Source organism: Vulpes lagopus, chromosome X (genome assembly GCF_018345385.1).
Source record: "Vulpes lagopus strain Blue_001 chromosome X, ASM1834538v1, whole genome shotgun sequence".
NCBI lineage: Eukaryota > Metazoa > Chordata > Mammalia > Carnivora > Canidae > Vulpes > Vulpes lagopus.
The window spans coordinates 49,068,968-49,140,874 of NC_054848.1; the positions used below are offsets into that span (position 1 = coordinate 49,068,968).

General features: G+C 42.8%; 2 protein-coding genes and 1 pseudogene across 3 annotated transcripts; all 3 read right to left on the reverse strand.

The window, feature by feature from the left end:
- Positions 1 to 5,917: 5,917 nt before the first annotated feature.
- AMER1 (APC membrane recruitment protein 1) lies at positions 5,918 to 25,644 on the reverse strand. The gene is made up of 2 exons (XM_041741806.1): positions 25,460 to 25,644; positions 5,918 to 14,162 (listed from the first exon to the last, which is right to left on the reverse strand). Exon 2 carries the CDS (start codon positions 14,061 to 14,063, stop codon positions 10,686 to 10,688), a length of 3,378 nt encoding a protein of 1,125 aa, XP_041597740.1. The 5' UTR covers positions 14,064 to 14,162; positions 25,460 to 25,644; the 3' UTR covers positions 5,918 to 10,685.
- Positions 25,645 to 35,527: 9,883 nt separating this feature from the next.
- Positions 35,528 to 45,810, reverse strand: ASB12 (ankyrin repeat and SOCS box containing 12). 2 transcript variants are annotated; one of them, XM_041740341.1, is made up of 3 exons: positions 45,672 to 45,810; positions 39,971 to 40,820; positions 35,528 to 39,096 (listed from the first exon to the last, which is right to left on the reverse strand). In XM_041740341.1, exons 2-3 carry the CDS (start codon positions 40,794 to 40,796, stop codon positions 38,984 to 38,986), a joined length of 939 nt encoding a protein of 312 aa, XP_041596275.1. In that variant the 5' UTR covers positions 40,797 to 40,820; positions 45,672 to 45,810; the 3' UTR covers positions 35,528 to 38,983. The 2 variants fall into 2 exon arrangements, with proteins under 2 accessions (XP_041596275.1, XP_041596273.1); XM_041740339.1 differs by lacking the exon at positions 35,528 to 39,096 and adding an exon at positions 39,209 to 39,534.
- A 3,457-nt stretch (positions 45,811 to 49,267) lies between these two features.
- On the reverse strand, positions 49,268 to 50,447 carry LOC121483531 (annotated as a pseudogene).
- Between the last annotated feature and the right edge of the window lie 21,460 nt (positions 50,448 to 71,907).

Here is a 71,907-nt window from a genome sequence, read left to right on the forward strand (position 1 = left end):
TGATTTATTTCACTCAGCATAATACCCTCCAGGTCCCTCCACGTCGAAGCAAATAGTGGGTATTAGTCATTTCTAATGGCTGAGTAATATTCCATGGTATACATAGACCACATCTTTTTATTTTGTAAATTTATTTATTATTGGTGTTCAATTTGCCAACATATAGAATAACACCCAGTGCTCATCCCATCAAGTGACCCCCTCAGTGCCCATCACCCAGTCACCCCCACCCCCTGGCCAACTCCCCTTCCACCACCCCTAGTTTGTTTCCCAGAGTTCGGAGTCTCTCATGTTCTGTCTCCCTTTCTGATATTTCCCACTCATTTTTTCTCCTTTCCCCTTTATTCCCTTTCACTATTTTTTATAATCCCCAAATTAATGAGACCATATAATGTTTTCCATGCTCATGGATTGGCAGAATTAATACTGTGAAAATGTCAATGCTACCCAGGGCAATTTACACGTTTAATGCGATCCCTATCAAAGTACCATGGACTTTCTTCAGAGAGTTGGAATAAATTATTCTAAGATTTGTGTGGAATCAGAAAAGACCCCGAATAGCCAGGGGAATTTTAAAAAAGAAAACCATAGCTGGGGGCATCACAATGCCAGATGTCAGGTTGTACTACAAAGCTGTGGTCATCAAGACAGTGTGGTACTGGCACAAAAACAGACACATAGATCAATGGAACAGAACAGAGAATCCAGTTGTGGATCCTGAACTTCATGGTCAACTAATATTCGACAAAGGAGGAATGACTATCCACTGGAAAAAAGACAGTCTCTTCAATAAATGGTGTTGGGAAAATTGGACATCCACATGCAGAAGAATGAAACTAGACCACTCTCTTGCACAATGCACAAAGTTAAACTCAAATGTGAGACAAGATTCCATCAAAATTCTAGAGGAGAACACAGGCAACACCGTTTTCGAACTTGGCCACAGCAACTTCTTGTAAGATACATCCATGAAGGCAAGAGAAACAAAAGCAAAAATGAACTATTGGGACTTAATCAAGATAAGAAGCTTTTGCACAGCAAAAGATACAGTCAACAAAACTAAAAGACAACCTACAGAATGGGAGAAGATATTTGCAAATGACATATCAGATAAAGGGCTAGTTTCCAAAATCTATAAAGAACTTATTAAACTCAACACCAAAGAAACAAACAATCCAATCATGAAATGGGCAAAAGACATGAACAGAAATGTCATAGAGGACTACATAGACATGCACATCAACAAGCACATGAGAAAATGCTCTGCATCACTTGCCTCAGGGAAATACAAATCAAAACCACAATGAGTAATATTCCATTGTATACATAAACCACATCTTTATCCATTCATCTTTCGATGGACACCAAGGCCTCTTCCACAGTTTGGCTATTGTGGACATTGCTGCTGTAAATATCGGGGTGCAGGTGTCCTGGCGTTTCATTGCATCTGTATCTTTGGGGTAAATCCCCAACAGTGCAATTGCTGGGTCGTAGGGCAGGTCTACTTTTAACTCTTTGAGGAACCTCCACACAGTTTTCCAGAGTGGCTGCACCATTTCACATTCCCACCTGCAGTGTAAGAGCGTTCCCTTTTCTCTGCATCCTCTCTAACATTTGTTGTTTCCTGCCTTGTTAATTTTCCCGGGTGTTAGTCTGTATGTTGGCAAATTGAACACCAATAAAAAATAAATGTATTATTAAAAACAAAACCACAATGAGATACCACCTCACACCAGTGAGAATGGGGAAAATTAACAAAGTAAAATAAATCAGACAAGTACCATATGACTTTACTTATATGTGGAATCAAAACAAAACAAATTAGCTAAAAAACAGAAACATACTTGTAGATATACAGAACAAACTGATGGTTGCAAGAGGGTAAGGGAGTAGGAGAATAGACATAGGAGAATGGGCAAAATGGGTGAAAATGAGTTGGAGATAAAGCTTCCAGTTATGGAATAAATGAGACATAGGAATAAAAGTTACAGCATAAGGAATATAGTCAATGAAATTGTGATAGTGTTGTATGGCAACAAATGGTAGTTACACTTGTAGTGAACATAGTATAATATATAAAGATTTTGAATTGCTATTTGTACACTGAAACTAATATAACATTGTGTGCCAACTATACTCAAATAAGGAAAAATTAGTTTAAGAAAGAAGGCACATCCTGGGCATTAAAACTGCCCCAGGGATATATGCCAGTGGAGGTGAGCAGGAAAAGGACAGATGGCATAGGAAGAATTTAAGCATCAAAAGGGGAAGGGTAAAAAAAAGGACTGAAGCTTGAGATTCTATGTTCTCCAGCCCTCTCATTTACAGATGAATAAACTGAGGTTCTGAGAAATCACCCAAATTTCCATCAGTTGCAGACAGAGCAGGGACTAATATCATGGTGTCCTCAATTCTAGAACAGTGAAATTTTTTTTTCAATAAAGCAGTTTTTTTGTGGCAGGGTGATTTCCAGAAATATTCACATTTGTGTGTGTGTGTGTGTGTGTGTGTGTGTGTGTGTGTGTGTGTTGTCCCTCTATGTCCTCACTTCCTATCTCCCTGCTTTTTTGGAAGCCCCTAACAGACCTCTTGCAACAGGGATTTCACAGTGTAGAAAGCAGAAGCAAGCTTAGGTGACCAAATATTTTTTTATAAAAGCCTGAAAATCTCATTGATTATATACTATCATAAAGGAAAAGGAAGAGGCATTGGAAAGCCCAAAGGGAAAAAAAAATAGGAGAGGTCCCTACCCCTCCCAGCCCTACCGAGAATGGAAGAGTATGTCTGAGGCAGCAGGAACTCAAACACTGATTGAGTGCGATTCCTCAAGGATGTGGAGGGGATGGCTCTAAGGTACCTAGAGGGAAGCAGAGTTTATATCCCTAAGGCTCTCAGCTTTCTTTCTCCTACTGCTGGCATGGAAAATGAGGGTGTCAGTAGTGATTGGAATAAGTTAGAGATTAGTTGCCGTCACCCTAATTAATGGGTACCACAAATGTACCCTGAATTCCAGTTCTACCCTTGAAGGAGTCCTCAGTCATGACTGACAGAATTTTCTGCTTCTCTGTTAGGATAGGGAGTTTGAAGTCAGAATTTAGGTACAAAACAAAACAAAGTACTATTTATTACCTACCCACATCTTAGTTTGTGGACAGATCGATGCTCATTCCATTTTTGTTTCCTTGGAGAACATAACAGTACTTTTAATCTTGGGATTTCTGGCCAGGCAGATCATCCACTTCCTGTTAGCAATGGGTGCTGCACAGAAGCCTTTGAGAAACCTCATCAGATGCTCCATGTACTGAGAGAACAACATGGAAAATGTGCTCAGGCATCCAAAAAGAGAAAGTGGAAAAGCAGGAAAGAAACTGAAGGAGCGGAGGAGAGCAGCCTTCAAGAGCCCACCAGACAGCAGCTATTCTCCCAGAGAAAGAGACTGTTTCCCATTGTGGCTATTAAGTGATTTATAATTAAGTACCTCTTCATAAGGTGGTGCTCCAATTGTCATCATGTTTCCCAGACCACTTATTAACAGGTTTAAGGGGGTCTACCTGGCTGGGAACAATTCCCAGAGATCCAAGGCTAGGGGTGGGAGTAAGGGGAAGGGAGTCCTTTCTTGGGCTTACAAGGGCCTCTGATCTAGGCTTGGAGCTGGGAGACTGATCTGGGCTCAGTGGAATAAGGAAGCAGCCAGAGGTCCTCTTTAGTTTTAGGATGCTATTATTTTGGGCTTGCTGCTGAAGTCATTTCTGGGATTTATTCATCCGTAACATCCCTAATGTGCAACTAACCTGAAGCTTCACTACAAGTATGATAGAAAAATGGAGATTTGGAGTCCACTTATCTGTCTGTGTGAACTTTGGTAAGAGTCTTAACCTTTCTGAGGCTCTGTTTTCTCTTCTTAAAATGAGACATCCTAAAATGTACATAACAACATTAACCTCATAGAGTTAAAGATTGCACAAGATGACATGATTAAAGTGTCTAGTGCCTGCACATATCAATGATACAATTCATTTGGTGATGGATGAATTATTAGCAGTGATCTTTTCCATCATATCTTCCAACCCTACCTGCCCATTCTGTTTCTCATCTTGACTTACAGTCGATGTACTCTATTACCATGAGCAAATCATTTCACTTTCCCATGGCTCCTTTCCCACCTCTATAAAGTGGGGATGAGATCTTCTGCCTACTCACCTGGATCAGGGACCTTTTAAAAGATAATGGAGATGAAAGGAGGTTGCAGATTAGAAAGTGCTACCCTCTGGTCCCTTGCTTTTATTGGCCAGGTCTGGATCCCAGAAGCTATGCATCCCAGCTAAAGTGTAGGAACTATCCAGAGAAAGAACATGGTCGGTAAGGCCTAGAACCCACTGGGGGTGGGGGCAGTGGGGAGCTAGTAGCTTACACACAGTGTCATCCAAAAGGCTTGTACAAAGATATTTTTTCTGTCGTATTTATATCTGTTCTAAACAGATACTAGGAACAAAGGCCTGTTCACCAGGCACAACCCCAGTCCTTAAGCAGACTAGAGAACAACTCTGGAGCTGACCAAGGTGGGTTTGGTTTCTTGGTGATCCAAAGAACCCTCCACCAACAACATCTCTCCACTGACATCCCCTTCCAGTATTGCAAAGGACTCCCCAGAGGGTCACAGCCATCAGTCACAGCAGAACAGAAAAAGCTCTAACCAATCATCTTGTCCAGCAGGTCCAACGCACCTGTTATGTGGGATCCACACCACAGAAAATAACTCCACCCCAGGCCAACTGAGTCAGAAAGAGGTGAGGAGTGCTGGATTTAGGCAGTTGAGAAAGTTCTATAGGTTACTCAGTGGTAGCCCAGTCCTCTGACTTGCATATGGAAACTAGCCTAGTAAAATCTATGCCCATGCCACCCACATATTATTGATGGGGAAACTAAAACTCAGAAGGGATTTTCCCAAACCCAACTGATTAATGAGGGATGAAGATTAAGGCAGAAATTTAGGCTTCCCATACTACAAAACTACTTGAATTTCCAATGGATGTAATAAGACCTTCCTAAAAGGTCTTGCTACAAAAGCTCTCTGAGCAACCATGACCCCATTCCTTCCATGAGCAGTACATGGCAGGCAATTCAACATCTATGAATTATTAACTCCCCTCCCAGGAGCTTCTCTCTTTTCTCTCTCATTAAATTGCTTTTATTTTGGGTTTGCTTGATTCATGAGGTACTGGGGGCCACAAACTTCTTTTGTAGTCTGGGAAGGGACCCCAGGGAGCTTTCCTATGTGTCTGTGGCGATGGTCTACAGTCTATAGCAGTTTCAAGCAGCGACTATTTTAGGTCTTCTGGCTTGGGCATGGCAATTGGGAAGAACTCAAAGGAGCCCACTAGCAGGTGTCAGAATCCCTTGCTTATCAGGAGCCAAGGGTAAAACACATTTTTCCCACTCAGCCCCATAGCTGAATAAGTGGAGCAGGCAGCTGCCCAGGCAGCATCTTTGCCCATAAACCTAGGTGAGGAATGCCATTTCTGCAGCTTGGCTGGGGAGTCCCACCATTGGTCTTATCCTTTTCATGGAGTCATCAGTAGGAAGTTGACACCTCTGCCTCCTGGCTGGTGGAGATGCCAGCACACTTGCATTAACGGAGGCTAATTTTAGAAGTGCTAACCAGCCTCTGGCAGTTCTCAAAATGTGAAAAGTGTGATGGAGAGATTACCAACACATCATCAGACATATGGAGGGCATGACTTGGATAAAGAACTGGTTTCCCATACTTTTAGTTTCAGGTCTGGCTTCTGTTTCCCCAATGGATGACCCCCACCCCCTGACAGCCTTCTTGCTTTCTCCATCTCCCTTCAAGGGCAAACTCAACAACCATGGGTCACAGGTATGCTGCTATGGAACAAACCACAAAAATGCACTTTTGTGATGGGGAAGGGTCCTTCTTGAACCCAGTTTATTAGCATTCAGCAAAAGAAATATATGTTGTTACAAATAGGCAGTGCATCAAGATATCCAGGTGTCAGTGAGAGCTAGGATTGGAGAAGTCACAATCCAGACAATTATATGATATCTCAGGGATAAGGAAAGGGAAACTAGGGCACATCCAGGGATCATGCTCCCCATTTTACACTGGGAGAGAAAAACTCTTACACTTGGGGTGGGTATGTACTGCAGTTACCAATTTCTTCCCTCTGTCCTCCAGCCATTTTATTTAATGTGACTTAAATATACATTCCTGGTTTCTTCTCTACTCCACCCCCATCTACAGCAGGGAAAATAAGCACCAATAGTAACAGGAATAGTAAATCCCTGCCTCTTGGGATGCCTGGGTGGTTCAGTGGTTGAGCGGCTCAGGGAGTGATCCCGGGACCCCAGGGTCCCGGGTTCGAGTCCCACATTGGGCTTCCCGCATGGAGCCTGCTTCTCCTCTCTCTGCCTGTGTCTCTGCCTCTCTGTGTATCTTTCACGAATAAATAAAATATTTTAAAAACTCCCTGCCTCAGTAGGCCAACCCTCACACATACACATGCCATGTGGATTTTCTTCTTTGGAGTGACTGTAGGATAGAAAAGTGGGAATCAGGCCAGCAATCCATTACCCTCATAGTCACTGTTCCCCCAGTGAACTGGAGCAGAACAGGGCAGGAGGAATGGTGGTAGGGGGATAGATACCCCCAAAGCAGCAAGAGAGGTCAAGGAGTTCTCCAACATCTCTTCTGGGCAAATGTCACAATCGACTGAGCTATTTGGAAAGCTTCACACAAGGGTTTCCCCAATGAGGTGGTTGAACCATCACCGCCATCTGTCTCCTCGGCTTCTTAGGGAGAAAGGGCATGATAGAAACTCCATGTACTCCCCACTGGGTGGAGAATGTCCCCAAAATGCTCCTTTGGAGAAATTCAGTATGAAAGCACAACATAGGGACTTATTTCAAAATGAAAGCATAAAACATAAAAATAACAGAAAGAGAGACAGAGACAGAGACAGAGACAGAGAGATGGGTTCTTCCAGAAAGTCTACATGTAGGGAAGGGGTAGGGCTCAATAGAAAAAATAAAGCCATAAAACAACATGCTATCTACCAGGTTCTCCATGCCTGAGTCACCTGGCATTTGTCATAGTACCTGGGAATCTTTTGTTATCCCTATCATGGAGGGAGGGGATGGACACATTGGGGTGAAGATACGGGAAAGAGAGAGGGCCCTAGGCAGTTGAGATACCAGCCCTCTGCACAAGCAGCAGCAATTTCTGTGTCATCTTTGTTTTGTTTAAAACTGTAAACAGCACCACTTAAAAATAAAATATATCAGAAAAGAACAATTGATACATTGTTTTCCATGAATATAAAATGCAAACAATACAAAAATAGATAATTGACTTTTGAGATATATATATGTATGTGTATATATATATACATATATATGTGTATATATATATATATATAAAACAACTTATATGCAACATACACATGGGTAAACTTGAAGTCTCCCTGCTAAATCCCCCATGCCTCCCTCTAGCAATTGGGCCCAGGAGCCAAGTGTGAGTGGGGTGGTAGTACTGACAAGGGTGGGAAAGTTGCTGACAACAGGATGAGAGGAACACACTCTGGGTGTAGGAAGCTACTTCCCTGCTTGATACAGCACTAAGGAAGGAGAGAGACTAGTGTTGACCAAAGCTTTTGGCCCAGGAGGCTCATGGACAGGTGCCCAAGATGGATGCCCCACGGCAGGGCTTTCTTGAAGGTGTTAAAACACTAAGAAACTGGTAGCCCTGAAAGAAGCCTGCTATTTGGACTTCTCTATCCAGTCACTGGTTCCCCAAGGATTGGCCTCATCTGAGAATTCTCAGGTCAGAGCTGTCTGACACTAGATTAGCCTGATGGGTAGCAAGATGATGGCAAACACCTCCTCTCAAGTCATATCTTCCCTTAAATCACAACCACAAGCATGATCCCAGGACTCTGCAATGCAGACATGTTGTTCATCTGGACACAGCCTAAGATATGTGGGCTTGACATCAATACCTTTAGTAGTCCAGGGCATACCTGGTGTCAGCCAAGCAAGCACTGGCTATCTTTGGGGAGAGGCCTGGTTGGTTCTCCCATTGTCAATCTGTACTGCCATAACACGTTCCCAGCTAGATCTTCCTTCCTCTTCTAGGCTGCAGCTGGGATTTGAACATGAACTATTTGGATATAGAATGAGACTCAAAGGAGCCTGCTTCTGCAGCCATGTACCCTGATTATACCACTTCTGGTGGTGAGAATCCTGTCCCTGGGCTGGCAAGGACATTGAAATGGCTTGCAGGCAGCAATGTACAAACCATGACATGTTGCTCAGTTCTAGGCCCTACTCTGTGGTATATGACCTTCCAAAGCCCAACAGAGTATATCAGTACAATGGCTGTTCCCCTCAGGGGCAGCACCTCTCTTATTTCCCTCTTTTCAATGAGAGAAGCCCTCTGCCCTTGGCCAAAGGCTGACCACCTACTTTTTCTCTTCTTAGATAGGCTGGAGGCCCAGCAGGCTCTGGAGGCTGGTGATGGCTCTACTACCTGCTGTGGCTGGCACAGTCCACATACAGATAGGAGTTGAACTGCCCTGAAGGCCAAGCAGAGAGAAAGGAGGCAAGTAGTGGGATTTCCCCTGTGGTAAAGGCATTTGGTGTTTACTTCCTGCTAAACAGCCAGGCCTATTTCAGCCCCACCCTCCCAGGGCAGCTTTGATAAGAGGCCAGACAGTTGGAATTTGGGCACTTCTCTCCTGGAATGCTGTGCTTGGGGTGAGGGCCTTCCTTGTCCTCTTTCTCCAAATCCATGATTTATGTATTTCTTCACAATGCAAACAGCCTGGAGAGTTGGACTAGGTCCCTTGAGCAGTGGTGTTAAGTATAAACTCATTTGGTACTTCCAGTGGGTAAAGCTTTTATCAGAGGTTTGCTTTTTGTGGGAAGAAGCACTACCAACCCTAATCTGAGAAATGGTGATAAAAACCAGCACAAATACATTTCCTGGCCAAGGGGAAGTTTGCCATAAATTTTGCTTCCTTGACTCAGAGGCCAACATTCTGTTCACAAGAGCCCAGTTGCCCTCCTCTCCTAACAGGCATAGAGATAAGTGGGGTAAGGGACAGGGGTAGGGAGGCAAGCATTATAATTTAGGTCAACACATCCAGGCAAAAAATGTCCCATATTCTATTTCCAAAAAAGAAATTAAAAATAATTTTTCTCTTCTTGATTAATGAGAGGTTGAGTCAGGTTAGATTAAACTGTTGCAATGTCTTCCTGACAGCAACTCTTCCTCACCAGTATTTCCCAGCTAGTTTAACATGAAAACTGTGGATGCAGAAGAGTGCACCATTCACTCCATAAAGGGCATGGAGTGAATGCAAATCAGAATCCTGAAGCTTAGTAGAGTGAGGGCAGGTCATAGTCTTTCCTCTTAAGAAGGCCAGTCCTTTGAGGATGCTAAGGACTTGGCTAATTAGAAATGAAAGCTCTTTAGAGAGACCAGAATAGCAGCCTAGATGCTTTTGGTATCCTGTCTCTTGAGAGTGCTAGCCTGGTGTCTCTGGAGCCTCTTTACAGCATCCAAATGAAGGGGTGGGCAAATGTTGAGGAACTTTTTCTCTTCTAAGAAGCTGGGTTACCTTGAGCTCTGCAATGTCGAAAATTCTCTCCTGCCAGCAGGGACAAATGGACCTCCTCTTCCTATCCTTCCCTTGCAAGCTGCAAGAACCCTGACACCCTATAGCCAAGCCTAATTTAGGCCACTTCTCTTCCTGTATCTCAGTTAAAAGAATATTTTCCTTGTGAAGAAATTATTAAAATTTCCTTTGGAGTAAAAAAAAATTCAAGTGACTACAACTCAGGCATCACAAGCCTAAGAGAAGAAGAAGGGAAAAAAATCCCATCACTCCACAACTCAAGACTTATGGTAGTATCTACAATAGAGCCCTAATTTGTCTTATGTTTGTAACTGAATGAATTTGATCATTCCATTAAGTGGATAGCATTTTTGTCTTTAACCTAAGCTATGGCAGACCAGATTAAAAGGCCCCCATCTGGTTACAATGACAAAGTCCATAGCAATAGGCAGTGAAACACATGCTACTTGATCCTCTCTAAGGGCAGCTAGCTGGGGTGAATAGATTATAATCATCTGATGTAATGGTGAAAGCTATGCCAAGACTGAAGGAAGTGGGGGTGGGGAGGATCTGTACCATTATTTCACATTGTTAACAGCAAACAAGCCCCCTGTCCTAAAGTGGAAAGCAGTGCAGACCTGGCTGCTCATCAGTGGTTCATCATTCACTGTGTGTGGGGGGAGGGTGGCAGGGGTACTAAGCCTGTGTCAAGGATGCATGCTATATATATAATCATTAACTGGGCAACTGGAATAGGCACAAAAGTACAGCATCCCAAAAAACCCTACGTGGGTAACAAGAAACCCCAAAAGGAAAAGCTGGAGCACAGAGCAATAGCAGCCTCCTAGGGCAGATGTACTCAAGCTGAATGTGACCACAGATTGGCAGAAGAGAGAAGTGGGAAAACAAAGGCAAAAACTCATTGGAGCTTTCCTTGGCCAAAAGGATTTTCAAGTTAAATAGCAACCCCCACCACCCACCCCTCTGCCCAACCCCTGTTCCCCATTCACATGCTCAGGCCCCATGCCCCCACTCCAGAATAGATAATGACTACTCAGCTAGCTTTCCATTCACAGCAGTGGAGTAGCTGGTGGGAAGGGGGAGAGAGGCACCTTGCTCAGCCATCTCCTTTGATAGGTCAAGGCTGGAAGCCTTGCAGTGAATGGGTTGAGGTTGTTGGGGCTCAGGCTGGACCCTGGGCAGCTGAGGGATGCCATGAGTGACGCCCACAGGCTTGGCCTGGGACAGAGGACTGGAGCTGAAGCCTCCAGAACTGGAAGAGCAGTTGGGCTTATCAATAGGCAGCAGCATATCTTGAGGCCTGGCCCTCACACTCTGAAAGGCCTGTGGCTGCAGGTTATAACAAGAGACCATAGGCAGGGGTAGGTACGAAGGCCGAGATAGCTGAGGCCTGGATATCCCAGGTACCCTTGGCTCTGGCCCTGGTACTGACAACAACATTGACATGGCCACAGGAGGTATGCAACAGGCTGTCTGCTCATATGGAGACTGACTAGAAGACCCATCCAACTGGGTGGGACTTATCCAGGCAGGACCTGGCCCCACTGGGAGAGGACAGGGAGCCCAGGCAGACCAGTCGTAGGCCCCTGGTGGTTCAGTATAAAGGGACAAAGGACTGTCTCGACCCCATTCTTCCTCTTCTTCTTCTTCATTTGAATCTTCCTGCTGAGCCTGAAGCTCATCAGACACTATGTATCCCTGGGCAAGGCGGGAATTGGAAAGCTCCAGCTCCAAGGTCTCTGCAGTGTCCAGAGAGCGACTCCTCCTGTTGAGGGCCATAGCAGCAGGTGGAGGTCGAGGGTGCATGCCAGGCAGTCCCAAATAGCGAGGGAGACTGCTCACACCCCAGGGCAGACCTTGGTAGAATCGGCTGTGGTAGTTGTTGAATGTATGTTTCTGGTAGTAGCCCAACTCAAAAGCTTCCAAGGAGGCTGCAAGGTCTTCATTGTGGAACTCAGGATGCTCTTCACACTTGCCTTCCCCCTCCCGTTCCACATCAGCGATGTCAAAAGTCACCATAGGGGGCAGTTCAGGGAGGTTTTGAGCGAAGGATGAGTCAGAATCAGAGCTGCAGGACATGCTGGAGAAGAGGTTCCCGCTGCTGGTAAACTCCACAAGGGCCTGTGAGAAGCTCACTGTGGCATTCCCTTCCTTTTCAGCCTCCTCTTCCTCTGGCTCCTCAGAGGGTGAATAAGTAGGGTAGGCCCTCCTGGGAGATCCTCCAAAGTTTGCTTCTTGCATGTCTGGCTCAAACATAGCATCACTTTGGAAGAGCTGCATCAGACAGGTACTTTGATCTTTCTTGGAGCAGATTCCCTCAAAACGCTTCTCCAGAGGACGGAAGTCCCTCCAGTCTGGCTCACTGCTTGCAGTGGCAGGAAAAGCTGAGGTGGTTGCCCGATGAGATGTCTGAGAGGCCCCTGATGCCCCTGCTACCAGGCCCATCACTGATGGGCCTAAGGGCCTCATATGATATTCTATGATGGGCTTCTCCTGCCAGGCCTGAACCTCTCGGATTTGAGCCTCTTGAGCCTCCCGGACCTGGGCTTCCCTGGCATAGGCCTCTCGGGCCTCTCTGACATGAGCTTCTCGGACATGGGTCTCTCTGGCATGAGTTTCTTGGGTATAGGCCTCCCTGGTGTGAATCTCTTGGGCACATGCCTCCTGGGCCTCTCGGGCCTCAAGCTGCTCTCGCCGAAGCTCCCAACACAACAACTGTTTCTGGATAGTCACTAGCCGTTCTTCCTCTGTCTCCATTGCCCCAGGTGGCCTAGAGGAAGAAAAGGGCTCAAAGTTCAAGAAAGGGTCAAATATCTCAGAGCTGTGACCATGGAGGTCATAAAGACAGTCATCCACAGGTGGGGAGGTCTCAAGACTATCATCTGGCTCATAGAACTCATACAGGGCATCTCCACTGTAACTGTCTCGGGGAAGGCAATCCTTGCGGATAAGCCCCAAGGCCTCGCCTGAATCATCCTCAAATCCAGGTGTTGTGGAGTCATAATAACCCTCATCACTATTGGGGGCAGACTCTTGATGGTCACTCTGAGGAGTCAAAAGTTCCCCAGGAGCTAAGCCAGGATAAGATCGAACTGAGTCAAGGAGCATGTAGCCATGGTGGCCTGGGGATGTGATGGGATGGTAGCTCAAATTCAGATTAGACTTCGGATACATCTGGGCACTTGCCCACAGATATTCTAAGTCATAATCTTCTTCCTCCTTGACATCCTCTTCTTCCTCCTCTAATTCCACCTCATCTTCCTCCTCTTCCTCCTCATCATCATCTGGCAAGGCCATCTCCTCTCCACCTCCTTGGTAGGTCACCAGGCAGGAACTTCGCTTGGTCCCATCTCGATTGGCCCTCTGGCCTCCAGAAGCCATGCTGTCTGTCATACTGTCCATGTCTTGTTCTGCTATGATATCACCACAACCTGTCAGTGAGTCAAAACTTTTCAGGGATGTGACATCCCCAAACAAGAGGCTCAGCTGGTCCCCAACAGGGCCATTTGGTGGATTTACCTCTTCTGATACCACTTTCTCCCCTGTTTCTGGACTATGGGGCTCTTCTGGGCCACTAGCTTCTAAGGTAGGCTTGGGTTGCATAAGTGCTGAAGCACAGGCCTCCACAGATTTTTCTGGATCTTTACAGGCTGTCTTCTCAATGACAGCTGGAAAAGGCTCTGGTACTAAAGAAACTTTTGACCCAGGAGCATCTTGAAGTTTGGCATTTTCCTTTCTGGGGGCTTGGAGGATATCCTCAGTATGGTGCAGAATGACCGAGCTCACATGTTCGTGAGGCCTAGCTCTAGCCCCTTCAGGCCCCTTGGCCCTTAGCTCACTTTTTTCAGCCCCAGAGACTTTGCTTTTCCGGTGACGGCGGATACTGCTAAAAAAACCTTTCAGGCCTTTCTTTGGCTTGGACACAGAAAGAGCCTTCTCAGCCTCAGCTTTCTCTGTGGCTCCAGCCACAGATGTCTTGCATCTGGAGTCTGTCTCTAAAACCCCATGGACACTCTGGGAACTGGGAAGTTGGCAGGATGATTCAGGCAAAGGTAAGGCAAAGCTGGTTCCTTCACTAAAAATGTCTTTAGGGCCATGGGCTGCTTCAGTCAGGCCATCATGAGTCTTGCTCTTGCTAAGACCCTTCCTGGAGATGCTTTTCCCAGAACCTTTGCTTCGCCCCCCTCCAAAGAAACTAGGCAGGGTACAGATGCCCTTCTTGCCACCAAAAAGTTTCATGGCAGTTTTCCTTAGCCTACCTGGGCCAGATGAGGGTGGTTCTGACACTGGCCCTTCTGTTATCTCAGCTACCTTGTTCTTAGCTCCTTTCTCTGCCCCTTGGTCCTGAGCGTCCACAGAGGCTGATGCTCCTTTGGCCTGAGAAGCTTCATCCTTTCCAGTCTCCATGGTGATGGAGACAACTCAGGTATGTTCAGCTGAAAAAGCAGCCTTCTGGCTTCCAAGCACTGTTATAACATCATCAGTCAGGAAGCATCCCAGTTGGGTCTAGAGAAGATGAGAGAAACAAAGATAGAAAGAGTATACTGGTAAGCAAGCATCTAGGCTGGGTTTGTTTTCACAGATGTCTGTTATTTCAGGCTTGAGTGGAACCAGAAAGAAAATAAATGAAGGGAAAACCTTAATGCATTCCATATGATTGGCTTGCTGGGCCAGCCTCCTCTGGGACCCATGGCAACAAAGTCCTACATTGAACAATAGGCAGCCATCACCCAGCCGCTCACGGGGTTCACTCCCTTCAGGCCACCCTAGGCTCAGGAGAACACTGGGCAGGGAACTGCAGATGTGGGAAATGCCCAGTTGTGCTGACCACAAAAGGAATTATCAAAGGGGGTAGACTAGGGGGAGGCAAGAAAAGCAGCAGGGAGGTCAGCTCCAATGACAGAATTTTTGAAAACCTGGCAAAATGGCCCATTGAGTCCTCACTGGGCTCTGCAAGACCCAGGCCATTAGTCTGGTTTCTCACTGACATTTTTCCTGGGGCTATATAGAAATGTAGACCTGAAGTTTCACCTCTTTCCCACAGGATCCCTAGATTGCCTACATGCCCATGCTCAGACCTTCAGAAGCCCAGAATAGGAACCTCATAAATCCACATTCCAGAGCTAAAATCCAGGATCTGCTAAAAGCACATGGTGGCCTTGGGGCAAGGCACTCTCCAAACTTCAATATCCTTGGCCTAAGAGGCCTGGCAATACTTCCCCCGCATAGTGGTTATGTGAAGGGTAGGTCTAGGTCAGATTCTCTATTGACTGTCCTGCTAGGAAAAAAATTTTAATGTGGCTCTTGGCAACTGGAGCCCTCATGTTCCACTTTAGAATCATGAGGCCAACTATTTCTTCTCCACTCTTCTCATTATTTTGGCCCCCATATAGCTCCCTATCTAGAAAGGGAACTCCTTGAAGGCAAAACTCCTCGTGATTCATATTCCTGGCCTATAAGTTAGGATCTCAGTGCTACTCATAAATAAGCCTGGTATAAGGCACACCCTTCTGGTCTAGGCTCCCAATCCTCCAAACATCCAAATGCCACAGAGATGTAATAAAAATGACTATCCACAATCCACCTCAACTCATATCCTTCATCCTAAGTCTTATGTTTTCATTCTAGTGACTATAGCTGGTTGACAGATGGATCAGTGACCAGTCTGCTAAAACCCTACGACCTATTCCTGGAAAGTTCCTCATCACTGTGTCCCCTCTCTGTAGGGTAGCCACCAGCAGACAGGCAGCTAGGGTAAAGAAGGGAGGCAAAACAACTGCTGGGACCCAGAAAGAGACAGGCAAGCCCTGTTGGTGCCCCTGGAGTAATCTGCCAGCTCATCAACCTTATCATTGGTTGCAAGAGTATTAAGACTCACATATTCACCTGCAGTGGAAGATTACGGACCAGCACTGGGGATGGAGAGAGAAAAGCAGCTACCTACCCCTGACCTCATTGGAGGCTCTGATCCTGTCCTGCAAACATTAATTTTGTGTCTTGTGCCTTGGCTTGACACTTGAATCATCAGTGTGACCAGGCTTCCATCAGGACCATTCTGCATAACTGAATATTAAACTTGGAGCAAGGTAATGGCTGGTTATCCAGAAAATAAAAGAGAAAAAATATCATCTGATCCTTTCTCTGCAGAGATCTGCAATGTCATTTGCTCAGGTTAGGTTTTTATTTTTTCTGGATGACTTATTTTTACATGATATTGTTCTAGCTCAGCTCCCTCTCCCCTAACAAGAGTTAGCCCTACAGAAGTGCCACCCTGCCCCCCTCCCAAAATAGACAATCATATACACAACCATTCAGAGTTCTCTCCTCATGGATGAGATGAAAGCAGGGGCCCTATCATCAATCTGAATTCCCCACTTTACAAAGCACAGATGTTTTTACTTCAGCTCTGAAAATTTTGACAGTGTTGTCATTTATGGTGCTAGACATGGGAGAGATGGGACAGCAGTAGTGGAATTATGAAATTGTATTCCTCTCTGTGGAATTTGTGAAATAAACATCTCCTGAATATTTGGTAAGTGATAGACATTGAGCTCAGTTCTACAAAGTAGACCAAGAAGGGGAAACCCCTAACTAATGCTTTTGTGGGAGTGCCTAGGCTAATAGGGACAGGGTCCTAAATATAGGATACACAACATAATACAAGCCTTAATACATTGCTTAAGATGCAGGGTAGAGTATTATACTTCATACCTTGTTATCATATCCCAGGATAAATTTGAAAAGCGAAGATAACCCCTGGGTTCAGAAAAGCTACTTTGAGAAGGCATTCACTCTGAACCTTGTCAGACAGGAGTTAGTAGAAATGGCAATGATTTATGGGAGGGGATGAGTGAGACTAGTAAATATGGCTGGGCATCAAGAAAGACCAATGGCCAAGTGGAAAACCACATGGGCCTAAACATCCTTGTGGATAGAAAGCTGAATTTCCCTGCTAGGTTTGGGGATGGAGTTATAAACAGAGGGATTAAGCAAATTGAATTTAAAAATATTTTACTTATTTATTCATGAGAGACACATAGAGAGAGTCAGAGAGAGAAGCAGGCTCCCTGCAGGGAGCCTGATGCAGCACTGGATCCCAAGACCCCAAGATCATGACCTGAGCCAAAGGCAGATGCTTAACTACTGAGCCACCCAGGTATGCCTGGCAAATTGAATCTTAAAGAGGGTTGCTTTTCAGAACCTTGATGCCCTGGCTGGAGGGCAGTTCCTATTGGCCTTCTCTTACCCTTGCTCCTGTGCTCCATTGGGGTAAAAAGCCAGCCCACTACTTCCTACATTGTCCCCTTCCCTGCCACAGGAATCTGCAGTGTGTGTGGAAGGAACCATGAGCTGCAGAGCTGGGTTCCAGGCTATGCCAGGGGACCTTGAATAGGCCAAGACACCCTTCTTAGGCTTGAGCACTTATGAAATGGAGATCACTAGGGTGGTGGTATGAGACTTAGATGGGATAATGGATACCAAACATACTTTATAAACTGTAAAGTACAGTGTAAATGAGAAAGATTGATATTGCTATTATTATTACCACCTTCCAAGTCAGATCTCAGTTTCTTATGAAGTAGTAGACCATGTGTAAAAGGCCATTTATTTGGGAAAGGCATTCACTGTGAGGAGCCCAGGGGACCAGCTGCCTTGGCCATGCTGAGGAGGAGCCAAATGTGAGGGGATTTTAAAAACAGGAGTGTGCATTTATACAAAGTCTTTGATAAGGGCAATTTTAAAAGCCCTCTACATGTATGTGGTGGGAGTGGGTGAACTAGGCAGCGGTATCTCTGAGACTGGGATTCTGTCTCCACAACTTCAGGGCCCCCTCCTAAGTAGGACCAGGGTCATCTCTGCTGGCAAGGACCAGCTTTGAAACTATGCTGTCTCCCATTTCCCTAACTTGTCCTTCCCAGGGCCATGTACCTCCCCACAGCCACCCATAATGTCTATGCCTATGCCCCCCACCCAAAGATAGAAGAATAGGAGGTGGCAGGAATCACCCATAGCTGGCATCCCCCTAGCCCAGCCCTACCTAGTTACCTCTGGCCCAGATCCCTTCTCCATACTCCTTGCTACCCTACCTAGTCCTAGTGCTGTCCTTCCCCAATGGGCTATGTGCCTTTATTTGGAGCCACAGAATTGACTGGCCAGGGGAGTGAGGTGGGGCAGAAGGCAAAGGGGCCAGCAAGGGACAGACTCTGCAACCCTTCCAGGTTGTAGCTCACTTCCCTCATGGTTCTTGCCAAGAAAGTGGTACTGCCAAATGCAGGGCCCCTCAACCCTTAGGTTTCTCAACCTATATGACTAAGGGCTACTCTAGGGCTACTATGTGGTCCCTGGCAGGGGCTGTTTATTACAGCTGCTGCTATCATGGCAGGGAGTGGGATATGGCCATCTCTGCTCCAAGGACCAGCCTCAGGCCATGCTGGGACCAGTAGAAGGCTGACTACTAGGGCAGAGCTTGTTTCTCCTCCCTTCTTCTCAAAACAGAAGCAGGAGAATAGCCAGAAACTTGCCCCAGGAACCCTTCTTAGTGAGTAGGAAATAGCTGCAGCCTGAGCCTTACATATTTTGCTCCCAGCTCAATTTCCTGGGGCTAGCTCAGGCAACTTAGAGTTCGGGGAAGAAGTGTGTGGATTCATGCAGTAGCTCCAGAGACATGACCTCAACCAGTCATAGTTCCCTAGACCTCCACCAAGTAATTTTCCTGGGGGCAAGCCTACTCTGGACCCATCTTGTCCTTGTGTATGGTAGGGGTGGGGAGGTGGTAACTAAGGAAGCAGTGATGAGGATAGGGACACCCCCCACCCCAATACACACAAGAGTCAGCCATTTCTGCACTATAATAGGCTCTGCCTACCTGGGGGGAATCTAGCAAGTTCTTTCAGTTTCCTCAACTGGAAAATGAGGCTATTTTAAGAGTGTCTACCTTTTAAACTACTGTAAGGAACAAAACCAATGTATATCTGTATACCAAATAAAATTCATTATATAGTAGAGGCTCAAAAGCATAGCAACTAATTTTTAAAATATTTTCTTCCAATTATAGTTGGCCAATTTTCCAGCAGCATAACTGCTTGGCTTTTGTAAGTCACCAAAACTCCTTGGGCCTCAGTTGCCCCAAATGGTAAATGAAGGTGACTATGTAGTTATCTCACAGGAGGCTTTAGATGCTCTTTTAGCCAACCTTTGTTTTGATATTCAGGGACCTCCAGTTGAGCACTTGCCTCCAGTTGCCTCCAGTCAGCCTCCAGTCAGCTACTGCTAAAGGTATCAACATGGAAAGAAATGCAAATCAACAGGCAGCCTTCACCCAATGGGGCACATACCAGTTAACAAAGAACTCCCCCACTCCCTCACCACCACCCCCATTTGCCCTTCCCAACAATCCATTAAAGAGTCCTGGTGTGATATGGTAACTCCTTGTCACAGAAAAGGAAACTTTCTAGGCTTGGGAAAAGACTTAACTAAATTCATGCAGTGGGATGGTGACAGAGCCACACCAGCCCCCAGGCTTCTGGAGTTTCCATTGCAATGCCATTTTGCTGCACAGGGCTAATCCCAATCCAAATCCAAGAAGAAAGACTGAGGGCAAGGACTGAGCAGGTTTTCCTCACACCTGAAAGCCATCATCTCCCCTTCTCCTTACACACGTGTCCCAGCTCAGCTGAGCTTTCTCTGAATCATTTCCAGTCCTTGCTTGGCTACCACTGTTTTGGCCCCACCTAGTACATTCCAGAATGCCTGCTGACTTCAGAATCCAAGGGCTGCCAACCCAAAACTGTGGCTGCTCTTCTCATCAGCAACTCCACCACAACCACTCTCAAACTGTGGCACACATGCCTTTACTCTCCTTTTCCTTGGGAGATAAATTTGAGGGGCCAAAAAAAGGTTCAAACAGAAACCTGCCACTGGGGACAAAGATGAGAATTTGAGCTACTGCTTAAAGGAAATAACTTATGAGATGATCTGGACCTTGAACCACCCATTTCTGAAGCCCACAGCCAAGGTACACTCTCAAAACCATTTGTTCAGGGCCTGAAGGAAGGGCTGCCAGTCTTTGCACCCTTTCTTTCATGTAGAGACTGCTGGCAGGGGTAACACAAGCAACCTCTGCAACCACCTCTCCCCTAACTTGCAGCCTTACCATTAAGGAGCGCATCCTCTCAAGGGGGTATCCCATAACCTCTAGATGTAGCACAGACACCCAAAATAAGCCCTCTTGCCTTGGCTCCCATTTGCCCACCACCAGCCCCTCAAATAAGTTAGCATACATAGCCGAGGGCAATTCATTCTGGCAGGCCTCAGACTGTCCATCTCTCTCAAGTGGATCCTTCTTAATCTTATAGTCACTATACCTAATACAGAGCAGGATCTCAAAATAACGTTGGTTCAATTGAAATCTAATTCAGCTACAGTTTGTCAGTCCAGAACTAAAATGCTAACTTCACCCCTTACAAGTGGTAGGGTTTGAGAAATTGGCCTAACCTCTCTGAGACTTAAACACCTTATCTAGAAAATGAAGAAAACGCTACCTATCGTGCAGGATTGCTGTAAGAATCAGAGATTATAAATCAATAGGGTAGTTACTTAAGCAGATATTCAATAAAAGACCCTTGTGCTAGGGCCTCTTGCAGCCACCTTCTCCACTCTAGCTCCTCAGCTGCCAGCCCATGTCCTCTAAGGTTGACACAAGCCTCTTAGCTGAGTTCCCTCTGCTTCTTCCCTGCCACAACTCTAAAATCCCACCTTTCCCTCCCCATATTCATCTTCTTCACACTCTTGCCAGATTCATTTTTACAACCCTGATTTCAATGCAGCACTCCTCTACTTACCAAATTATTCCACACTGCCTATAGGATCAGAGTCAAACCCCTTTCCCTGACCTTCAGGACTCACTCACATTGCATGCCTCCTGCTGTTTTCCTAGCCACACTTCTCTACTCTTTAGCCCTCAACACATAGGGACTTCTATAGTCTGGAAGGTATGGTCACCAGGACATCATTTCTTCCTAGAAATTGGCTTTCCTGGTAAGCCTTCTTCATGCTCCACCTTCTCCTCAGGCTGTTGAGATTCCCTGCCCAGCTTGCCTGGAATGATGGGGGCTCTAGGAGCCAAGCCATCTATTTGCTACTCCCTTCTCAGGGTCCCAAACTTCCTTAGAGAGGAAGATATCTGAGGTGGGTGCCTTGCCTGCATAGTAAGCTTCTATGTCAGCACTAACCCAGCAAGAGGGGCATCAAAGACAGGTACCACCTCCCCCCACCCAGTTGAGATGAAAAATAAGAGGAGCTAACTCCAAGGAAACAGATGTGACAAGGTAGCCAATAAAAGCCTGAAGAGGAACAGCTGGGTCAAATGAACAATGGAGACCCTGAACTTACCCATGTATCCACTCCCCTGTATGTACTATACTCTATGAGAGACCAGGTAAGGAAATTGAGGCTTGGGAGGGGATCAGAATCAGTGTACTCAGAGGAAGAAATCTTGAATTGAGGGCCAGGATCTTTGTGCTCCTTTGTAAACTTGAGCAAATCCCTTCCCTGTTCATGGCCTCAGTTTCCATATCTAGAAATGGGAGATTAAACTAGGAGTCTGCTTGCCCCAGATTGTGTGTGAAGCCAGGAGAAGGATAGTCCTGTGCCCAATTTTCCAGTGGCTGAAGAAAGAGGAGCCATGGTTGGGGCATGTGATTTTGGGGGTCCTAGGCTTCAGTGGAAGGCCTACATGCCTAGCCAATAGGGCTCAGTCCACCACTGTACTACAGCCCAGCCTCACTTCTCATGCCTCCCTCCATAGAACCCCACCAAACATTTTATTTTTTCAAAAAGCACTAGGCCTAGCCTGCAAATATTTCCCATATGTCCAGAGGGGAAGGGTATCATAACTGGACCAGCCCAGCCTCTCTCCACTGAGTACCCCCAAGCAGGGAGGACTGACGAGTGCTGGATGGAGAAGTTGAGTTAGTATCTGCTTGGAAGCCTAGCAGGGAAAAAATCCTGTAGGAGATGAAAGCACTGAAGGCTCTGCAACCAGAACTGCAGATCAAAAAGTCCCAAATGCCCCTGTAACACCAGTATATCTCTACCTGTGCTGCCACCAAGACTCCTCATATTATTTTCTTCATTGTCTATATTATCCCCTAATCCCAAAAGGGGAGGTGTGGGGAAGCAATGCACCCTCACTCAGACGGCACCTACACCTCTTCAGTGGCTCTGGTTTCCCTAACTTTATTCCTAGAGATAGACTTACACATGCACAGGTTTGAACAGTAAGACCAAGGAGAGGAGGTGAAAAGCTCTGTGACTATCTAATTCAGAGAACAGAAGTTGGGAGTAGGAGAGACAGTTTAATGCCCATGAAATCTCCAATGGTTTGTTAAGCAGGAGCAATGATGGCCAGCTGCCCCCAACTTCATCCCCCAACTCTCTCTCTCTCTCTCTCTCTCTCTCTCTCTCTCACACACACACACACACACACACACACACGCTCACATGCACGCAAGCATGCACACACAGTTTATGTATGGCATGAAAGGCTCAGATTAGCCCTAAGAAGTTCCTGGCAGTGTGAGATGTGTGGCTGAGGAATGAGTGACACAAGGAGGAAATGCCTCCTCTGGAACCTTTACGTTTATCACTTAGTTTATTTGCCTGGACTGATTCAAGGCAGGGGAACTGACGGAATAACACAGGACATGCCTTCTTCTAGCCTAGAGTAGCCTATCTGTGAGGGAGCTGGAAGCCCCTCTGCCGTGGCAGCCTATCCCTAAATGCTGTGTGGCCTTAAGGAAGTCCCTGTTGCTTTCCAGGATCAGAATTTCCATCTCATAAGCACAGGAGTCCAAACTCACAATGCACAACCTCCCTGAAGGTCTGTCCAGTTGGAAGGATGGAGATCATCAGAGGCCTGCGAGATGTTTAGCCTCCACCATATTGGTATGCAGGCTCTAGGCACCCTCCTTCAGCTTCATCCCCTGCAAAGCTTAAGGGAAGCCAATATGGCACAACTTCCTCCAGAGAAAGCTGCCCTTTGGTTCTATGTCCAGATTCAAAGGTGACCTCTTACAGTTCCGACTTACAGCATGCTTTCAATCTCTAAGACCTCTTTCTAAAATCCCATATTATGGCATATTTGTATATACACATAGAAGTATCAAAACCTCCCAATTTTCCATTCTTCAATGGCCCTTTGTTCCATTCTCCCAAGATCAAGATGCCCATTCCACAGCATTTGACATTTGGGAATACCCATCACTGGGCACTAATCTCCTCTCTACCTTAAATGCAACAATCTCAACCTGAAGTCACATCTTTCAGCTTGGTTACCAACCACACCCTCACATTCCTAATTTTGCTTATACTACTACCCTATACCTAGCCAAATCCCTCTAATTTCTGGAAGCTTCCAGGGTGATCTCTCTGCATATACAGATTTCTTCTCTCTCTCCACAGTAGTTTGCCTCTAGGCTCATGAATCAGCAACCAAAGATGTGTAGTCTGGGGTCTAGGCAGTACAGATCTTGAGCTTGCTGTTGAAGGGAGACATAATTTATTTTGTTCTTATAGTTGCAACCCATCACCCTTCTCATTAGGTATACTCAATAAATATCTGAGCGTTGAGTATCATTTCTCTAATCACTTTCATATGGATCAGGACAAGTGTAACTTGGAGAAGATCTTCTTGAAATATCCACAAGGACAGCAAGTCTTTCTGGAGCATTCATGAATTGTTATGCATTGCTAGGCTTTGAGGGGGTTGTGGCTGAGTTCAAGGTTTCATTTACCCTTCTGAGGGTAAATGATCCATGATATCACGAAGACAAAGTAGAGGCAGGGAGACCTAATTATAGTTTGTCTCCTATTATAATTTAGGCCCCTAAGTGGCCAAAGGATACAGGCAAGCCTGGAGGAGTTCTGAGAAAGAAGAGGTCATTATGGGTTGCAAGAGACAGGCGGAAAAGATACCCAGGAGAAGTTGGGCCCAGAGCTAAGGCCTGAGAGGGAAAAGCATTTGGGCAGTGGTTTGAGTGTAAGGAGGGGAGTTATATATGGAAGAAATAGGTGGCTGTTGGTTTGAGGCAGGGCAGAAAGCAGGTCTAGCCCTGAGCTGCAGCCCTAGCTGCAGAGGGTTGGTTTCTGTTAGTGTCTGGTCAAAGTGGCAAGAAGTGACTATTGTGCATTATCTGCAGTCCTGGCTGGGTCACAAAGGTCCCCAGCTAGCCTTCCCCCAGGTGAGGGATTTACTCCTCTCAAATACCCAGTTTTTGCAGCCCACAGGGTTCGCCACCTCAGAGACTGGTTAAAGGTCCAAGAGCCTGCCAGCGGCTTGGTCACTTTGTCTCTCCTGTTCTTGGGAAGGCCTAGAGTGTATTGCCAGAAGAAAAGCATGGGACAGCGACTGAGAGGTGGGTGGGGATGAATGTGAGAAGCTGTAATGGCCGGGAGAGGGCTCTGCTAAAATGCCCTCAGGTGGGGCAGGGAGTCTAATAGCACAGTACCCTCCACCTAGCCCATATCCGTGCCTGTGCAGCAGGCCAGCAGAGTGACAGAGGTAAATGTTTGTGTGCAGGAGGAGACTCCCCTTGACCATGTGGGCCATGACAAGATGAGCCTGACCAAACCGAGGCCAGCTCTGTGGGGCTAGTTCAGCTGCTACCTGGGCACCTGGACTGTGGATCACATGGAGGCCACAGCCTGTCTTTGCCAGGGAGCCTAGGCAAAGTCCTGCAGTCAGGTGGTCACCAGTGTCAGAGGTGTCAGCGGTAGACAATGACAGCAGCTCAGCAGGCTGGGTATTTTAAGTAACTGCAAAGTTGGAGGGTTTGGCTGTCTCTCTACCTCTCTCACACAGACCCAAACAGTGTGTTCTCTACTACAATAATTGCTCCTTCGGCCTCTGGCACAGAAATCCCCCCACCAACACGATGCTTATCACTATTTTTAAATGGGAGGCAGAAGAGAAAAAAGCGGCCTGTGTTCTCCAAGGGGAGAAGAGGCGGGTTGAGAGGGGACAAAGCGGCCTTGCAGATCTAACCCAAGGACTAGCTTGAGCTGCAGCCCCAGCCTAAGGTCCAGCAAGAACTCCGTTGCCAGTCTGCCTTTCCGCGGGGGCGGGCGCCAGATGTGCCTGGAGGCCCAGGAGCAGGGGGTGAGGCTGGTTGGGGCCCACAAGGCCGAGGTTTCTAAGTGGACAGCCCACAGGCCCAACTGAGCTTTCTGGGAGAGAAGGCCGACAGTGTGGATAGCCCAATCCACGCCAAAGCTAGTATCCATTGGGCCCAGGCCAGCGCGCTGGCTCCATCCCGCAGAGTGGAGAAGCAGGCAGGGGATGTGCAGGGGAGAAGGGGCAGCAGCTGGGCCGCTGGGGTGAGCAATACCCACGTAACACAGCTGTTGCAGCTAATGTGCTACAACAAAGCTGCGGAGCTCCGGAGCTCCCGGCCTACAAATGCACCGCTGGGGGTGCTGGCTGGCGGCTCCCCTCCTGGGCCCCTGCGGTAGCACGTGTGGGCCCCATCCCCGCCTGCCCCGACAGCCTGGAGGAATGGCCCAGGCTAGCCTGCTAGCCTACCCGCCCTCTACGCCCTCTCTAGCCGCGGTCGCCCGCTCCCAGAGGACTTTGCTTTCCCCCTCACCAGCCAGTCCTCAAAGCTGGTTCCCCGGGAGAACGGAGAGCGGCCCAAACGCCCACTGGCCCAGCTCTTGGAGCCCCTCTTCAGGGTGCCAGAGCGGAGCACGCGGGACTGCACCGGACTGCTGGCAGGCGGAGGCTCCCGGCTGCGCGCAACACTTACCCGGCCGAGTCTGGTTTCCAGCCCGGTTATTGTCTGCTGCGCCGCACTGGCCCCGGCTGGAGCCTAGGCTGCTGTGGCTGAGATCACCGCCACTGCTGCTCCCGCCGCCGCCACCGCGGTTCCAGCCACCTCCTGCACTGGCTCCCCTTCCCCAGGCTTGGGGGAGCTCCCCCATACCCCCTCTCCACCGACTCCACAGACACAGGGTGGGGCGTCCGCGCCCTGATTGGCAGACGTGTGGCCCAATCGCCACTGTAGGAAGGCGTGTCCTGACCCGCCCACTGTTTTCCTTGGTGCCTTTTCCTTTAAATGCAAATAAGCACGGGCGTGGTGTTGGCAGAAGGCGGAGAGGGTGAAGAACCCCTTGCTGGGACTCCCTATTCCCGCCCCCACACTTGGCGGGTCTGGGCTTGGCTACCCAGGAGCTCGCAGTGCCGGTCCCGCCCAGATGGGGCTCGCTGGAACCCTGGAGTTCGGTTTCGGTTTTGCATAAGCTCCCATTTCCGTGGACTCTGTGCAATCGTTCTGAGGCGACCTGACCGCCACCCGGCAGTTTATTCTAGAAGGAGAGGCCGGGCGGAGAAACTGGAGAACCTGGGGGACTGCGAAGACCCTTGACACCTCGCCAGGCCCAACCTTAGGTGTAGAGATGGGGCCCCGTGGCGCCCGTCCTCAGGCCACCCAGAGAGGGGACTCACCTGCCAGGAAATCTAATTGTAGCGTCCATGCCCCAGCTTCTTTGGCTTCTCAGGCACACCAAGAGCCCATCGAGGTCAGTTTGCACCTGAGAGCCTGCTGTTGCTCAGAAAAGGGAAGGCACTTTTCTGAGATCACCTAGCCTGCCAGCGACGGGGCAGATTTGGGATTCAGAACCCCAGGCTCCTGTCCTACACTGCTTTCAGTTTTCTCTGGAGAGACCTGTTCCTGTAGTTTGACCCTCACCCAAATTTCCCATCTTTCATGCAACAAGAGGGGATCTCCAAGGACTCTAGAGGGGTCCTCAACCTTTTCATGGTAAGCCAGGCTTTGTACATTTCCCTGTCCCTGAAAAGTCTACAAATTGAGGGGAAAATCTTGTGTGGGCCCAGATTGAAGGTCAAGGCTGAGGGTGGAGTGAGGAAGCCTGTACCAGCCCAGCTGGCTTCTGTGTTTGGGATGTGGCAGGTGGCCAGACTGAGCTTGGGTCTTAACCAGCCTGAGGGCAGTAGGTGGCTGCCAAGGACTAGTGAGATGAGGCAATAAGGAATCCAGTTCTACCACTAGCTCAAGAATATCCAGAAAGCCCTACCCTAAAACTCTGAATATCTGAAAAGGGTGAGGGGATTAAAGTTGGAGAGAGAGAAGGGATTAGAGAACAATGCCTACTATTTTTGCATTGCAGCAGGAGTGTTCTCTGCTACTCTAGAGGGTCCTGTATGCCTTGAAAAGATCCAACTGCTAGAGTGGAAAGAGGAGGACTGTTGCCTCTGCATGTGTGGAGTACAGGAACTTCCATGGCTGTTAGGGCTGGGGTCTGGCTCCAGCTCTACCTCAGATTTGCTGTATCACATTGGCCAGTCCATTTTCCTCTCTGGGGCAGTTTATCACCTCATCTCCACAAGCAAGGTATAAGATTGACCAAGTTCCTTGATCTCTTCCAACTTCCATGACATTCTATACATCTCCAACAAAAATCAATAACTTGAACATCAGACCTCCTAATTTGGTCCTGGGTCTGGATAAATGGCAGGGAGTAGGGAGCCACCGGCTCATTGTGTGACTTTGTTGGGTGGGTACTTTCTCCTCCCTAGCCTTAGTTTTCCCATCTGGGTGGCTGATTTCCCTGGAGCTGTGCTTTGTAAAGTCCTGATTCTCATTTGTGGGATCTGATTTGGAGATGTCTTTTTTTTAGCACCTCCTCCATAGTCTTCTGCAACTCCCTTGTGCCTCTAGTTGCCTGCCATTTGTTCATGTTTCACCCAAAACCTTGATTTTCTAAAGTAGGCCAAATATTACAATTTGAGGAAGACAGTTTCCAAATCTTGAGCCAAGGGCAAAACAGGGCCAGGGCAGTCTCAGCTGTGGAAATAGGGAGATAGTAATTGTGCAAACAGTCAAGTGATGGGCTTGAAATAATTGTGAGGCAAGGAGGTACTGCTGTGCTACTCCTGTTACAGGAGGTAGTCTTCCATGTCCTCTTCCCAGCTGCCAAACATTCTGCCATACCAGTTAGCCTTGAAAGTTGGACTGGGTCCAAAAGATAAAGGGTTTTAGAAAAACAAAAGTAGTCTTTGACATGCTAAATTGGTCTCCCAGCTGTGTGCCCTTCTTCTTGGTCTTGATATTTCTAAGTCTCAGGATGATATTCTATATGTGTACATTAAGGAGGAGAGGGTGGTGATGAGGTGGCACAGCTCTTGACTTGTATGAATCACTCCTCACCAGAGACATTGTATGGAGCGACCAAGTATTGGCATAAACTTGTAACTCAAAATGCCTTCTCAAAGAGGGAGTCCTCCAGGCCCCACTTCCACATGCTGACTGACACATGATCAGCTTGTTTGATCACTGTAGGGGCTAGTCATGGGAGAGCAAGAATACTTTAAGTTTCTTCACCTACAAAATGGGGATAATACCTCTGCTGCTTGGTGTAATGTAGTATGGAGGCCGAGAAAAATTAAGGCCATCCCACCTAAAGTTTAGCATTAGCACAAGTACAGCCATCTTAGGCCCCTGTGAATAAGAGCTGAACTTTACGGGAAAAACTGCAGAATGTCCTCAATGTCCTTGGCAGGGAATCCCATATCAGAAAAACAACAGAGCCCACACCTGTGGTAGAATATTAGAATGATAACAGATAACATATTAGAATGATAACAGAGCTCAATGCCCTTGAAAGCCCCATATCAGAATGTAAACAGAACTTGAGAAATTCCTCCACCCCTTCTGAAAATCCCCTAGACCAGCCTATAAAAAACCCAGCTGTAACCCACTTTGGGGTCCAAGTCCCTGCTCCCCTGTGTTGGGTATACTTGGACCCAAGCTTGAGCTTGCTAATAAACCCTCGTGCGCTTGCATCGGTGTCGGCTCCTTGGTGGTTTTTCGGATTCACAATCTTGGGCACAACAGTAGCTGCAGTGAAAAGCTTATAAGAACAGATGTGCAGGCTGTGTGGAGGCAATTTCATAATAAACTCTGGTAGACAGACTGGTCCACATGAATACAGTGCTTCTTTCTTTCTTTACTAAATGTTCCATAGGTACCTCCTCTATGCCAGGCCTGGTGATAGGCATTGGGAAGAGGGGGGTACAGTGGTAACATTCTGGGAGAATGGGCACTCTGTGGATGGAGTTCTGAGAGGAGCTGAATGCTAGTCTGGCAAAGGTGATCTGGAGCATTGTAGATGAAGAGCTTCCTATCCCCAAGGGTGGAGAGGGGCATCAGATAAATGTTCCCCTGAAGGGATGACCTTGATGATTTTGTCAAGTCATGAAATTAGGGAAAAGATTCCTGCCCAATCCAAAACCCATCAATATTAGAGGATGTAGTAGGTTGGGCAAGAGCTAGGACTCTGGACACCTGGGGATGGTGCATATTGGTATAGGGGGAGAGAAAGAACTGAAAATTAGGGCTAAAAAAGGTAGGTCTGGAGCCAGTGTATGAGACCGTGACTGGCTAAAAGACTGAGGCTCAGCTAAGCTAAATTTATCTTTCTCAGGGAAGCAAGTGTAGTGACTTTACTACCAGCCTGCCTGAGCTGGGATGCTGGCCCCACCACTTAGGGGTGATGTGATCTAGACAAGTTATTCCACCTCTCTGAGTCTCAGTTTTCTCTTCTGCAAAATAGGAATAATAGTACCCATATCACAGAGCTGAGGTAAAAATTAAGTATTTCATATAAGTGTTTAGCACAGAGCCTGATACATCCAAAGCCCTCAATAAATGCTAGCCACTGCTACTGTTATTATTATTGTTGGTCTCCTAATCCAATGTACATCTTCAGAGTTATAGAACTTATGACTTTGAAGCCACTTTTTGATATGAACACACATGAGTCTATGATTTTTTTTGAGTCTATGATTTCTTATACACAACTTTTGATTGTACAGAATCAGACCAAATTTCTTAGAGGATCTCTTTGATCATCTTTGTATCCTTAACACCCAACAGAGAGTTTAGCACAAACTTAATGCTCACCCTATGTTTGTTGAAGACAGCAAAGTGAGGCATCTTCAGGTCTAATATTAAGCTTAGTTGCCAGTATCCACCAGAGTGGTGTTGCCACTTTCTAAGCACCGCTGTGTCAGGCTCTGTGTTTGGATAATGGTAAACTAGACACAGATCCTGGCCTTAGCACAGCCAATATAGTGGAAGAGGCACATGATATCAGACCAAAGCCCTGTTGTTTCTGACTTAGGCAAGACACTGGATGGTGTTGCCATCCACTGAACTGAGAAATATTAGGAACAGGATTAAGAAAAATGCAACAAAGTGGATGGAACCAGAGCATAGTATGCTAAGTGAAATAAGTAGAAAGTGTAATGATTCTGTTTAGAACATTCTAACTTTGACCTGTCTGAAATCTTACCTCCAGGGCTTTGTACTTGGTGTTCCTTCTGCCTACAGTGTTTGTCCTCTGAATACTGACATGGTTTGTGTCTCATTTCCTTCAGATGTCTGCTCAAATGACATCTTATTAGTGAGACCTTTCCTGGACACTTAACATATAAAATAACAATCCCCATTTTTACCCCCTTCACTCTCCAATCCCTTAATTGGGCTTTTTTTTTTTATTACTCAGAGCTTATACCACCTCCTGGCATACTAGTTTTTATTGTTATTTATTTTTGTCAGTTTTAATTTTTTCCCAGTAGGAAAAAGGGCTAAGCTCTGAAGCAGGGAGTTTATTAATAAGAAATTCATTTTTTCTAATTGAAATATAATTGACATACAATATTAAATTAGTTTTAGGCGCACAACATAGTAATTGACATTTTCTAATGTAAAATATTTTTTAAAGATTTTATTTATTCATGAGAGACAGAGAGTGAGAGAGAGAGAGGGAGAGAGAGAGAGAGGCAGATGGAGAAGCAGGCTCCATGCAGGAAGCCCGATGTGGGACTCAGTCCCGGGACTCAGGGATCACGCCGTGTGTCAAAGGCAGACTCTCAACCTCTGAGCCACCCAGGTGCCCCAGTAATTGACATTTATATACATTACAAAATGATCACAATTAATCTAGTTACCACCTGTCACCATACAAAGTTATTACAATATTATTGAATATATTCCTTATGCTGTAAATCATCCCCATGACTTATTTTATAACTGGAAGTTTGTATCTCTTAATCTCCTTCCCTATTTCACCCATCCCCTAACCCCCGCACCAGTTTTTCTATAAATTTAAGAGTCTGTTTTGTTTAGTTTATTCATTTATTTTGCTTTTTAAAAATTTTACATATAAGCGAAATCATATGGTATTCATCTTTGTCTGACTTGTTTTACTTAGCATAATACTCTGTAGGTCCATCCATGTTTTAAGAGTACACTTATCATGATGAGCATTGAGTAATACATAAAATTGTTGAATCATTATATTGTACACTTGAAACTAATATAACATGGTATGCTAATTATACTTTAATACAAAACTAACTTTAAAAAAGAATAAAAGGAATGAAATTTATTATCAATTTTTAATTGTCTGTTTCCCATCATGATAATGAAATCTCCATGAAGGCTGACAATGAACAAAATATGTAAGTAAAATATGTAGTATATCAGATAGCAATGAATGTGAAGAAAAATAGAGCAAGAAAGGAGTACAGGGAGTATTGGTGGGAGGATGCTATTTTAAAAAGGGCTGTTGAGATAGGCCTTACCAAAAAGGTGATATTCAAGCAAAGATCTGAAGAAATTGAGGGAGCAAACTATGAGAATATCTAGAGAAAAAGCATTCTAGGCAAAAGGAACTAAAAAGACCCTGAGGTGGGAACATACTGTAATGTTAGAGGAACCAGTGTTAGCTGCAACCAGTGCAGCTAGAGCAGAGTAAGTGTAGGTGAAAAGTGGTAGGAGAGGGGGGTCTGAAAGGGGCATGGGAAATAGATGGTTATGGATTTATGAGTCATTTAAAAGACTTTAGACTGTGTAGGTTTTTAAGCTGAAGAGTGGCATGGTTTTAGTGAAACATCCAGGGATCTCTAACAACAAGGGAGGAAGGAGTGAGGTGTAGAAGGAAGCTCCTAGTGATGTAGGTGAGAGATATTGGTGGCTCAGACCAGGGTGGAGATAGCAAAATGTTGAGAAGTGGTTAAAGTTTGGATGTATTTGGAAGATAGAACTGTCCAGACTTGGTGATGGCACCTTAGATGAAAGGTGTAAGAGAAAGAGAGGAGTAAGGGATAGGAGCCCACAAAGCCCTCAGAGGGGAGGATTGACAAGGTGAACCAGGAGCCAGGAGAACTGAGTCTCTCAGAAACCAAGGAAGACATGAGATTTTATGGAAGATCGTATTACTAAGATGTATGTGTCACATGCTACATAGAAGTCCAGCAAGATAAAGGTAGAAAAGACAACATTGTATGTTTACCTGGGAAGTCACTGGTAATATGGGCAAGGCCACTGTGGAGCAAGGGTAAGGGTGTATACCAGACTACAGTGGAGTGTCAAGAGAATGGTCTGCAAGGAAAGGGAAACCTTCTTGTTCCAGAAGTATAACATCTATTGAGATGGTGGCTAGAGGGAACTGGAGCTCAGATTTGTTTTTACAAGATGGAAGGATGTAAGTTTGCTTATATGATTAGGGGGAAACCTATCAAGTTGAAGATACAGGAGACAGGATTATTGATGGGTGGGAGGCCCTGAATAGAGGTGGAGGATGGGAACCAAAGCCCCTAGAGATGAGTTGGGGAGGAGGGACCAAGATGAAAGGGAATGATGGATAGATGCAGTAGAGTCTGTTGTAATGACAAGTTGAAGATGTCATGCCTAATGACCTCTAGGTACTCTGGGAAGTGGGAGATAAAGTCCTCAAAGTGAGAGGAAAAATAGTAGGTTCAAGGAAGTTGTTAATATTGGACAATATTTGAGATAGTTACAGCAGAGAATACACAAGTTGCTAAAGGCCTGTCATCCAGGAATATACTGTGATCTCACTCAGTTTCATGAGATCCCGCTTCCTGTCTGTGTGACCTTGAGCAGGTTATTTTACTATGCCTGTTTCTTCATCTATAAAGTAGACATGAGTAAAATAAGGTCATTGAACTAAATGAGTTAATCCATGCTTAGCAATTACTGAGCACATTGCTTGGCACATAGTAAGTGTTCAATGTATATCAATTCTTTAGATTTCTATGATGATTACTTACTTTGATTTCTTCTATGGTGTTCATCAGCCCGGGCTTAGGATAGGATGGGCCCAGCATGGACAGGCCAAGGCCCTTGAGCCCCCAGCACTGTGCTCGCCACCGCCGACCTCCGAGTGAGACTCCTGCCTGCCTCTGCTGCCCCAGGCTCAGGCCACCACCTCTGGGGTCCAATGCTGTCCCTTCTCAGCACTTGTCAAAGCTGGATCTGGGGCCTCTGTATCCCCTAGGCCTGTGCCAAAGTGTGACCAGAGACTAGGCTGGCCGTGGGACCCATCAACCCACTTCCCAGCCTGCCCCAGATGGGTCTGCCTCTGCCTTGCAGCTCCCAGGGCACCTTGTCCCATGTACTGGGCCCTGTTCTAAAGACACCTCTTATAGAAACGCCCTGGCCTGGGCCATGGGAAGGGGGGAGGAGGTTGTCCCTGGCCAACTCTCAAACATTCCAGACTCCCCTCTTAACAATAGACACGTGTGCCCAGCAATAATCCATCCCTCCCTGTGTGTGCCTGTGGTATGTGTGTGTGTGAGAGAGAGAGAGATTGAACGTGTGCATGAAGGGGGTAGGTCGAGGTGTGTGTGTGCCTATACCCCAGGCCCCAGTTCTGGTCCTTCCCAGATTGTGATGGCCATCCTGGTCCCAGTGTTAGGGTACCATGGGATTACAGGGCCCTGGTTTTTCCATATTTAAAGTAATTTTTATTACTCATTTTGTCCAATGTAAGCTGCCACATGTCTCTAAGTGAATACAGTCGAGCACATACCTGGCAAAAAAAAAAAAAAAGTTAGTTTGGTACTGGGTAAGAGATTGAAGTGATTGAATGGATTGAATGAACACAGAAACAAAGATGGATAGGGAAGGACATGAAGGCAGGGGAGAGGAGCAAATGGACAGAAAGTAAGAAATCATATAGTACCTGAAACTCAGAGCCTGGCACATATTAGGTCTCAACAAATCTTCATTGAGTGAAAGAATAGGAGAGTCTGTGGGGTCAAACCATATGGTTCCAGCAAGGTCACTTTTGGAAAAGCAGGTGGTTCTGGTTGGAAAGAAGGATCTGTATTTCCAAGTGAGGCCAAGGAAGTAGGGTTAAAATGGAGGTTATATGATGGTGTGAGAATCAAGGAGGTAAAGGAACTGCAGGTGAACTGACCACTGGATGAGACTCTGCCATCAGCCCAGCCTCTGCTTTCCTATTGGGAGGAGGCTGCCGTGCTAGGAGGAAATTGGCAAAGTAGGAGCTATTAAATACTGTCTGGAAGCGAATGCCTTCTGTGACTATAGATGGACAGAACTTAGATGGCGCCAGGATGAAGCAGATGGTCATTCATCTTGCATCTTGGTTAAGCAGATTGCTTGACTGTGGAAGAGCAGGATTTCCCTAGGTAGCTCAGAAACTATTCTAGAAGTAAATGAAGTGATGAGTGCACAAATAATTTGTAAGCAACCAAACGCTCTACACTTGCAAGAGGATAGTTAAATTAATGCTGCCAGAATAAATCCAGGAATATATGGTCAATTAATTTATGGCAAAAGTTATACAATGGGGAAAGGAAAAATTTTTTAATAGATGATGTTGGGAAAACTGGACAGCCACATACAAAAGACTGATACTAGACCACTATCTTACACTATACACAAAAATTAATGTAATATGGATTAAAGACTTGAATGTAAGACCTAAAACTGTAAAAATCCTAAGATAAAATATGAGCAGTAAGTTCCTTGACAGAAGTCTTGGCAATGACTCTTTTGGATATGACACCAAAAGCAAAGTCAACAAAAACAAAAATAAATAAGTGGGACTAAATCAAACCAAAAAGCTCCTACAAAGCAAAGGAAGTCATCAACAAAATGAAAAGTCAACCTACTGATTGAGAGTAAATATTTGTAAGTCATATAACTGATAAAGGGTTAATATCCAAAATATATAAGGAATTCATACAACTCAATAGCAAAAAATACAAAATCAAACAATCATTAAAAAAACAGGCAAAGGATCTGAATAGACTTTTTTTTAAAAAAAAATACATTCATTATATGATTTCACTCATATGGGTACTATGAAAAATAGTTAAAGGGATTATAGGGGAAATGAGAGAAAATGAGTGGGAAATATGAGAGAGTGACAAAGCATGAGAGACTCCAAACTCTGGGAAACGAACAGGGGGTAGTGGAAGGAGAGTTGGGCGGGGGAATGAGGTGACTGGGTGACGGGTACTGAGGAGGGCACTTGATGGGATGACCACTGGGTGTTATACTATATGCTGGCAAATCAAACCCCAATAAAAATATACAAAAATAAATAAATAAAGATAAAACTGAGGTTCAGAGAAAAAAATAATGATGGCCAACAGGTACATGAAAAGGTGCTGAACATTATTAATCATCAGGGAAATGAAAATCAAAACCAAAATGAGATATCACCTCACACCTGATTAGAATGGCTACTATCAAAAAGGCAAGAAATAACAAGTGTTGGTAAATATGTAGGGAATAGGAAATCCTTGTTCGCTGTTGGTGGGAATATAAATTGCTTTGGCCACTATGAAAAATAGTATGGAGTTTCCTAAAAAAATTAAAAATAAAACTACATATGATCCAGAAATTGCAATTCTGAGTATCCAAAGGAAAAGACAACACAAACTTGAAAAGATATATACACTCCCATGTTCACTGCAACATTATTTACAATAGTCAAGACATGGAAGCAACCTAAGTGTCCACTGATAGATGAATAGATGAAGTAAATGTGATATATATACAAATACCATATGATCTCCTTTATATGGAGAATCTAAATATTTAAAAATGAGATTATAAGTACAGAGGAAAGATTGTGGTTGCCAAAAGTGGGACGTGGGGTTAGTTGAAAAGGGTGAAGTGATTAATAGGTACAAACTTCCAGTTGTAATGTAAATAATTCATGGGGGGTATAATGTACAGCATGGTAACTATAGTTAATAACACTGTATTGCATATTTGCAAGTTGCTAAGAGTAGATCTTAGAAGTTCTCATCACAAGAAAAGATTTTGTGACTATGTATGGCTATGGATGTTAACAAGACATTGTCGTGATCATTTCATTTTTTTAATATTTTGAATCTTTTTTAATATTTTATTTATTCATGAGAGAGAGAGAGAGAGAGAGAGGCAGAGACATAGGCAGAACGAGAAGTGGGCTTCTCGCAGGGTGCCGGATGTGGGACCCAATCCCAAACTCTGGGATCATGCCCTGTGCCAAAGACAGACACTCAACTGCTGAGCCACCCAGGCATCCCATGTGGTGATCATTTCATATGATATATAAATATTGAAGCAATGTTGTAGATCTGAAACTAATAAAATGTTATGTGCCAATTATATCTCAATTTAAAAACATGATACCAGATTTTCCCTGGGAAATCAGGGAACATGTTCTCCATACATTCAACAAGCCATTCTTATGACTGTGCATACCCCATTCTAAGAATTGAAATCTTTAAGTCCAAAATAGCAGAGTATTCAGGGCCCTCTCCAGTCTAGTCCCCAGCCCAGTTCTTTTTCAAATACATTGAATTCAAACCAAACTAAACTGGTTACCCAAACTGGCCTGCTTTTTCCTACTTCTGTGTCTTTACCCATAGGGTTCCCTCCACTCATACCTTTTTTCCTCTCTACTGATTAAAACTCTTTCCACCAAGGTCAAGACCAAGTACAACCTCTTCCATCAGACTTTCCCGCAAGTTAGCAACTGACAGGGATCTTTCTGGTGTCTGAAGTCCAGTGGGCCATTTTGCACTTTGGGTCTAGTCTTTGAGGTCCACCTTTCTGAGTAAAGCAAAAGAATTATCACATTGCAGGAGAGAACACAAACTTATCAGTACCAAGTGCAGAACTGAACAAGTCCAGGTTTATGGCAATGCCAGGAAGGAAGGGAGGAAAAGAAGGAAAGAGAGAGGGAAGGAGGGAAAGGGAGAGAGGGAGAGGAGGGGAAAGAAGTGGCCTAGCTCACCTGAAAGGGTTAATACATGGCTTCCTGGAAACTGGTAGTTGTAGTAAGGGAAAATGTGAGTGTGGTGGTGCTGGGGAGACTGGGTTATCACCTGGGGCCAATACCAACAAGAAACTAAAGGCCAAGGGTAAAGTTTCACTCCAGGAACAGACACATCATCTCTGCCTCCTCCTCCTCTTCCTCCTCTGCCTCCTCCTCCTCATGCCTTCTAGTTAAAGTTGCCTCAGAAGATTCATTATCAGAATTTAAGATTACCCATTCCAATCCTTGGCCTTTTGTCCAAATGGGAATGGTCAGGCCTGGGGAGGGGAGGGGAAGAAACTAAGGCACCAGGTCTTGAAGTTGTCTCTGCTCACCAGCAACACAGGCAACTGGAAAAATAACAGCTAGGGGTAGTCTGGAGAGCTGGAACAATATGGGAACTTGACTTTGTCAGGTTCTCAGTCTGATCATTTGAGTTCTAGCCCTTGCTTTCTGCCTAGAATTTGGTATGCTCTTACATTCTTCTCAAATGCAATTCCTTTTGAAATGCCCAGAGTGTCTACATGTTTTCATGAGTCAGCCAGAGAATCTGGTCCCAGATGCCACAGGAAAGGCCAACCTGGCCAGGCCCCATTTGAAAGGTGTACTTTCCTAGGATCCTATAGCAGATGGAGCTGCTGAAGTTGAATCCTCATCCTCAAGGGCCCTAAGGGGATGGGGGAAAGAGCCAAGCATGGGGTCCTGGAATACTCATTCCTCAGGACCCCAGATTGAAAGAAATATAGAAGAGAGCTAGGACTGACTTCCCTGAAGCTCTGTCTGTGCTTACAGCTGAGTCCTTTGGTTCTGTTGCTCCTTGGATATTAACAGTTGCATTACTTTCCAAAATGAGAATGAACGTCTAGAAGCTGAGTGGGGTAGGACTATGGAGATAGATGTCCAATTTTAAAAAATCTTCCTTCCTAAAGTCTCTCAGGCTCTAGGAGCTAGGGAGAGTGGGGGAAGGTAAGAAGGGGAGAGGCAAGTCATCTCAAGACCTTATTCCCTGCTTCCCTTTCCTCATAATAGGATATCGTGTTGTAGAGGGACTGTCAAGGCAACTCCCAAGAAGAGCTCTAAACATCAAAGATTATCTGGGAACTTTCTTCCACTCTTTCATCTTGTGTCTCTTTTAGTGTTTACCCACATCCCCACCCACAGTTGTGCAGGAGAAATACAAGAAGATACTGTAGATGCCTAGATCTGAATTTGGATGGTTAACTGCACTGGTCCAGGGCATGTTTACCTCCTTCTCCTGTTCTTCTCTACATCATGGGGGGACTGACCACTGTAGGATGCATTTCCTAGTTTCCCTCAGCAATCATCTGGCTGGGTTCAACAAGGCACTAGTAAGAGATTAGAAAAAAATGGAGAAACCATGGTATTCAGCCTCTGTCTTTTGTCCCTCTGGTGGTGTCTCTTCAGTGTCTCTTCTGTGGCTCTCAAGGTCAATAACTTCCAGTTCAACTGTGTGATCCCATCTCCTGGCTCAGATCATACCACTTTTCCCCACTGCTTTTCCATTTTTCACTGTCCCCTGCTCTGCCCTATGTAGCAATGGGGCTGACTCCTGTAGGCTGTGTTTCCCAGGCTCTCATATTAGTTCACTTCTAGTTTCCTCCAATGAGATTGACATTGGAGGCAATCTGAAGGGCGACAATGAGGAAAAGGAGTGGGTATTTCTTCCTTTCTTCTGGTTTGAATAGTGTCTTTTTTTATGGTTCTAGTACCTGTGGACAAGCCTATGATTCCATTTTCCATCAGGTGACCACTGTCCCTGAACTCTGAACATACCTCCTCCCTCACCCCTTAAGAGTAAGGGTGGTGTTGACATCCTCCTATAACTAATATCTGGGCTACCTTCCTGTCCTGCTTGGGTTCTCAACCTATCCTCTATGTAATGTATTTCTTATCTGCATTAAATTCTCTACTATAAATATTTGGTAGTTTGTTTTCCCACTTAGATTTTGACTATAAACTAGACTAGTAGAAATGTGGTCCATGATTCAAGGTGAATGAATGGGAGGATCCTTAGTTACTTGGCTCAAAAGAACATGAGGTTGGATGAAAACCCCAGAAAGAATGCCTTGTAGCAGCCAGAGAAGTGAATGGAGGTACAAGGCTGAGCAAGCAGATGCTACTTTTCTATCCACTTGAATTCTTCAGGACCTTGCTTCTAAGGACAACACAGCTCTAAAGTTTCTTGAGAATCTTGAAGGAGGTGTGAGGCATGGGGTTATTTTTTCTTCTTTTTCAGTTGCCAGGACTCCTATGCCTGTCAAATGGCAGATAATTACCATCCTTCCCCTTGGCCAACCAGACCCCTTCCCCCAATGAACCCCCTTTCCCTACACACATAGCAGTCATAACAGCCTCCAGGATTTATTTCGATGAGGATTTTATTGTGGAGGATAATACAGGAGAGCAGCCACCAGGATTTATTTTGATGAGGATCTTGTTGTGGAGGATAACACAGGAGAGCAGCTTCAGGTGAGTGGGTGGAGCTATAGCACCCTCCAGCTACCTGGATCCCTGGGTGGTTTTTGTAGGTGTTGTGGATTTCTGGTAAGGCTGCAAGATTACAGTTGATGTTTGAGGTAGCTAATCAACACAGGGGCAATATCCAACTGGTCGATGGCTTGTGGTTGGCTGGCCTGGCGCAGGGCTCTGCGGATAACTAAACGGGCCTGTGATAGTAGTGACCGTGGAGTGGCTACAGCAAGGAGAAACAGGTCATAAGAAGCAATTCTTGGTGTAATTCTCACACCCAAGGCTGCATTCACTGTGACCTGGATCCTGGAGCCTTAAATTGCTTTCTCCATTCTGAGAAATTCCCCCCACTCTGTCCTCAGTGCATTGTGCCAATAAGAACACACTGAGGCCTAGATAGGGCATGCTCAAGGCCACAAAGACAGTTATTGGCAGAGCCAGAAACAGAAATTCTGCTGTTGCTATCCCCCACTTTATCTTATTGATCCTTTCCCTAATAAGGTATCTGTAACTTCTTCTCCACTGGAGTCCCAGGAGAGGAAGGAAGATGGTATTTTCTCCAACTCATCCTATCCTAGAAAAATTCACTTGTGGGGTGACTTGTGGCCTTTGAACCTCTAAGCAAGAGATTCCATAGAGCTGAACTGCTTGGTACTCACCTCGAGCCTGTAGCAGCAATGCAGTGCTTTTATCATCTTGCAAGTTCGGATCCAGGGAGAGAGATGGAAGGTAGATGTTAGCACCAAAATCAATTAACAGCTGGATGTACTCTGGTTCACAATTATGGTGGAGGCATATTTCGAGAAGGGTGCGGGGCTGTGGGACACGAGCCAATAGGCTCTGGTCAGTACAGTTGTAGTTGGGATCTGCACCATGGAGCAAAAGCAGACGGAAACAGTCAAGGTGCCCATAGACTGCTGCCAAATAGAGGGGGCCAGAACATGAAGTTATGTTTGATGCCCAGACTGGCAGTTTAGCTTTGATATTGGCTTCTGCACCATGGCCCAGGAGTTCCTGAAGGATGGCAGCAGCGCCATCACGGGCAGCTGTGAGCACGGGAGAACAGTTGTTGTAGATGCTACCACCAGGACAGGCACCAGCTTCCAAAAGCACACGCACACAGTCCAGATGACCATGACTGACAGCAGTAAAAAGTGGTGTCTGTGCCTTGACATCCAAGCTGTCAACATCAGCACCATGTGCCAGGAGGACCTGCAAACAGCTGAGGTGACCATAAGAAGCAGCCAAGCGCAAAGGTGTCCCAGGAATACCCCAGCCACTTCTACTGTTGATAAAACGTTTGTAACGCTCCTGGCACAAAAGCTGGTCCAAGGTATGGGAGTCATTGTCATACACTGCTTGATTGAGAGCCTGCTTCTCCACCATGTCGGTGTCCTCCTCCTCCTTGTCGGGCTGCAGGAGGGAGAAAATCTTGGTGATGTCCATGAGGTTCATCTTGATTGATTGGAGCAGAACTATTCTCATTATGAGCAGGAGGATATGCCAGGTCTGTAGGTGACAAATATTAGAGGGAGACTGAGGGCCCACATCAAAAAGCCTGCATGCCAGCCCTTGCCCCTCACCCTTCACCATCAGATGATTCACTCACGGACCTCCTTCTTCTAATTCTTACTCCATCTTATTTTAGGGCTCAGAGATGGCTTCCAAAACAGATCAGGCCATTTCACAGTTTGGTGCCTTTGCATATGCTGTTCTGCTTGACCTGCAAACTCTTACTTCTGGGAAGCATTCCCTAATCTCCTCCTCTTGCTCAGGGATTTCAAAGGATCACAACTAAACTTTAGCTATGAACTTTCACACTACATTGGCACTTATCTGTGCTTCATTGTATAAACTCCAGGATAAGGAACCCTGTATCCATCTTGTATTTCTCCACTCCCAGTAAGACCTACATCATGACTGGAGATTTGGTAGAGGCATCTTCCTTAGTTCAGAATGTGTGGACTAGTGAGATGGCTCCAGTCTGGCAGTTGCTAGGCCAGCAGAATACTGTTTTGTGGTGTTAAGTTGTCATCCCTGAGAATTCTAACATTAGTCTCTTGATGTAGGCCCTCAATTCCATCTGTCAGCCTTTTAGGTGGAGTTCAACCTCCTCACAGTCCTTTATGTGTGACCTCCCCTCAGACTCAGGCCCCATGCTGAACAAGAGCTACATAGGAAATGGCTGTTGAATGACATTTACTGATTAAATAAAGAGATGACATTAAAAAGAACATTTCAAGTAAAATGAAATCAAAGAGATGGCAGGAAATAGTTATTTCCAGGGCAAGTCCTCCTATTTGGTGGACAACTGGTTTATCCTCCAAGACCACTTAAATACAGAAGTCCCTTTGATTTCTAGCACCACTTGCAACCCGTGGATTTCCCATCCCCTTGGGTCAAAATTTTTACCATCATCTCTTCCCCAACCAGCTTAGAGCCTTGCCCCAACCTTCAACTCTTCTCTCACCATTATCTCCAAGCCTTACAAAATTACCCATGGCCCAAAAACTGACTTAACCCCTTGACCTTACCTGTCCTGTTCCTAGTGCTCCAAAGCCAAAGTTACCCACATCAGTTTGTAATGTCATCAGGGTAAGCTGGTAGGTTTTTCAGAATTCAAGTCTCCCTACTCTCCCATACCCTGCAGCCATGGTCTCAGGGACACACATCTCCTTTTATTCACTGTCTACCTCCACCTCTCTTTGTTAGCCTGGGACCTCAGATACATACCTCATAGAAAAAAATTGTGAGGTGGGTGGGTGGGGTCTCCCTCAACTTTAGGCTCCTCCTCACCCACTAGCATCAATTCTATGTATGGTCTTATTATTTATTCATTTGTGGTATGCAATAGTAAGTAGAGAGTTTTAGATATCAGACAAACCTAAGTTTGCAACTCAGCACTCCTAGCTGAGAAGACTTGGGAAAATCTTTTCCCTTCTTTGGGACTCAGTTTCTTCATCTTAAAAGACAGAAATGATAGTCCCTGCCTCATGAGGCTGTTCAGAAGAAAAAAGCTACCATACATTAGGACTTTAAAGGTGAGTTTTCTCTCTCTACCCCTTCAACCTCCTCAAAGGCTCCTTCCCCTCAACCACCTTAGGAAACAAAACACTTCTATGATCCTTGCCTCACTCTAGCTACCTTTTCTCTTTCTCTTTCTCTTTTTCACCAAACATATCCAAAAAGTTGTCTACTATCTATTTCCCTATCTCCCATTCATTTCTTCACCCTCTGCAGTCTGGCTCCATCCTTCCTCAATCACATACTAAGATAGCTCTTTAAAAATCATCCTTGTAGTTAAATCTTCTGGCTGCTTCTCAGATCTTTCCTTCTGTGACCTTTCTGGTACATCTGTCCCCACTGATCACTTTCTCCTACACACCCCTCACTTAGCTTCCTGACCAGCACATTCTCCTGATTTTTCTCTCCTATGTTCTATCTTGAAATAGTTATGCTCCCCTTTGTTCTCTCCTTGATCCTCTTCTTTCCAGTCCCAAAGGGGCAGCTTTTATGTTAATTCCAGTGATTTCAAGTTTATCACTCCAAGCCCCTCAGCTCTCTTTTCAGCAAATGTATATATTCACTGAGTTTTTTCAGGTACTTCAAAGTAAGCAGTATCACACCACCACTACCATCACCACCATCACCAAACTTGATCCATATCTGTTTCTCACTATCCACCTGGTCAACCAAATCTGAAACCCAAGACTCATCTCAGTCCTCTTATCTTTTTGCCTTGCTTTCATCTAATTCCTCATCAAGTCCTGTGGATTTTACTTCCTAGAGTCCTCTATAGCCCACCCCATTCAGACTTATCCCCACTGCCAGTGCTTTACCTAAGCCCTTATCATTTTTTGTGTCAACTGTTATAGTAGTCTCCTGTTTTCCCTTCTCAATATCTTCTCCACATTATAGCTAAAGCAATCACTTAAAAATACAAATCTGGCCTGTGCCAATCCCCTGTTTTAAAACCCTTAATGGCTCCCCTTTCTTTCAGAGTATAGCCCAGATACTTTAGCCTGGCTCACAGATCCTTCCTTTATGAGCAAATCTTGGCCAACATCTCCAGGCTCACTTCCTGCTACTTCTCTACTTATACCCCAAGACCCAGCAATAAGGAAAAATAAATGAAGGCTCTCCATATACATCATGCTTCTTTCTGACACATGCAGTTCCTTCTATTGGGTTATTTCCTCCAAAGTCTACTCTCATATAACTATAGCAGTCATGACATTGTATTGTAACTTCTTTATATGGGTTTGTTTTACATCCACTGCAGAATGAGAAGCCATATAAAGTAGTGGTAAGACATGGTCTGGAATTCTGGTTCAATCCCAGCTCCAGCTACTACTTAGTAGCTGTGTGACTTAAAGCAGATCACTTCATCTCTCTGTGCTTATTTCTTCATCCATAAAGAGAGTATGATAATAGTACCTGTCTCAGAGAGTTATTTGTTAAGATTAAATGAGTTAATACTTAAATTAATAATTGAGTTAAGTGTTTAGAATAACACATGAATGTATTAGTCAGGTGTAGTAACTCAGTAATTGTAGTATCAAGTGATTATTATTACCTAGGTCTCTAATTTCTACTATGGCTCCTTTACTTAAAGTCCTATAATTTCAGAGCTGTAATGCACCAAATAAATCATTTAATTCCCTTAATTTAGAGATAGAAAACCCAAGTCAGACCAGAGCATGGACTTTTTCCTAAGGCCACATGAATGTTATTGTCAATTGTCTCATTAGCAAGAACCCAGAACACGTTTATAATCTCATGCTTTTCAAAGCTATTTCACATAGTGGGACAGGTAATATCATGCCCATTTTGTGGATGAAGAAAACTGAAGTCTGAGAGGGAAGGGATTTGCCAGCTGCCTTACATCAAGGTAATAGCAGAGATAGACCCATGTTTCCCTATTCTCCATCTTATTCTTTATATTGCAACTTGAAAAACAAACATATGCCCCTTTCCCTTGTCTTAAGTAGAATCACATTGCAGCTCCCAGAGTCCTCAGTTTTGAGGATCATGCTGAATTCCAGGGACTTTATTCATGGAAAGTTTCTTCACAGATCATTTTTTCTGATAGCCAATAGGGATTCCCTTACTATTTCATGGGGGAAGGGGAGGTTGGTTCCAGGAAGATGAAGAGAGGAGGGAGTATGGAAGGAAATGAAGCTCTCACCAAGGTCATACCAGGAGCCCCCAGCAGAGACCATCTAATGGGCCTCCATAGGAAAATCAAGTCATGGACCTCAGCTGGCTTGGGCACTTGAGTGAACTGTGCCTTTTTAGATAGGATAAGAAAATCTAATTAGTCTATTGTCTAACTTCACCTTTCTGTGGTTTATTAAGCTAAGAATTATTATGTGACCATTCTATGCAAGGATCCCCTTCCTGATCCCCAAAGAACAGGGGTTTTAAATCTTTTTTTTGTGTGTGACATTGACCTCTATGGCAATCTGGTTAAGTCTCTTATCCCCTCTTAGAATAATTTTTAATACATAAAATACATAAGATTAAAGGAAATCAGTTATATTGAAATATAGCTATTTTTAAACCACATGATATAGTAATAAATGTTCTTTATTAACATATAAATACCAAGATCTATTAATAATTTCTAAGTGATGATAAGCATAAATGACATTTCCAGATCTCTTTCACAAGTGTAATATGATATGAAATGCCTGACTCCTTCTGGTGACCAAGTTATAGAAACTGGTAATACTACTGCCATTTGCTCTCTGCATTTGTCCTTGAAAGGAAATGGTAAATTTCAGTTAGATATTAGAGGTAAATAAAAGGGTAATTGTTTGCTTCATCCATGTTTTTGGACCCTTTGAATTCTAAGACCCTCTTGTGGGTCTGTGAATATAAGTTAAGAACTACAGAGAAGTGGCTAGTTTCAGTGGGCCCTAGAACAGTCCTCTAAGTATTAGTAGATTATTTTCAAGCTTTAGCTTCCTTCCTACAACCCGAGGAGCTCTGCCCTTCTGCCCTTGAATCCAACCAGATGCACCCCACAACACAGACAAATAAAACACAGGGACACAAAGACAAATCTTTACCATCCCTGTATTGTATAACCACAATTTCCCTCTAGAAGTAGGTCCATTTGGACCCCAGAGCCTAGGCACACACATCTTCTTGGGACAGACATAGCAGGAAGCCATCTTCATAACCTTCCTTCCCTCTAGGGGCAGATTTCTCTACCAGTCTTCCACACACCCCCCAGAAACCGGATCCAGTGGGAAACACCTATTAAGGGTGGTAGTTACAGGTCCATGGGCCTGCAACCCTAAGGGTTCATTCCTCCCCGGCAGCATAATTAGGTTCTAGGCTCCAGATACTCACTGGGATTCCACCTGAGACCAGGCTGCCTGGTGTCACTGTTGTCTGCTGCCTCTCTGTGAAGCACTGGGCCCTGGTGGTCCCTCCATAGGGAATTCCTATTTGCCCTGGGGCCTAAGCAGGCAGGTCCTTGACTTCCACTGTTAACAACACTGCCTAAAGGCTAGGTGTCAGGTCTAGGGGCTAATTTTAGGTTACCCTCTACCCCCCTTCCAAGGGCCATCTTATCTTACTAGTGCCTTTCTGGGAGCGATCCCAGCAAAAGGGAGGGCATTTGCAGAGAAGTTCTGGAAGTTCTGACTGACAGACTGACAGGTGCTTGGTGAGGCCAGGGCTCAGGCTTCTAGTGTGTCCCTGCTTACTCCTCCACACCATTGAAACAGGCAACACAGCCAGACTCCTGCACTGTGGATGTTCCTACCTATCCACCAAGGGGCCTGAGAAGGCCCAGCCTCCTCTACTGCATCTCCCTCTGAGCCACAGACTCTTTTCTTTCCATCCCTAACCTACTTAGCCTTTCTGAATTTCCTTTTTACATTCTTGAAGATCCAGCAACACATTGTTCTCTCCTTATCTCACCCTGCCCCCACTCCCAAGAGTGAGGAGGACAATGGGAAGCAGAGACTCCCATACTGGAACATGTATCAGTTAAATTTAAGTTTTTAAAGAAGGTTTGAGAAGGCCCTGCTCATTTATAAAGGCCTCCCCAACCCAGTAACCTCAGCTCTGCTGAAAGAAAATGCCCACAACCACCCTACTCTTCTCATAACTAAGACATCAAGCCAAATATGTCCAGTGCTAGAAACTTTGTCAAAAGCTCAGTTCTTTTTTTAAGATTTTTTATTTATTTACTCATGAGAAACAGAGAGAGAGAGAGGCAGAGACACAGGCAGAGGGAGAAGCAGGCTCCATGCAGGGAGCCCAACATGGGACTTGATCCTGGGTCTTCAGGATCATGCCCTGGACCGAAGGCAGCACTAAACCACTGAGCTGCCCGGGCTGCCCCAAAAGCTCAGTTCTTAAGAGTATCATTTTATCTCCCTGGCTGTCTTTAAATTAAGGAAGTGGTGGAAGATACTTTTAGAAATTGTCACAGTATTTGTATAAGGTGTTGTGCAAAAAAAATCTGGGAGCCAGCTCCCTCTTCCCTCTGTGAAAAAAATGCCAGCCTAGTATTTGGTATACACACTATACCACAATCTGATCATGTCTAAGAAACTCTTTATGGAGGAACTATCAAGTAGCCACTATGTGTAAGGTTCTAGATGAAGAAAGAACACACAGAAAAGACAGACATGGTGTCCCTGAAGGAGCTCACAATTTATTAGGAAAATCAGATATGGAAACAACTATATTTCATATAATGCAGAAATGCCAGAACTAAAAGCTGGCCATGGTTATCCTGCACCCACATCAGTCTCTCAAATTAGTTCAGGGAGTTAATGAGGGGTTCTGTGTCCCTACATGCTCCCACAAACAATAGTAGCTTGAACTTTTCTGTAAACATATTCCAGTCTACATAGAATACTGATCCCAAGACATCAGAGTACTTCTATTTCTCTTCCAATCAATCACCAAGGAAGAGAGAGTTTCAATTAGGAAAAAAACAGCAAGTCAATGAAGGAATCAGAGATTATTGAGATAAAGCACTAGCAACCTAGCTTCACATGATTACTTTGGTGTTAGAATTTGTACATTGAAAAGAAATTTCTGCATTTCTGAAAGATGTTCAATTACTTCTGCTTAAATCCTTCCAAAAATAGGGCACTCTCCACATGTAAAAGCAGTAAATATTACTGGGCAGCTCAGCTAGTCTTTCTGCTAAACCTATATCTGCACCTATAAAGCACCCCTGAAGTTTACTGCTGATCCTATCTTTGCTCACACTTAGAACCTCAGAGAACATGGCTACTTCCTTTGCCCCCAAAAAATCCTTTAGGGATTTGAACTCAGGGGTCCTATCCTTTATGTCACCTTATCTCAGGGAAAATAGTCCAAATCTTCCAATTATTTCTTTCAAGCTGGTATTTACCCAGTCCCTTCCTTAGCCTTGTATACCATACTTATGAAGTGGTCATGCAGCCTGATTACACATTGACAGTACCAAGGAATTCACAGGATGTCAGATGATTTCTTAGGAAAGTGTTAGAGTATCTCAGTGTGATCAACATCTCTGAAGATCAGAAGCATCAAAAAACGAACTAGGGGTGGTGGAAGGGGAGGAGGGCAGGGGGTGGGGGTGAATGGGTAACGGGCACTGAGGGGGGCACTTGACGGGATGAGCACTGGGTGGCAAATTGAACACCAGTAAAAAATAAATTTATTATTTTAAAAAATCATATCTACTTCAGCTTAGTTTGAACCAGTGGCCCATAGCTATTCATTATCTGAGGCCTTGTCCAAACATTATTAGCAGCCAGTAAATAAGCTATTATGATGCTAAAGATGAAAAAGGGAAAAATATTAGAATTTTTTGTGGTAGTAATTTTATTGAAATAATTGTACATTCATATGCAGTTGTAAAAATTATACAAAGATCTCCTGTACACTTTACTGTTTCTGCAAAGACTATATAGTACAATATCACAAGTAGGATATTGACATTGATACAGTGTTATTCAGACTTGTAGTCATTTGTGTACATGTGTATATTTACTGTTATACAATTTTATCACATATGTCAATTCTTGTGTATACAACCACATAATATACAGAATAGTTCTGTCACACTAAGGATAACTTATGTTGCCTATTTTTTTCATGTTGCCTTTTTTGAGCTCTTATATTTGAGCTTATTCTTTTTTTATTTATTTTTTTATTTTAAAGGTTTTATTTGTTTTTTTTTAAATAGGGACATATGACTTTATTTTTTTTCTTTTTTTTAAATTAATTTTTATTGGTGTTCAATTTACCAACATACAGAAAAACACCCAGTGCTCATCCCGTCAAGTGTCCACCTGTCACCCATTCCCCTCCAACACCCGCCCTCCTCCCCTTCCACCACCCCTAGTTCGTTTCCCCGAGTTAGGAGTCTTTATGTTCTGTCTCCCTTCCTGATATTTCCCAACATTTCTTTTCCCTTCCTTTATATTCCCTTTCACTATTATTTATATTCCCCAAATGAATGAGAACATACACTGTTTGTCCTTCTCTGATTGACTTATTTCACTCAGCATAATACCCTCTAGTTCCATCCACGTTGAAGCAAATGGTGGGTATTTGTCGTTTCTAATTGCTGAGTAATATTCCATTGTATACATAAACCACATCTTCTTTATCCATTCATCTTTCGATGGACACCGAGGCTCCTTCCACAGTTTGGCTATTGTGGCCATTGCTGATAGAAACATCGGGGTGCAGGTGTCCCGACGTTTCATTGCATCTGAATCTTTGGGGTAAATCCCCAACAGTGCAATTGCTGGGTCGTAGGGCAGGTCTATTTTTAACTATTTGAGCTTATTCTTCATTTAACTTTTAAAACACTACTATCGTTGAATATTAAAACAAAAACAATAGCAAGTAGTGAGCTACGATTATAGTCCTTCATTCATTCACTACTGCATATAATATGCCAGCAGCAGTGTTATTCACTGTCCCCATTAAGAGGTCTGACACTGAACACCACTCCTAAGATGATGTTCATCATCCTCATATGCTTCCCCATTGTAATGGCGCTGTCTTTTCTGATTGGGATCAAAGTCCACCAGTTCTACCTGGTCCATTTCATCAGTTTCTTCTACTTCCTTCCTCTCAGGTAGGAGTTTTTCTAGCAAAGAAAGTTTATCAGGAGAGAGAAAGCCATTCTCAGGGAAGTTTACCTTAAATTCAATGATTAGGCGACCCTTCTCATATGGTCTATGATAAATTGGCATGCCTTCGTTTAGCACACTTGATATCCCCATGCCTGACAATATGACCTGGATGAAAGGTGATGACGATGGTTGGGTTGTCAAGAGTAGATATTTGCTTTTGAAAGCTACACAGGGCTTCAACCAGCTGTATATCCATACACATGAAAAGATCTTCTCCTTGTCGAGTAAAAACAGCATGGTCCTTCTGATCTAAAACAATGATAATATCTCCTGGTTCCAGTCCTGGTTCTTGGTCTCCCTCACCATGGAATGTTATCTTCTGGACATCTTTCATGCCTTTGTCAATATGCACTTCTAGAATCTTCTTCTCTCAAACTATCTTCCTTCCGTTGCAGTTTTTACATCTATCTTTAGGACTGATCTGTTCCCCATGGCCCTGGCCCTCCATGCACACAGACTGAATTTGCTGAACCATTCCAGGTCCTATCTGATGCATTCCAGTACCTCTGCAATTGGAACAACATTTGACTGTTCCTTTCTTACCACCTCGGCCTTCACATTTATTGCAAATCACATTCTTTTGCAGAGATAGTTTTCTTGTTGCACCATTACATAAATCTTCTAAGGTTACTGAGAGCTGATGTACAACATTTTTACCTCTCCGTTTTCTCTGCATCCTGCCTCCTCCTCCAAAAAACATATCAAGGATGTCCATGAGGGAGCCAAAACCACCACCAGCTCCACCTTCTTTAATTGCCTGTTCTCCTCCTTTGTCATATAATTTCCTTTTCTTTGCATCAGAGAGCACTTCATAAGCTTGAGAAATTTGTTTAAACTTCTCTCCTTCATTTGGATTCTTATCAGGGTGGTACTTCAAGGCCAGTTTCCTGTAAGTCTTTTTCCATACCTCCTGGGTGGCATTGGGTTTGACCCCCAAAACATCATAGTAAGTGGTTTCTTTCACCATTTTCTATAGCTGGTGAAAGGGCCAAGGCCGGTGTGGCGAAGCGGGAAGGAGCACGTTGCTGAGCGCAGCTCGGGCAGCTGCCACTCCTCCGCGTCTCACCGAGCATTCTGGAAAGTTCCCTCATGTTGCCTTTTTATAGCCATATGAACTTCCTTCCCACTCTAACCACGTTGGTCCCTAACCCCTGGCAACCTCTGATCTGCTGTTCTTCATTTCTATAACTTTGTCGTTCAAACTTATATAAATGAAACCATACACTTTGGAACTCACTGTTTTTCATCTAGCATGCCCTTGAGATTCATCCAAGTTGCTGCATGTATCAAGTTTGTATTTGTTACTGAGTATGATTATGTAGTATGCATGTTTGTTTAACCATGGACTCTGTGAAGGACATTTAGGTTGTATCTAGTATTTGGCTATTAAGAATAAAGCTTCTATGGACATTTCTGTACAGGTCTTGATCACAGTAGTTATATTGTAGGCTTTATTATTGGGAAGTGTGATTACTCCCATTTTACTTTTCCATAGCAAGATGGTTTTAGCTATGCTAGGGCCTGTACCTTTTAATATACATTTTAGAATAAACTTGTCTATGTCTATTAAAAAAAAAAACCTTTGCTGAAATTTTGGTAGGAACTGTGTTAAATCTATATATAAATTTGAGGAGAATTGACTGCTTTACTGTATTGTCTTCTAATCCATTCACATAGTGTGTTTTTACATTTATTTAAGTTCTCTTAATTTCTTTTCTTATCATTTTGTAGTTTTCAGCATATAGACCATGTACATATTTTAAGTGTGTACCGAAGTATTTCAATTTCTTCAGCAATTGTAAAAGTTATCAGGTTTTGATTTTGGTTTCCATGTGTTCATTGTTACTACGTACAATGTGATTGTTGCTTGCATGTTTATCTCATATCCTGCCACAGTGTTGAACTCACTAGTTCCAGGACTGTTTTTATTTTTTGTAAATTCCTTGGGAATTTTCTAAATAGTCAATCATGTCATCTGCAAATTGGGACAGCTATATTTCTTCCTTTCCAATCTGTATGTTTTATTTTCCTTCCTTGACTTGGTGCAGTGGCTAGAACTCCCAGAACTATGTTAAATAAGAGTGGTGAGAGTGGATGCCTTTGCCTTTGTCTTTTCTGAGTCCTGGGTGAAAGCATTTAATTTTTCACCATATAGTTAACCATGATGTTACCTTTAAGTTTTTCATATATGCCCTTTGTCTGGGTTCATGAAGTTCCCTTCTATTCATACTTTGCTGAGAGTTTATTATCAGGAATGGATGTTGGATTTTTTTTCAATCCTTTTTCCACATTAATTGATGTGATCATATGATTTTTCTTCTTTAACCTGTTCATATAGTGTTTATGTTCATTGACTTTCAAATGTTGAACCAGCCTTTCATCCTTGGAATAAGATTGACTTGGTAATGGTATATAATTCTTTTTATGCATTGTTGGATTAGGTTTGCTAATATTTTTTGTGAGGAATTTTGCATATAGGTTGATGAGAAATACTGGTTTTTAGATTTTTTTTATTCTTCTAAATTTGATTTTGGTACCAGGGTAATACTGGCCTCATAAAATGAGTTGGGAAATATTCTCCCCTGTTCTAATTTTGGATGAGATTGTATAAATTCATAAGATTGGTGTTAATTATTTAATGTTTGGTAGAATTCTCCAGTAAAGACATCTGGGCCTGAATATTTCCCTTTTGGAAGCTTTTACATAATGAAGAGCATTTCTTTAATGGATGTAGAACTACTCATATGTATTTCATCTCTATTAAAGTGTTAGTAGGGGTAGCCTGGGTGGCCGCGGTTTAGCACAGCCTTCGGCCTGGGTTGTGATCCTGGAGACCCGGGATTGAGTCCCAGATGAGTCCCGCATCGGGCTCACTGCATGGAGCCTGCTTCTCCCTCTGGCTGTGTCTCTACCTCTCTCTGTCTTTCTCTGTGTCTCTCATGAATAAATAAATAAAATCTTTTAGAAAAATAAAGTGTTAGTAGTTTGTTTTTGAAGAATTGGTCAGTTTCTTCTTAATTGTATTTATAAGTGCAAGGTTGTTCAAGGCATTCCCTTTTGTAATTATTTTATTATAGTAAAAATATATGTAACATAGCATTTTAATAATTATTTTTTTGTTTTTTTAGGAGAAGTTTAGGTTTACAGGAAAAGTGAGAGGAAGGAACATAGATTTCTCATATACTTGCTGTTCCAGCACATGACTAGCTTCCCACATTATCAATATTCCCCAGGAGTGGGACATTTATAATAATTACTAAACCTAAATTGACACAAAGTAATCAACCTAAGTCCCTACTTTTCATTAGGGTTCACTCTCAGTGTTGTACATTCTATGGGTTTGGACAAATGTATGAATCCATACATGGATATGAATCCATCATTATAGTATGCAGTGTATTTTCTCTGCATCAAAAATCCTCTGGGCTTTACCTGTTCATTCTCTCACCACCTCAAGCCCAATCAAGCAGTGACCACTGACGGTACAAATACTGTCACCATGGTTTTGCCTTTTCTAGAATCATGCATAATCGGAATCATGCAGTATGTGGCTTTGTAGCTTTCTTAGATTATCTTTTCACTTAATAATGTGCATTTAAGGGATCCCTGGGTGGCGCAGCGGTTTGGCGCCTGCCTTTGGCCCAGGGCGCGATCCTGGAGACCCGGGATCGAATCCCACGTTGGGCTCCCCGTGCATGGAGCCTGCTTCTCCCTCTGCCTGTGTCTCTGCCTCTCTCTCTCTCTGTATGACTATCATAAATAAAGAATAAAAAAAATTTTTAAAAAAATAATGTGCATTTAAGTTTTTTTCCATGTATTTTCATGTCTTGATATCTCATTTTTAAAGCATATTTCATTGTTCAGATATACAAACATATATATATATTATAATTTCGCCTACTGAAGGACATCTTTGTTGCTTCTAAGTTTGGGCAATTATGAGTAAGGCTGCTATAAACATCTGCATGCAGGTTTTTGTGTGTATATAATTTGCAAACTACGCTGAGTGGGTCCCAAGAAGTATGATTGTTGGACTGCATGATTTAGTATTGTAATAAAATGCCAAACTGTTTTCCAAAGTGGCTGTACAATATTGTGTTCACACCAGCAATGAATGAGAACTTCTTTTGTTCCATATCCTTCTCAGGATTTGGTGTCGGTATTAAAAATTTTGGCCATTTGGGCAGCCCGGGTGGCTCAGCGGTTTAGCACTGCCTTCAGCCCAGGGCCTGATCCTGGAGACCTGGGATTGAGTGCCATGTCGAGGCTCCCTGCATGGAGCCTGCTTCTCCCTCTTCCTGTGTCTCTGCCTCTCTCTCTCTCTCTCTCTCTCTCTCTCTCTCTCTCTCTCTCCTCTGTCACTCATGAATAAATAAATAAAATCTTTAAAAAAATTTTGGCCATTCTAATAGGTGTGTATTTGTCTCTCTCTCTCTCTCTCTCTCTCTCTCTCTGTATTTCATTGATGGCATATGATTTGGAGAGACTTTTCATATGCTTATTTGATATCTGTGTACATTCTTCAGGGAGGTGTCTGTTATGACCTTTGGCCTATAATTTAAAATTGATTTGTTTTCTTATTGTTTAATTTAAATTTATTTTTTTACATTTTTTATTTATTATTTTTTGTACTTTTTTATTGGAGTTCGATTTGCCAACATATAGTATAACACCCAGTGCTCATCTCATCAAGTGCCCTCACCACTGCCGTCACTCTGTCACCCAATCCCCCCACCCACCTCCCCTTCCACTACCCCTTGTTCATTTCCCAGAGTTAGGAGTCTCTCATGTTTTGTCACCCTCTCTGATTTTTCCCATTCATTTTCTCTCCTTTCCCCTTTAATCCCTTTCACTATTTTTTATATTCCCAATACAAGTGAAACCATATGATGATTGTCCTTCTCCAATTGACTTACTTCACTCAGCATAATACCCTCCAGTTTAATCCCTGTCAAAGCAAATGGTGGGTATCCGTCATTTCTAATGGCTGAGTAATATTCCATTGTGTATTTATATATTTATATATATATATGTATATGCATATGTATACAAATTATCTATATACATATGTATATACATATGTATGTGTGTATATACAAATTCATATCTATCTATCATCTATCTATCATCTATCTATCTATCTATCTATCTATCATCATCATCATCATCTACCTATCTCACATCTTTTTTATCCATTCATCTGACAAAGGACATTGTGGCTCCCTCCACAGTTTGGCTATTGTGGATTTTGCCGCTATGAATATTGGCATGCAGGTGTCCCATCGTTTCACTACATCTGTATCTTTGGGGCAAATACCCAGTAGTGCAATTGCTAGGTCATAGAGTAGCACTATTTTTAACTTCTTGAGGAACGTCCACATTGTTTTCAAGGGTGGCTGCACCAGCTTGCATTCCCACCAAAACTGCAAGAAAATACCTCTTTATACACATCCTTGCTAAAATTTGCTCTTTCTTGTCTTGTTATTTTTAGCCATTTTCACGGGTGTAAAGTGGTACCTCATTGTGATTTTGATGTGTATTTCCCTGATCTCAAGTGATGTGGGGCATTTTTTTCATGTGCTTGCTGGGTATGTGTAGGTTGTCTTTGGAGAAATATCTGTTCATGTCTTCTGTCTATTTAATGACTGGATTGTTTGTTTCTTGCATGTTGAATTTGATAAGTTCTTTGTAGCTCTTGGATACTAGCCCTGTATCTGATATGTCATTTGAAAATATCTTCTCCCACTCTGTAGGTTGTCTGTTAATGTTGTTGACTGCTTCTTTTGCTGTGCGGTGCCTTTTTATCTTGATGATGTCCCAATAATTCATTTTTGCTTTTGTTTCCCTTACCTTTATGGATGTATCTTGCAAGAAGTTGCTGTGGTCAAGTTCAAAAAGGGAGTTCCCTGTGTTCTTCTCTAGGATTTTGATGGAATCTTGTCTCACATTCAAATCTTTCATCCATTTTGAGTTTATCTTTGTGTATGGTGTAAGAGAATGGTCTGGTTTCATTCATCTGCATGTGGATGTCCAATTTTCCCAACACCAGGTATTGAAGACAGTGTCTTTTTTTCCAGTGGAAATTCTTGCCTGCTTTATAAAAGTTGGTTGACCAGAGAGCTGACAGTCAATTTCTGCATTATCTATTTTGTTCCACTGAACTGTGTGTCTGCTTTGTGCCAGTACCATACTGTCTTGATGATGACAGCTTTGTAATACAGCTTAAATTTAGGCATTGTGATACAACCAGCTTTGGTTTTCTTTTTCAACATTCCTCTGGCTATTCAGGGTCTTTCTGGTTCCATACAAATCTTAGAATTTTTTTATTGGAGTTCAATTTGCCACCATATATCATAACACCCAGGGCTCATCATGCCAAGTTCCCCCCTAGGTTCCCATCAACAGTCACCCCAACCCCCACCTACCTCCGCTTCCACCAACCCTTGTTCATTTTCCAGAGTTAGGTGTCTCTCATGTTTTGTCACCCTCACTGATATTTTCACTCATTTTCTCTCCTTTCCTTTTATTCCCTTTCATTAATATTTATATTCCCCAAATGAATGAGACCATATAATGTTTGTCCTTCTCCAATTGACTTAATTACTCAGGATAATACCCTTCAGGTCCATCCACGTCCAAGCAAATAGTGGGTACTTATCATTCATAATGGCTGAATAATATTCCATTGTATATATGCCACATGTTCTTTGTCCATTCATCTTTCGATAGACACCAAGGATCCGTCCACAGTTTGGCAATTGTGGACATTGCTGCTATGGACATCAGGAGGGAGGTGTTCCAGCATTTCACTGCATCTGTATAGTTGGAGTAAATCTGCAGCAGTGCCATTGTTGGGTCCTAGGGCAGATGAATTTTTAACTCTTTGAGGAACCTCCACACAGTATTCCAGAGTGGCTGCACCATTTCACATTCCCACCAACAGTGTAAGAGGGTTCCCTTTTCTCTGCATCCTCTCCAACATTTTTTGTTTCCTGCCTGGTTAATTTTCCCCATTCTCGCTGGTGTGAGGTGGTATCTCATTGTGGTTTTGATTTGCATTTCCCTGATGGCAAGTGATGCAGAGCATTTTCTCATGTGCGTGTTGGCCATGTCTATGTCTTCCTCTGTGAGGTTTCTCTTCATGTCTTTTGCCCATTTCATGATTGGATTGTTTGTTTCTTTGGTGTTGAGTTTAATAAGTTCTTTATAGATTTTGGAAACTAGCCCTTTATCTGATATGTCATTTGCAAATATCTTCTCCCATTCTGTAGGTTGTCTTTTAGTTTTGTTGACTGTATCCTTTGCTGTTGAAAAGCTTCTTATCTTGTGAAGTCCCAATAGTTCATTTTTGCTTTTGTTCCTTTTGCCTTTGTGGATGTATCTTGCAAGAAGTTACTGTGGCTAAGTTCAAAAAGGGTGTTGCCTGTGTTCTCCTCTCGGGATTTTGATGGAATATTGTCTCACATTTAGATCTTTCATCCATTTTGAGTTTATCTTTGTGTATGGTGGAAGAGAATGGTCTAGTTTCATTCTTCTGCATGTGGATGTCCAATTTTCCCAGCACCATTTATTGAAGAGACTGTCTTTCTTCCAATGGATAGTCTTTCCTCCTTTATCAAATATTCGTTGACCATAAAGTTCAGGGTCCACTTCTGGGTTCTCTATTCCGTTCCATTGATCTTTGTGTCTGTTTTTGTGCCAGTACCACTCTGCCTTAATGACAACAGCTTTGTAGTACAATCTGAAACCTGGCATTGTGATGACCGCAGCTATGGATTTCTATTTTAAAATTCCCCTGGCTATTCAGGGCCTTTTCTGATGCCACACAAATCTTAAGATGATTTGTTCCAACTCTCTGAAGAAAGTCCATGGTATTTTGATAGCGATTGCATTCAATGTGTAAATTGCCCTGGGTAACATTGAAATTATCACAATATTAATTTTTCCAAACCATGAGCATGGAATATTTTTCCATCTCCTTGTGTCTTCCTCAGTTTCTTTCCGAAGTGTTCTGTAGTTTTTAGGGTATAGATCCTGTACGTCTTTGGTTAGGTTTATTCCTAGGTATCTTATGCACTTAGGGGCAATGGGAAATGGTATTGACTCCTTAATTTCTCTTTCTTCAGGCTTCTTGTTAGTGTATAGAAAAGCCACTGATTTCTGGGCATTGATTTTGTATCCTGCCACACTGCCGAATTGCTGTATGAGTTCTAGCAATCTTGGGGTGGAGTCTTGGGTTTTCTATGGACAGGATCATGTCATCGGCGAAGAGGGAGAGTTTGACTTCTTCTTTGCCAATTTGAATGCCTTTAATGTCTTTTTGTTGCCTGATTGCTGAGGCTAGGATTTTTAGACCTATGTTGAATAGCTGTGGTGAGAGTGGACATCCCTGTCTTGTTCCTGATCTTAGGGGAAAGGCTCCCAGTGTGTCACTATTGAGAATGAGATTTTCTGTGGGCTTTTTTAGATGGCTTTTAAGATGTTGAGGAATGTTCCCTCTATCCTTACACTCTGAAGAGTTTTGATCAGGAATGGATGCTGTATTTTGTCAAATGCTTTCTCTGCATCTAATGAGAGGATCATATGGTTCTTGGTTTTTCTCTTGCTGATATGATGAATCACATTGTTTGTTTTACGAGTGTTGAACCAGCCTTGCATCCAGGGGATAAGTCCCACTTGGTCATGGTGAATAATCTTCTTAATGTATTGTTGGAACCTCCTGGCTCCTATCTTGTTGAGAATTTTTGCATCTGTATTCATCAGTGATATTGGTTTACAATTCTCTTTTTTGGTGCGGTCTTTTTCTGCTTTTGGAATTAAGGTGATACTGGCCTCATAGAACGAGATTGGAAGTACTCCATCTCTTTCTATTTTCTGAATAGCTTTAGTAGAATAGGCATGGTTTCTTCTTTAACCGTTTGATGCAATCCCCTGGGAAGCCATCTGGCCCTGGACTTTTGTGTCTTGGGAAGTATTGGATGACTGCTTCAATTTCCTCCCTGGTTATTGGCCTGTTCAGGTTTTCTATTTCTTCCTGTTCCAGTTTTGGTAGTTCGTGGTTTTCCAGAAAGGCGTCCATTTCTTCTAGATTGCATTATTTACTGGTGTACAGCTGTTAATAATAACGTTTTAATATCATTTGTATTTCCTTGCTGTTTTTTTCCAGCTCCTTTAGGTGTAAGATTAGCTTTGGTTTTGAGTTCTTTCCCGTTTTTGGATGGATGCTTGTATTGCGATGTTTTCCTCCTCAGGACTGCTTTTGCTGTATCCCAAAGATTTTGAATGGTTGTATCTTCATTCTCATTAGTTTCCATGAATCTTTTTAATTCTTCCCCAATTTTCTGGTTGACCCTTTCATCTTTGAGCAGGATGGTCTTTAACCTCCAAGTGTTTGAAATCCTTCCAAACTTCTTCTTATGGTTTAGTTCTAGTTTCAAACCATTTTTGTCTGAAAATATGCAGGGGACAATCCTAAACTTTTGGTATCAGTTAAGACCTCGTTTTTGACCCAGTATGTGGTCCTTTCTGGAGAAAGTTCCACGTGCACTGGTGAAAAATGTGTATTCAGTTGCCTTTGGATGTAAAGTTCTGTAAATATCTGTGAAATCCATCTGGTCCAGTGTATTATTTAAAGCTTTTCTTTCGTTGGAGATGTTGTGCTTAGAAGATCTGTCGAATTATAGAAAGCGCTGTGTTCAAGTCTCCAAGTATAAGTGCATTATTATCTAAGTATGTCTTAACTTTGCTTATTAATTGATATATTTGGCAGCTCCCACATTCGGGGCATGAATATTCAGATTGTTAGGTCCTCTTGTTGGATAGATCCTTTAAGTATGATACAGTGTCCCTCTTCATCTCTTACTACAGTCTTCGGGATAAACTTTAGTTTATCTGATATAAGGATGGCTACCTGTGCTTTCTCTTGAGGACCATTTGAATGGTAAATGGTTCTCCAACCTTTTATTTTCAGGCTGTAGGTGTCCTTATGTCTAAAGTGAGTCTATTGTAGACAGCCAGGACAAGTCTTACTTTTTTACCCAGTCTGAAACCCTGTGTTATTTAAATTTTTGGTAGAATTCCTCTGACCCTGGACTTTTGTTTTTTGGGAGGTTTTTGATGACTGCTTCAATTTCCTCACTGTTTATGGATCTGTTCAGGTTTTCTATTTATTCCTGATTCAGTTTTGGTAACATATAGCTTTCCAGGAATGCATCTATTTCTTCTAGATTGCCTAATTTGTTGGCATGCAGTTGCTCATAATATGTTTTTTTTAAATCACTTGTATTTCCTTGGTATTGGTTGTGATCTCTCCTTATTTCATGATTTTATTAATTTGAGTCATTTCTTTTTCTGTTTAATAAGTCTGGCTCGGGGTTTATCTATCTTATTAAATCTTTCAAATAACTAGCTCTGCATTTTATTGATCTGTTCTACAGTTCTTCAGGTCTCTATTTCATTGTGTTCTGTTCTAAGCTTTATTATTTCTCTTCTCCTAATTGATATAGCCTTCATTCACTCTTCTTTCTCCAGTTCCTTTAGGTGTAAGGTTAGCTTGTGTATTTGAGATTTTTCCGGTTTTGGGGGGAGGCTTGTGTCCAAATGTATTTCACTTCGGCCAGCCTTTGCTTTATCTCAAAGGTTTTGAATAGTTGCACGTTCATTTTTATCAGTTTGCATGAAACTTTTAAATTTTTCTCTAATTTCTGAGTTGACCCATTCACTTTTAGTAGGATGCTCTTTAACCTCCAAGTGTTTGAGCTCCTTCCCAATTTCTTCCTGTGAGTTAGTTCTAGTTTCAAAGCCTTGTGGTCTGAAAATATTCAGAGAATAATCCTAATCTTTTGGTATCAGTTAAGACCTGATTTGTGATCCAGTATGTGGTCTATTCTGGAGAAAGATCCATGTGCACTTAGGAAGAATGTGTACTCTCTTGCATTAGGATGGAATGTTCTGTAGATATCTGTGAAATCCATTTGTTCCAGTGTGCCAGTCAAAGCCTTTGTTTCTTTGGTGATGTTCTGTTTAGAAGATCTGTCTTTTGCTGAGAATGCCATGTTGAAGTTTCCAACTACTAATATATTACTATCTGTGTGTCTTTTTTCTTGTTTATTAATTGGTTGATATAATAATTGGCTGCTCCCTTATTGGTTGCACAAATATTCATAATTGTTAGGTGTTCTTGTTTGATAGATCTTCAAGTATGATATAGTGTCCCTCTTCATCTCTTACTATAGTCTTAGGTTTAAAATCTAATTTATCTGGCATGAGGATCGCTACTCCAGCTTTATTTTGAGGACCATTTGCATGGCAAACAGTTCTTTAACCACTCATTTTTAGGCTGAAGGTGTTCTTGGGTCTAAAATGAGTCTCTGCTTTTTTATCCAGTCGGACACCCTGTGCCTTTTGACTCGATCATTTAACCCATTCAGGTTTAGAGTAACTATTGAAAGATATGAAATTAGTGTCAATGTATTACCTATACGTTTCCTGCAAATTGCTTCTTTGGGATCCCTCTTCGCTTACAGGGTCCCCCTTAATATTTCTTGTGCAGTTGATTTGGTGGTAACATTTTCTTTCTGTTCTTGTCTGTCCTACAAACTCTTACTCTCTCCTTCTATTCTGAAAGACAGACTTGCTGGATAATGTATTCTTGGCTGCATGTTTTTCTTATCTATTACTTTGAATATATCATGCCAGCCTTTTCTGGCCTGTCAAGTCTCTTTGGAGAGGTCTGCTGTTAATCTGATATTTCTCCTTTTAGTCACCTCTTTTCTCAAGCTGATTTTAGGATCTTCTCTTTATCCCTGAAATTTGCAAGCTTTATATGTCAAAGTGTTCATCAGTTTTTGTTGATTTTAAAAGGCGTCCTCTCTGTCTCTTGGATGTGAATGCCTGTTTCCTTCCCCAAATTAGGGTAGTTCTCAGCTATTTTTTATTCAAACATAATTTCTGCTCCTCTCTGTCTCTCCACAGCCTCTGGAATCCCAATAAAATGGATGTTATTCTTTCTAAAACTATCATTTAAGTCTTGGAATCTCTCTTTGTGGGCACTTCGTTGTTTTTCTCATTTTTAATCAGCTTCATTCCTTTCCATCAACTTGTCTTCTATGTCACTCTGTCTCTCTTTTGCCTCACTTGCCTAGCTGTTAGGGCACACAGTTTAGAGTGCATCTAAGTTAGAGTATTTTTAATTTTGGCCTGATTAAGTCTCATTTCTGCAGCAAGAGATTCTCTAGAGTCTTTATGCTTTTTCCAAGAGCCATCAGTAATTTTATAATTGTAATCCTGAATTCTACCTCTGACATCATACCTCAATCAATATCCATTATATCTGTGTCAGAGAGTATTACTTATGGTTCTTTTTTTCGTGGTGAATTCTCCCTTCTAGTCATTTTGTCCAGTGCAGAATGGTTGTACCATTGAGCAGAGTTGAAAACATCAACCATGACCCAAACAAAATAAATCAGAGTGGACCAAGATAGTTAACCCCTTGGTTCTAAGTGTATTTTTTTTGTGTGTATTTATGTCCTAAATTCCACATTTATATAAAAAAGCAAAACTTATATAGAGAAACAACAGCAACAACAAAAATAAAAACAAAAAGATATAAGAGAGGAGCTGATTGAGAAAGAAGAGAGAATATAATTTCAGAGTAGACCAACCCAGTGGTTCTTGGTTCTGAGTGTACTTTCGTCTGTATGTTAGAAGGCACTAAATTCCAAAATTATAAAACAAAACAAAACAAAAAACCCCTCAAAACATATATGTATATATACATATATATATGAAAATTAAATTGAATATGTTGAAAGGAAGCCAATAATGAAGAATATATCTATTGCACATAATTGTAAAAAATATGAAGGTCCAAAAGGAATAAACTTAAAAATGAAGAGTTGATAAAATATTGTAGTTAAGACAAGAAGAAAGAATATTGGAAATTTTTAACCCGAAAGATAAATGAATCATAAGGAAAAAACCTCAAGTTGTATATTCTCTCAGTCCTGTAGTTTCCTGTCCTGTTTGGTCAGTAAACTTGCTTTGCCCCTGTTCTTCTAGCTGGTCTTCTGTAGGAGGCGCCTGCTGTGCTGATTCTCATGTGTCTATGACTGGGTGGAGATGCTCTGCCCCTTGCCAGGTTCCCTGGCTCTATGTAAGCTGTTTGCACTGTTAGGTCTTTGTTCTCTGGAGGCTGCACCTCTCTTGAGAGTGAAAGAAAAAAAAAGTGGTGGTGGCCAGATCTCCAGCTCCAGGAGCCAAGAGCTCCCAGCATGTATGGGCCTCTTAGTGCCCACTGGCTCAGATCCTCTTGGGGGCAGGCCTGGGGGCACTTATTCTTACAATCTGAAGGGTTCCATGCTGTGGGAGAGCTTTCACTGGCTTGTGTGATCACCGGCTCCACCCCTCCTAGAGGAAGTGGAGGATAGCTTGGTTCTGTCTGCTGCTGGCACTGGGGTGGAGCACATTCATCTGCTCCAGTGTGCACCTGCTCAATCACTCCCAGAAGCAAGGGATTGTGGGGTTGATGTTGCTGCTTTCCAGTCTTTTCAGGGACCTAGAGCCTACAGAGGTCCCCCAATCCAACTGCAGTTTGCGGTTTATGGTACAAGTTGAGCTTTCTCCCAGGTTCACTGACTTAAACCCATTTCTTACTCCAATGCTTGGGAACTGTGCCAGCTTAGGCACCCCTGTTCTTTCTGTGTCTCCATAAAAATTGAGACTTCACTGCTCCTCCTATGATTCTGCCCTGTTTTACCACTGAACACTTTTCAGGCAGGGAAGACTCTCAGGATCATAATTCTAAAGGTCCTCATTGTGTGCCCCACTGCTGGATCACTTTCCAGCAGCCAGCTTACAAAGGCTCGTGCCCCCATGTCCCAGCTACTGTTTATCTTCTGATATATCCCATCTGTTTCTCTTCTCCACACTCCTACCTTGCAAGAATTGGTCACTTTCCTATTTTTAGCACTCCAGTTGTTCTTTCTTTACATCTAAGGTTTAATTCATAGGTGTTCAGGATGGTTTGAAAGGTATCTAGCTAAATTTGGAGGACCAGATGAAATGAGGACCCCTACTCTTCCACTACCTTGTGTCCTTCCTCTGATATAGGCCTATTCAGAGATGGTCTATTTCCTCTTATGTGAATTTGGTAGAATTTGTCTTTCAAGGAATTGGTCTATTTCATACAGGTTATCAAATTTGTGATCATAGAATTTTTCATAATATTTCTTTATTAACTTTAATTTCAGTTAATGATTTGTGTCTTCTTTATCTTTTGCATTAGTTGACATGGCTAGATGTCTAGCAACTTTAGTGATTCTTTCAGAGAAAGGAAGTTTTATTGATTTTGTTTTTGATTTCATAAATTTCTGCTCTAATTTTCTTTCTTTTCTTCTCCTTTCTTTTGTTTTTTAATTATTATATTATTTTTCACTCTAGTATAGTTAACATACAGTGCTATATTAGTTTGGGGTGTACAATATAGTGTTTTAATTTTCTTTTCCTAGTTTTTTAAGGTAGAATTTAGATTATTTAATTTAGGTCTTTCTTCTTTTCTAATTAAATGACATAAATTTATCGCTAAGTATTACTTTCACTAAATCCCACAAATTTTTATATGTTGTATTTTAATTTTCATGTAGTTAGAAACAACTTAAAATTTCTCTTGAGAAATCTTCTTTGACCCATGTGTCATTTAGAAGTGTGTTGTTTATTCTTCTAGTATATTGTGCTTTTCCAATTACCTTTTGGTTATCAATTTCTAGTTTAATTGTGTTGTGGTCTGAGAATATATTTTGATTTCTATGCTTTTATTTATTTTTCCTGCTTTATTTTTGTATGATTAACATGTATCATTATTTAAGTTTAAAGTTTACACAGTAATGTGATAATGTGATACCCATATATATTCTAAAATGTTTCCAAGTTAGGTTAGTTAAAACATTTTTAACCTCATATAAATTACCATTTGATACTGTTTGTAGAAGAACACAAAAGCTTTACTCTCACAATAAATTTCAAGTATAAAATACAGTATTGTTGACTGTAGTTAGCATATTGGACTTTAGATGCCGTAAATCTGTTCATGATTAAAAGTTTCTACATTTTGACCAACATCTCCTCATTTCCTCCACCCATTAGTCACTGGACACCACCATTCTCTTCTCTTTTTCTATGAGTTAGAAGTTTTTAGATTCTTTCAAGTTTTCTATTTCTTACTCATCCAGTTTTGGTAGTTTGTGGTTTCCAGAAATGCATCTGTTTCTTCTAGATTGCCTAATTTATTGGCAAAAAGCTGCTCATAATAAGTTTTAAAAATCGTTTGTATTACCTTGGTATTGGTGGTGATCTTTCCTTCCTCATTCATGATTTTATTAATTTCAGTCTTTTCTCTCTTCTTTTTAATAAGGCTGGCTAATGGTTTATTTATCTTATTAATTCTTTCAATGAACCAACTCCTGGTTTTGTTGATCTGTTCCACAGTTCTTCTGGTCTCGATTTCATGGAGTTTTGCTCAAATCTTTATTAATTGTCTTCTGCTGTCTGCTTCTTCTGCTTTTATTTGCTGTTGCTTCAGCACGTGAGGTGCAAGGTTAGCTTTTGTATTTGAGTTCTTTAGAGTTCTTGGAATGATGCTTGTATTGCGATGTATTTCCCCCTCAGGACAGCTTTTGCTGTATCCCACAGATTTTGAACAGTTGTATCTTCAGTCTCATTAGTATCCATAAATCTTTTTAATTCTCTAATTTCCTGTTTGGCCCTTTCATCTTTCAGCAGGATGGTCCTTAACCTCCACATGTTTGAAATCCTTTGAAACTTCTTCTTGTGGTATAGATCTAATTTCAAAGCATGATGGACTGAAAATACACAGTGGATGATCCCAATCTTTCAGTATCAGTTAAGACCTGATTTGTGACCAGTATGTAGTCTATTCTGGAGAAAATTCCATGTGCACTTGAGAAGAATGTGCATTCAATTGCATTTGGCTGTAAAGTTCTGTAAATATCTGTGAAGTCCATCTGGTCCAGTGTATCATTTAAACCTCTGGTTTCTTTGGAGATGTTGTGCTTAGAATATCTATCAATTGTAGAAGCACTGTGTTCAATTCACCAAGTGTATTGTTATCAAAGTATGTCTTAACTGTAGTTATAATTGATGGATATACATAGCAGCTCCCGTATTTGGGGCATAGATATTCATGATTGTTAGGTCTTCTTGTTTGATAGATCCTTTAAGTATGATATAGCATCCCTCTTCATTTCTTACAACAGTCTTTGGGATAAAATTTAATTTATCTGATATGAGGATGGATACCCCTACTTTCATTTGAGGACGATCCGTGGGTTTTTTTTTCGGTTTTGTTTTTATAAATTTATGTTTATATATTTTTAATAAATTTATTTTTTATTGGTGTTCAATATGCCAACATACAGAATAACACCCAGTGTTCATCCCCTCAAGTGCCCTCCTCAGTGCTTGTCACCCATTCACCCCCAACTCCCACCCTCCTCCCCTTCCACCACCCCTAGTTCGTTTCCCAGAGTTAGGAGTCTCTTAGTACTGTCTCCCTCCCTGATATTTCCCACAAATTTCTTCTCCCGTCCCTTACATTCCCTTTCACTAATATTTATATTCCCCAAATGAATGAAAACATACACTGTTTGTCCTTCTCCGATTGACTTACTTCACTCAGCATAATACCCTCCAGTTCCATCCACCTTGAAGCAAATGGTGGGTATTTGTCATTTCTAATGGCTGAGTAATATTCCATTGTATACATAAACCACATCTTCTTTATCCATTCATCTTTCGATGGACACCGAGGCTCCTTCCACAGTTTGGCTATTGTGGACATTGCTGCTATAAACATCAGGGTGCAGGTGTCCTGGCGTTCCATTGAATCTGAATCTTTGGGGTAAATCCCCAACAGTGCAATTGCTGGGTCGAAGGGCAGGACTATTTTTAACTCTTTGAGGACCCTCTTACACTGTTGGTGGAATGTGAACTGGTGCAGCCTCTCTGGAAATTTACGTTTATTGGTGTTCAATTTGACAACATATAGAATAACAGCCAGGGCTCATCCCACCAAGTGCCCACCTCAGTGCCCGTCACCCAGTCACCCCACACTCCGCCAACCTCCCCTTCCAACACCCCTAGTTCATCTCCCAGAGTTAGGACTCTCTCGTGTTCTGTCTCCCTCCCTGATATTTCTCATTTTTTCTCCTTTCCCCTTTATTCCCTTTCACTATTTTTTATATTCCCTAAATGAATGAGACCATATAATGTTTGTCCTTCTCCGATTGACTTATTTCACTCAGCATAATACCCTCCAGTTCCATCCACGTTGAAGCAAATGGTGGGTATTTGTCATTTCTAATGGCTGAGTAATATTCCATTGTATACATAAACCACATCTTCTTTATCCATTCATCTTTCGATGGACACCGAGGCTCCTTCCACAGTTTGGCTATTGTGGCCATTGCTGCTAGAAACATCGGGGTGCAGGTGTCCTGGTGTTTCATTGCATCTGTATCTTTCGGGTAAATCCCAATCAGTGCAATTGCTGGGTAGTAGGGCAGGTCTATTTTTCACTCTTTGAGGAACCTCCACACAGTTTTCCAGAGTGGCTGCACCAGTTCACACTCCCACCAACAGTGCAGGAGGGTTCCCCTTTCTCCACATACTCTCCAACATTTGTTGTTTCCTGCCTTGTTAATTTTCCCCATTCTCACTGGTGTGAGGTGGTATCTCATTGTGGTTTTGATTTGTATTTCCCTGATGGCAAGTGATGCAGAGCATTTTCTCATGTGCGTGGTGGCCATGTCTATGTCTTCCTCTGTGACATTTCTGTTTATGTCTTTTGCCCATTTAATGATTGGATTCTTTGTTTCTTTGCTGTTGAGTTTAATAAGTTTTTTATAGACCTTGGATACAGGCCCTTTATCTGATAGGTCATTTGCAAATATCTTCTCCCATTCTGTAGGTTGTCTTTTACTTTTGTTGACTGTATCCTTTGCTGTGCAAAAGCTTCCTATCTGATGAAGTCCCAATAGTTCATTTTTGCTTTTGTTTCTCTTGCCTTCATGGATGTATCTTACAAGAAGTTACTGTGGCAAAGTTCAAAAAAGGTGTTGCCTGTGTTCTCCTCTAGGATTTTGATGGAATCTTGTCTCACATTTAGATCTTTCATCCATTTTGAGTTTATCTTTGTGTATGGTGAAAGAGAGTGGTCTAGTTTCATTCTTCTGCATGTGGATGTCCAATTTTCCCAGCACCATTTATTGAACAGACTGTCTTTTGGCCAGTGGATCCTCTTTCCTGCTTTGTCGAATATTAGTTGACCATAAAGTTGAGGGTCCACTTCTGGATTCTCTGTTCTGTTCCATTGATCTATGTGTCTGTTTTTGTGCCAGTACCACACTGTCTTGATGACCACTGCTTTGTAGTACAACCTGAAATCTGGCATTGTCATGCCCCCAGATATGGTTTTTTTTTTAATTCCCCTGGCTATTCGGGGTCCTTTCTGATTCCATGCAAATCTTAAGATAATTCACTCCAACTCTAATGAAATCCATGGTATTTTGACAGGGATTGCATTGAATGCATAAATTGCCCTGTATAACATTGACATTTTCACAATATTAATTCTGTCAATCCATGAACATGGAATATTTTTCCATCTCTTTGTGTCTTCCTCCATTTCTTTCAGAAGTGTTCTTTAGTTTAGGGTATAGATTCTTTACCTCTTTGGTTAGGTTTATTCCTAGGTATCTTATGCTTTTTGGGTGCGATTGTAAATGGGATTGACTCCTTAATTTCTATTACTTCAGTCTCATTGTTAGTGTATAGAAATGTCATTGACTTCTGGGCATTGCTTTTGTATCCTGCCACACTGCCAAATTGCTGTATGAGTTCTAGCAATCTTGGGGTGGAGGCTTTTGGGTTTTCTATGTACAGTATCATATCATCTACGAAGAGGGAGAGTTTAACTTCTTCTTTGCCAATTTGAATGCCTTTTATTTCTTTTTGATTCCTTATTGCTGAGGCTAGGACTTCCAGTACTATGTTGAATAACAGTGGTGAGAGTGGACATCCCTGTCTTATTCCTGATCTTAGGGGAATCGCTCCCAGTGTTTCCCCATTGAGAAGGATATTTACTGTGGGCTTTTTGTAGATGGCTTTTAATATGCTGAGGAATATTCCCTCTATCCCTACACTCTGAAGAGTTTTGATCAGGAATGGATGCTGTATTTTGTCAAATGCTTTCTCTGCATCTAATGAGAGGATCATATGGTTCTTGGTTTTTCTCTTGCTGATATGATGAATCACATTGATTGTTTTACGAGTGTTGAATCAGCCTGGTGTCCCGGGGATAAATCCTACTTGGTCATGATGAATAATTTTCTTAATGTACTGTTGTATCCTATTGGCTAGTATCTTGTTGAAAATTTTTGCATCTATGTTCATCAGGGATATTGGTCTGTAATTCTCCTTTTTGGTGGGGTCTTTGTCTGGTTTCGGAATTAAGGTGATGCTGGCCTCATAGAATGAATTTGGAAGTACTCCATCTCCTTCTATGTTTCCAAACAGCTTTAGTAGAATAAGTATGTTTTCTTCTTTAAACATTTGATAGAATTACCTGGGAAGCCATCTGGCCCTGAACTTTTGTGCCTTGGGGTGTTTTTGATGACTGCTTCAATTTCCTCCCTGGTTATTGGCCTGTTCAGGTTATCTATTTCTTCCTGTTCCAGTTTGTGGCTTTCCACAAATACATCCATTTCTTCGAGATTGCCTAATTTATTGCTGTATAGCTGTTCATAATATGTTTTTAAAATCGTTTGTATTTCCTTGGTGTTGGCAGTGATCTCTCCTTTCTCATTCATGATTTTATTAATTTGAGTCTTCTCTCTCTTCTTTTGATAAGGCTGGCTAGTGGTTTATCTATCTTATTAATTCTTTCAAGGAACCAACTCCTGGTTTTGTTGATCTGTTCCACAGTTCTTCTGGTCTCGATTTCGTTGAGTTCTGCTCGAGTCTTTATTAACTCTCTTCTTCTGCTGGGTGTAGGATCGATTTGCTGTCTTTTCTCTAGCTCCTTTAGGTGTAAGGTTAGCTTTTGTATTTGAGTTCTTTCCAGTTTTGAATGGATGCTTGTATTGCAATGTATTCCCCTTCAGGACTGCTTTTGCTGCATCCCATAGATTTGAACGGTTCTATCTTCATTCTCATTAGTTTCCATGAATCTTTTTTAATTCTTCCTTAATTTCCTGGTTGACCCTTTCATCTTTTAACAGGATAATCCTTAACCTCCACGTGTTTGAAATCCTTCCAAAGTTCTTGTTGTCATTTAGTTCTAATTTCAAGGCATTATGATCTGAGAATAGGCAGGGGGCGATCCCAGTCCTTTGGTGTTGGTTCAGACCTGATTTGTGATCCAGTATGTGATCTATTCTGGAGAAAGTTCCATGTGCACTTGAGAAGAATGTTTATTCAGTTGAGTTTAGATGTAAAATTCTGTAGATATCTGTGAAATCCATCTAGTCCAGTGTATCATTTAAAGCTCCCGTTTGTTTGGAGATGTGCTTAGAAGACCTATCGAGTGTAGAAAGCACTAGATTGAAGTCACCAAGTATAAATGTATTATTATCTAAGTATGTCTTAACTTTGGTTATTAATTGATTGATATATTTGGAAGCTCCCACTTTCGGGGCATATATATTGAGGATTGTTATGTCCTCTTGTTGGATAGATTCTTTAAGTATGATATAGTGTCCCTCTTCATCTCTCACTACAGTTGTTGGGGTAAATTTTAGTTTATATGATATAAGGATGGCTACCCCTGCTTTCTTTTGACGACCATTTGAATGGTAAATGATTCTCCAACCTTTTATTTTCAGGCTGTAGGTGTCCTTATGTTTAAAATGAGTCTCTTGTAGACAGCAAATAGATGGGTCCTGCTTTTTTATCCAGTCTGACACCCTGCACCTTTTGATGGGGTCATTAAGCCCGTTCACATTCAGAGTTACTATTGAAAGATATGAGTTTAGTGTCATCATGATATCTATTCAGTCCTTGTTTTTGTGGATTGTTCCACTGAACTTCTTCTTAAAGGGGAATTTTGAGAGTCCCTCTTAAAATTTCTTGCAGAGCTGGTTTGGATGTCACATATTCTTTCAGTTCCTGCCTGCCTTGGAAGCTCTTTATCTTTCCTTCCATTTTGAATGAGAGCCTTGCTGGATAAAGTATTCTTGGTTGCATGTTCTTCTCATTTAGGACCCTGTATATATCCTGCCAGCCCTTTCTGGCCTGCCAGGTCTCTGTGGAGAGGTCTGCTGTTACCCTAATACTCCTCTCCATAAAAGTCAGGGATTTCTTGTCTCTTACTGCTTTAAGGATCTTCTCGTTATCTTTGGAATTTGCAAGCTTTACTATTAAATGTTGAGGTGTTGAACGGTTTTTATTGATTTTAGGGAGGGATCTCTCTATTTCCTCGATCTGAATGCCTGTTTCCCTTCCCAGATTAGGAAAGTTTTCAGCTAGGATTTGTTCAAATACATATTCTGCCCTCTGGCCCTTTCAGCGCCTTCCGGAACCCCAATTCAACGTAGGTTTTTCTTCCTCAGGCTGTCATTTGTTTCCCTTAATCTATCCGCATGGTCTTTTAATGTTTGTCTCTTTTTCCCTCAGTTTCCCTCTTTGCCATCAAAACTTGTCTTCTATGTCACTTGCTCGTTCTTCCACCTCATTAACCCTTGTCACTAGGACTTCTAGTTTGGATTGCATCTCATTCAATTGATTTTTAATTTCTGCCTGATTATATATAAATTCTGCAGTCATGAAGTCTCTTGAGTCCTTTATGCTTTTTCCTAGAGCCACCAGTAGCTTTATAATAGTGCTTCTGAATTTGCTTTCTGACATTGAATTGTAATCCATATTTTGTATCTGTGGGAGAGAGGACTGTTTCTCATTTTTTTTTTTTTTGAGGTGAGGTTTTCCTTGTAGACATTTTTCTCAGTGCAGAGTGGCCAAAAACAAGTTGTACTGGGAAAAGGAGAAAAAGAGAGGAGAGAAAGAAGGAAAGAAAAGAGAAAAGGAAAAAAGGAAGAAAAAAAACGAGAAGAAAAAGAGAAAGAAAAAGAAAGAAAGGAAAAAAGGGTGGGGTAAGCAAACAGAAATCAAAAAGCAAAGCCAAAAAAAAAAAAAAAACATGGGAGAGTATCTTCTGATTCTGTACACTTAAATCCCTTGACTTCCCCCTGGAACTTGTCTGTCTAGCTGGTCTTCTGGGGGAAGGGCCTGTTGTGCTGATTCAGGTATTAGCACTTGGGGGAGCTGCTCAGCACCCTGCCTGGTGCAGGGCTCAGGCCTGCACCCCGTGAGGCCCCAGAAGGAACAGCAACAGTGGCGGCGGCCAGCTCTGTAGCCCT

Bases quoted from the DNA above. Each gene is read 5' to 3' on its own strand.
- AMER1 (XM_041741806.1), bottom strand. From the start codon at position 14,063: ATGGAGACTGGAAAGGATGAAGCTTCTCAGGCCAAAGGAGCATCAGCC.
- ASB12 (XM_041740339.1), bottom strand. From the start codon at position 40,796: ATGAGAATAGTTCTGCTCCAATCAATCAAGATGAACCTCATGGACATC. The intron at 39,535-39,970 runs GTGAGTACCAAG...TCCTTGCTGTAG, and splicing joins ATTGCTGCTACAGGCTCGAG to CCACTCCACGGTCACTACTA.